Genomic DNA, 59,875 nt, shown 5'->3' with positions numbered 1-59,875 from the left:
ATTCCGTAAATATTTGGAAAGCCATGGAGTTCACAATGTTACCTCATACAGATGTCAGTCCTTGATTGCCCACCTTAGAAGGCAATATGAAGTAGGTGGCAATTGTAAAATACTAAAATGAAATAATTGTGCCACAGAAAGTATGTTCTACCCTGATCTGCTCAGCAGAAATAAATGTTGGCTGCATGCTCTCAAAGGTGAAGGAAGGAACTTAAAGAGAAAACTGAAGAGGCAAAGTATGAAGAAGAAAGCGATAAGTTGACACCAGGTGGCACCATAGTCTCTGCCTACAACACTGCAAAGAGAATACGGAAGGAGCTCCAAGACCAACGGAAGCAGGCCCTGATGGAAGCAAGAGAAGCCAGAACAAGCCAGAGGAAGTCACCAGATGCCTGGAAGTATGACTGAAGACCCATCCCTGCAGCAAGAGATATCATCCCTGGAGGAATCCCAAAGAGTGAGCTCTTACCTGCATAACCACCTGACATGGATGATAACAGATACATCTCCAGAGTTAGGATGATGAAAGTCAGTCCTAAGCTGCAAGAACAAGTTCTCAACCTTTACCAGGATGTCTGCCAAGCAGTTGCAAAGATCACTGAAACACGTTTGGACAGCAGTTTGGAGGACCGGAAACTAAATTGCACAGCTCCAACATGGAGTTCATTTCAAGCATTTCTCATCTCAGATACCATCCCTGCAACAGTGATCAGCTCCTCTTTTTTCCTCCACTATTCTATAAGCAGATTAGTCTCAAATATAATTCACGCAAAAAAACATGATACACAATACAAAAAAAGCAACAATACACTCCCACGGATTTCCGCACGTACCTTCTCATGCATTTCCACACGTAGCATCTCCTCCGACGTCTTCTCTCATTTCTGCCTTTCAGTTTTAGTAATTTCACTAAAATTAACTGTTTTTCCACCTCAATAAGCTCTAACTCCAACATCGGCTCTCTTTCAGTCGCCATTGCTTGTAGTAACCTAGCCGTGAGGAATCTAAGCACAGTGGAACATTAAAACCCTCCGCCGCCAACTAGTGTTTCGGAGCAGTACTGCAGAGCAACCAAGACCTGAATGCAGAATGCTCATGACAGCGTCGCCTAAAGGCCAATTTATACTTCTGCGTAGGGTGCGCTCAGTAGGTACGGCGTAGCACACGCACAGACGCGTCCCATTGCGCGTACCCTTCCGCGTTGCCTGACGCGCACCTCTTCAAAAATGTAACTACACGTCGCGACGACGCGGACCGCAAGATCGGTGATTGGTCGGCTTGGTAGCGTCGTATTTCCTCCTACGCATTTCAGCACGTATTCTCACGCATTTCCACACGTACCATCTCCTCCGACGTCTTCTGTCATTTCTGCCTTTCAGTTTTAGTAATTTCACTAAAATGAACTGTTTTTCCACCCCAATAAGCTCCAACTCCAACATGATCCACTCTCTTTCAGTCGCTATTGCTTGTAGTAACCTAGCCGCGAGGAATCTAAACACAGTGGAACATTAAAACCCTCCGCCGCCAACTAGCGTTTCGGAGCAATACTGCAGAGCAACCAATACCTGAACGCAGAAGTATAAATGCTCACGACGGCGTCGCCTACGTGCGAAGCCAACGCCGTACACTACGGCGTAACCTCGACGCAGAAGTATAAATTGGCCTTAAGTGCGTAGCCAATGCCGTACACTACGGCGTACCCTCAGCGCAGAAGTATAAATTGGCCTTTACTCTTAACACAGAGCAGTCGTACTCTTTAGCCGATCAAATTTAAGCTTATCAATCGACCAATCAGTATCATGTGAGGGCGGGCCATACTTTAATCCTCAGCTTTTGACCAGTTCATGGCTGAGCAGAGGTAAGTGCAGTTAATCGTTCATTTCTGTGTTAACTGAAGTTAGAGATCAGTTGAAGCAATAGTTTATTAACAGATGTTTGTTTCCCTTTACTAAAACACACATAAAATTACACTTAATTTCAATATTTTCTCTCCATTACCAGCCATGTGTAAAGTATGCTGGGAACTAACAATGGTGTCTCTAAATAAAACCGCATAATTGAGCTAATTCTCTTAAAATAATTTGGTAACCCATTTTCCTTAATTTTACCATCTTAATCGGTTCCTCAATTCAAGCCTCAAAATATATGTTTCCTTATGTTCTCATTATTTTCAATACAACACTGAACCATAATTTTCTTAATAAAATATACACAATGTTTTTAATTATCACCATTTTTTAATGAAAATTACAAGACCCATGATTCATTTTTTACAGTGTTCCTTTTAAACATTCAGCAATGCTTTTTCTCGTGTTTATTTTTATAAAGATTTTATAGACTTTTTAGGATTTATGATCTAAATGACACATCACAGATCCATGTTAGGCCTGCACTAAAGTCAGCTGCAGATCTCCGTTAACCTCCAAAATATCAATGTCTCTCAGCTTTGCATAGCGATGTTTGAAAGTGTGTGCTTGTTTGCCATTGACAAACACATTGAAATGGTGGTGATTGCAAGAGATGGTGACCTGCAACACACATACAAAACCCACAAGTAAAATGAGTTCCAAGTCACAATGACAGCATGTAACACCAACAACAACAATATAACAACATATTCAAGGCTGTAAGTTTGGCTACCTGAAACGGTTGTCCTCTTTGAAATGGCATGCCTCCGGACCGGTCCTCCGGACCCCAACTCTCCATCTGTTTGTTGTTGCGCACAACCAGGTTCTCATCGAAACGGGGATTGTAGTGAAATGCGATCCCACTTGCGTAGCACAGGTTAAAATCTATCCTGAAGCAGAACAGGGGACTTATAATATCCTCTTAAAATAATAATAATTCAAATAAAAATCCGTGTCATCTGAGGTCTAACCTGCTAGCATTCGGGTTGATCATTCCGTGGATGACAATGTTTTTTCCAGGTTGAAGTCCACCATTGATGACAGTTTTGTATGGGACAGTCTAAATGCGGGTCAAAATAAAAAGTGTAAACGAAAAAATTGGTGTAAAATAGCATAGTACATTAACTGAAATTACTGTATAATTCCTGTTATACTTATTCAAATGCATTAAAATGACGCTGGTTTTATTAACAACATCTAGAACTAGAACTAATGCAAACCTTAAAAAGCTTATAGAAAAAATAATATGTATGAAATAATTATGAATTAATCAAAACGTTAACTCTTTTCTCGCCTGTGTTTAAAAAAAATGGCCCCAGAATATTTTTTAATGAATATCTGAACATGCAATATATCAAAAGAAAGAACTGATCCTCTGCTTTAAAAAAAAAAAAAGAAAGAAAAAAAAACCTCTTCTGATCTGGAGATTCAATACTTTTTCAGATGATGCATAATAGCGCCTCCTACTGTATAACAGTAAAACACGGAAAGAAGGAAAATTCTGTCAATGGCAGGGATAGAGTTAAGTGCAAAAGGGATTTTGAAGCAATTTAAGGAGAAAAATAGCAGGACCGAAAGTTAATGTAGAGTGGCCATACAAGGTCATTAACACATTTATTCATGCAAATAAATAAATAATAAAATAGTGTTTCAAGAAGCTTGGGAGATACCCAGAAAAACAAAAAGTTATTTATGTAAAAAAGAGAAAGTCTGCTCTCAGAAAGAAATTGAGAATTGCTGAAATGAATGGCATGTTGTTTTTTAGGTGAAAGCCAAATGAGCTTATCTTACATAAGATGGTGCAGATGGGTATGCAGGAAACTGCGGGGATAAAAAAAGTGCATTAGTTTCACTTCCTTTATTCAAGACAAACAGTGTGATCTCATATCTCACTGCTTGATCAAAATAACAGCACCGGCTTGGTGAGAACTAACAACACGGAACATCGGAATAACTTAAAATAATGATATAAAATAAATAAAAACGATGAATTTTAATTATTCATTTTTATCACAATCACAAATAAGAGCAATGCAAACTCTAGTTAAAACTTGATGTTTAAATGTGAACATAGTCAACTAATGAAAACATGTGAAAAATCATTTGTCAGTGGTGATTTAGATACTCAGTTTATTGTCTTCCTAAGCCATAGTTTACAGATTTAGTTCTATTGTCTTAAGTTTATTGTCTTTCTATTAGTTTTTTAACTAGCAGGTTTTTTTTTCAACCTCTCGTTGCAGGTATTTTATTAGTTGTAGAACCCAGTAAAGCATTGCATGGTTTTAAAGAGCATCAAATTAATCAGAACTTTTGAACTCTACTGATCACCACAAAGTTGTCACATGGCATATTTCATGATGACTTACCCCACATCCTGGAGGCACAGCATACTGAGGCTGAAACTGCAAGGACAAAGAGTTGTTTGTAACAAGAAGACTAAAATCTTAAAACAAAATCAAAAATCTTTCTTAACTGACAAATTACTTCACGACCGCTAATTGACTTAAGTAATAAATCACAATTAACAAAAATAACTTTACTTTAAAAAAAAACTACTTTTTGCATCTTGAAAGATAAAACACTGCTTACTGGGGCTTATTAATGAGAAACTATATTATGGATGGGTATATAAGCCATACTTGTTTCCATTCATTATTATATTACCAGAAATAAGAGCACTGCAAAACTCCAGATAAAACTTGAAAACTATGTTCTAAATGCTAACATGGTCAACTAATGAAAACATGTGAATTGTGAAATATCATTTGACAGCAGTCGTTTAGATAAAATCATTAACACATTTATTAACATTTATTAATTAATAATGTTTGTACAGTATGTTTACCTAGCTTGTATGTTTGGTGAGCCAAAGAAAAATGTCAACCCTGGTGGACAATAAAGATTCTATTCTATTCTATTCTATTCTATTCTATTCTATTCTATTCTATTCTATTCTATTCTATCTCATCTCTTTCTGGAGTCATTGTTTACAGATTTACCCTATCGTGTGTATTCATTAAGTTTATTGTCTTTCTTTGTTCTTTTTTTATTAATAGTTTTCTTCCAACCTTTCATTTAGATTATGTTGCTGGCCTTTTATTGGTTGTAGAATCCAGTAAACTGCACACAGATATAACCCACAAAAGCAATAAACTTTGAACTCTGATCACCATAAAGTTGTCACATTCATGATCACTTACCCCACATCCTGGAGGCACAGCAAACTGAGGCTGTAAATGAAAGGAACAATTGTTGTTTATACAGAAAGAATAAAATGATTAAAAAAATTTCTTTTTTAACTGACTTTGATGTGGTTTTAATATTTTCCACCCACCTGAAATCCTGCGTGCGGTTGACTATAACCCTGGAAAGAAAATATGCAAAGTGCATTCAAAAGTCAATGCAAAGCTATTCCTGCTTGTATACAGACAGAGCTGTATCTACATTTTAAAACAATAAGCTGAGCTAAAATGATCTTCTCTGCCTCAAAGGTACAGGGTTATTGTACTCACTGGAAAAGCTGGTTGTGGAGGTAAATAGGGCTGCAAAGACATACAAAAATGTTATTTGTCATTTTACTGTGACGTATGTATGTTCTGACGCACCCATGGAAATTCATTCAGCACAACCCTCACTGTGCTTTATGGGTATTCTCAGACCGTTCTCATCCTTTAGCGTCACATAGAACGCTATATGACAAAACGGCGCTATACTACACACATGGCACCCTTTATCGTTATAATAACACGCGAACCCAAGTCGTCATAAATCCTTTAGCGTAATATGAGACTACACCTAAAACTACCCATCACAGCACGTGTTATATTAATGATAACGGGTGCCATGTGCGTAATATAGCGCCGTTTTGTCATATAGCGTTTTATATGACACTAAAGGATGAGAATGCGTTGGTATTCTCTAGCTCTTGATCGGTTGTACGCTCATTATTTTGTGGTGCATTGTGGGATTAAATGAGTGCACTTGATAATGGCACCTATAGATTTCAGACACCACTACAAATGGTTGTCCCCTCAAATAATGCCCTATTTAAAGGAGTAGTTCACTTTAAAAAAAAACCTTTGCTGATTCTTTCTTCAGTCGAAAAGAAATTAAGGTTTTTGATGAAAACATTCCAGAATTTTTCTGCTTATAATGGAATTCTATGGGAACCAAACGGTTCAAGGTCAGTTTCAGAGCAAACTGCAAACTGTTCAAAGGGCTTTAAACTATAAAGGCTATAATCAAGCGAAATTAAAAAAAAAATTTGAGTTTTATAAGCTCAAATGGTCGTCTTGCTCGGTTCTGTGACACACGTTCATGACTCTGCTGTTTAAACTCGTTTATCAAAATGAAGTAATCTTTTTTTTCGTGTCATTTGGTTCATTCAACGAACGAAATGAAGGAGTTGACTCGAGAACAGATTCGTTCATTTTGATGAATGAGTTCGAACAGGAGAGTTACGAGCGTGCATCACAGAACACAGCAAGCCGAGCATTTGAGCTTATAAAACTTCAACTTTTTTTTTTTTAAATGAGCGATCGTTTTGCTTGAAGACCCTTATTCATTGTCTGGAATCATTTAAAGCAAGTGAACTACTCCTTTAAGTGTATAGGGTTTGTTTTCGGGTACAGACTTCTGTCTTCATCATTTCTTTGACTTGTGTTAATGTTATGTTTTCTTGTTAAGTTATAAGTTCTATTCTTGTGTTACCTTGTGAGTTCTCGTTCCTAGTGTCTATTAAAGATTTATTATCATTCTTTCTCTGCCCGCATCGTCTTTAGATTTTACTATACAAGCAACACCAGACAAAACCATTATTTGATGCTTAAACATTGCTTGTAAACAGTTGTGGTGATTTGATTACAAAGGTCAAAAGAACAGCATTTATTTGAAATATAAAAAATCGTTTGTAACATTATTAATGCACACTTGTATAAAAGTACTAATTTCTTAAAAAAAAAAAATATATATATATATATACAGTATATATATGTATGTATGTATGTATGTATGTATATATCTGTGATGCCCTACACTTGTGGTTACTCTATTACAAAATACCAAATGTCGTCAAAAAGTGATTGCAAAAGTGGGCCAGAAAAAAGAAGTTAGTTCAGGGGAAGTTTTGCAGTGGCAGCATGTGTGCTTTGTTCTCACCGCAGGATTCTGGAATGCAACAGAATTCAGCTCCACCATTCCCTCCACTGCGATGGTGTCCACCCGAGAAAAGGGAATACGGTGTTTAAAGTCCACGAAGTGTCTCCCATTAGCAGATATCTAGAGAGAACCATCAAGGAAAGGAGGTGAAATGCCTCTCCAATAATTAATAATATATCATTCTGCTAATAAAAATGAAAGAAAGATGACATGAGGACTAGTGCCATTCAGAAGCGCTTCAGAAACAGAAAATCTGAGAGTGAATGATCTTGTACCTTGTATGCGTCCTGGGCGACAAGGATCTGGAGGGTGAATGTTTGACCTTGGGGGAATGGAGATTCATACTTGCGTTCCTCTGAGCCCCAGTTCCTGTTCTGGTAGGTGTTTTTCACTACATACGCAGAGCCATCATAGCGTGGGTTAAAGTGCAGAGCAACATCAGCCCCAGAATGAGAACCACACTGGAGGTTAATGTGAAATCTGCAGGACGAAAAAAAATTGAGGAATGAGAGAAACTGGGGAAATAACCGCTGTAACAAGGAAAAGTGTGATTATAAATTGTTTGCAAAGACTTCATATCAGTTCTAAAATAGCTCCAAGGTTTCAAGGCACATGTGTCAAACTCCGCTCATAAAGAGCCAATGTCCTTTAGCTCTGACCAGCTCCAAAATACATGGCTGGAGTTTCTAAGTGATCATGAAGACTTGGCTGGCTCAGATGTGTTTATAGGGTATATGCAGGACAATGGCTCTCCAGGAACTGAGTTTAACACCACCTCTTCATGGAAATGATTTTGTGCTTGCATAACACTTTTTTATCTTTTCCACACATCCTGTAAAATGTCTGTGGTTGCCTCAAAAATGTAACTTAAATGATTAAAGACTAGGCTATTTACTGGTGCACTATACAAAACAATAAAGAATTAAGACAGACACAAAAGTTTTATAAATGTATAAACATTGTTAAAGGTATTTAATCATTTCCATCTAATACATATTTAGCAGATAATGGGAATAAATCTTTCATGTACTGTTAAAAAAGTTGCTGCCTTAAATTACAGTTAATTACAATTAAGTACAATCAACTTGGATGTCAATTCATTTCAGTTTAATTACATTCAACTATGAGCTATCTTGCAACTTATATATATATAAAAGTTGAGTTTAAGAATGTAAAAACATATGTTGTCATAACTTATTGATCATATAATTGAATGGTGGTTCCTTGAAAACTACTAAACATTATTGCTCACCTGTTAGCCCCTGGTAAAACCCGTCCACTTATGATTATAATTTTCCCGTCCTGCAAGCCTCCTTGGATTGGGCCACTGAATGGGATTCTCTGTGTCGATGATAATAATAATGCCACACGTAAGTATTTAGTGTGAGTATGTAAGTGTGTGTGAATATGCCCTGATGAACTAATAATATAGCCTACTCAGGCTATAATGTCCAATACGTTCATCTTTGGGAGTTTGTTTCTGCTTATTCTATTCATTAGTGTTGGAATCAATAAAGAATAAACCAATCTTCCGTAGGCCTATTTCATAGGTTTAGAAAAAGGAATAGACGCAAAAGCACACATGAAACAACATGCGTGACGTGTGTAGGTGATACAATGGGGAATTTTGTAATGTTGCCATCAACAGGCAACCAGGTGAGACACAGGGCCCACAACCAAGGGGAGTGCGGGGCACAAAGTAACGCGGAGCTAGTTGTAACACGCTTGTTTTAAATACTTCCACACATGCTGGCATGACGAAACTTGGTGTATTTAGTTGCCATTTCAACACTCTATAGAGAAAAAAATTGCCAAAATTGCGAAATCTTTATAAGATATTACTGAACATTTATTTAAACGTACATTTCTTAATTTTTCATCACTATTTTTTTTTTAATTAGACTAATCTGATATTATTTTAATCTCAAATCTGTTGTTTAACACTTGATGTAGTTCTTTAATGCTTCACTAGCAGAAGACACTAGCAGGGTTTAAACCCCAGTTGTGCAGTTGTGGCATGTTGTCACACTAAGTTACAATGTGCCCCTGTTAGAAATATACTATTATATTCTATACTTTTAGGGATTCTACTGAGAAAATATGAGAAACATGTAAATATACAATGAGAATCAATGTTAAGAAATGATTCATTATTATTTTGTTTTGAACTATGCTGTATAGCTGTGTTTTCCATTGTGTTTGTCGTCAAACTCAAAAATTAGTTTATTTTTAATTATTAAAAAAATGCCATTATTGTATATGAAAAAGTTAATAATTGTATTTTATTAAGAAAATATTTTTTGGTTTGATTTTAAGCTGTCATATGGTGATGTTACAATGTGCCCCACGGGGCATGTTGTCACATTTCACTTCCATTCTTTCAGGGTAAATCAAGAAAAAAGTATACACTGTATTAATAAAACAAAACCACACAATTGTGCTAGACATGTGGGAAATTAATGTAGAAAAAAAAATTATACTCTAAACCCTAAGTAAATTCCTACAAAAACTGAGAGAGTCAAAAAGCGTTAAGTTGTGCCCCGCTCTCCCCTACCTACTGTAAATTACCCGGAATAGTATTTGTTGCCCGTTCCCAATGGGAAAATGCTCAAGCAAAAATCAATCGGCATTATTGCTCAAAAAGATGCCCTGTCTGTCATCACCTTAACGGTAACGGCTATTATAAACTGAACCTTTGACAACGACGGTGAAAATGTTTAATTATGTATTTAGAAGCAGGTGTAAAGTCCAGGTCAGAAAGTAACAGTCCTGCCATATGTATTCCACCCATGAACTCAGTCAGTTGATCTAAATGTGCTAATTAGCAAATCCAGGTGATTGGGAAAAAAAATCCCGAGAAGGACTTTTACCTTCTGAACCTGGACTCTACATTGGAGCCACAACTTTAAGGATCCATCATATCAATTCAAAAGAAGAAACAGAAGAAATAACAAAGAAACCCCACCCGTAGATTATATTCCGTGTGACAACTTGCCCCGGTCTTTTGTTGCAAAACTGAGTTTTAATCAGCCATGATGTTTTTTGTGCATGCAAAATCACAGAGTTACATTAAAATAGTGTAATAACTCAGAAAATGAGAAGGACATTAAATAGACAAATGCAAATTTGATTATTTTCCATTAGGCTAGTAACATATGGTCACTTACCGGGTTATAAAACGGCTGTTGTTGATAAAACGCCATCCTGACAGTTCTTGCAAATTTAAGTGTGTCGTCAAGACCGAAAGACAAAGTCTAAACACAACGTATAGTCGGTCTTTGGAATAGCCTACTACAGCAATGAGAACCACATGTCCGGGTTCCAGTTAAAAAATACGTTAGCTTTCGGTTTCTCAAACCAGGAAACTTGATAATGTCTCAGCGTACAGGTTCAACTCAAGGGCACCATTAATTTCCTGATGATTCTTACAAAATTTGCTCAATGTAAACGTTCCAAAGTGTTAGTAGAATGAAGAGGGGACAGGGGCGCAGGTGTATATGGGAGGTCAGGCTATTTAAAACAGATACGATTTCATTGTCAAGTAAAAAAAATAAATAAATAACGTGCTAATTATTTATTTTTTTTGAATATTTTTTATTTTTATTTCATGCTATTAAATTCTTTAAATTTTAGATGCGATGTAGCCTATCATGCATTGAATTGTTGTGTATGTGTGAGGGATGTGTTTTTATTTATTAGGCTATATTTATTTTATCATCTTTTTTATCAGGAATTTTACTTCTTTATTTTTATTTTATTTATACATATATAAGTATTTGTTGCACAGATTGGGATTGCATCTAATTTCGTTGTACAGTACATAATAACAATAAAGTTTCAATTCTCTATTCTCTTCGTATTGCGCAACTGCATCAGTCCGCTAATCGACATTCCACCGTTCCCTCCCACGAGGCCCTTACGAAAAAAAAGTTTATTCAAGTGTGCCATTAGTATTTCTTTTAAACTAAAAATAAGAAAGTATACTTTCAGTTTATTTTTCCTGTACTTCTCAGAAGTGTACTTCTCAGAAAAGACCATTTGACAATATGTAAACAACACTGGTCCAGAAGCACTTCCTGTTTCAGTTTTTTAACACTAGGCCTACATAAAAGCTGGGATAAAATACAACCAACAGAACATTTAAAACTGAATCAAAAAGTTAAACAAACATCTTTAAGGTGTTTTCTTTACATGTGAAATAAAGAAAACAGTTACAAACTGAAACAGGAAGTGTTTCCCCAGACAGCAAACTGACATTGAATCAACGTGGAAACGACGTCTCTCATGACATTGAAACAACGTTGATTTGCTCATCGAATTAACGTTGAACCAACATCAGACGCGGCATTCTTCAAAGCTAAATGAAATCGAAAATTGGTTTGCTTTCATAACGTTGAAACAACGCGTTGATTTCAAGTTGATTTTCCGTTAGTTTTGAAAGAATGACGCATCTGACGTTGGTTCAACGTTAATTCGATGAGCAAAACAATGTCAGATCAACGTTGTTTCGATGTCATATTTCCACGTTGATTCAATGTCAGTTTGCTATCTGGGTCTGGACCAGTGTTGTTTACATCTTGTGAAATGGTCTATAGGCCTACTTCAAATTACACTTAAGTGTACTTGACTTATACTGAGAGAAAAGCAAGTATATTTGTCCTGTTCTTGAACTCAATCTTTTGATCCAGAAATACTTAAAAGTATAATTAAGTATTCAAAGTATACTTGTAAGTATTACAGTAAAAAAGTAAACTACTAGTATACCCCTAAATTCACTTGCAGTACACATGAGATACATAATTATGAACTTGTTGTGCACTTACTGTTACACTTATAGTACACTTAAACATATACTTTTATGTTCTAAAAGTGCGCCAATTTAGTCCCAAGCGGTATTAAAATAGTACACTTACAAGTTTACTACTAGTACATAGTGACATTAGTATACTTACTACATAATGTATACTTAAAAATATCCTTGAACATTACTTAAGTATACTACATAAAATGAACTTGAAATATACTTCTTTTTTGCAAGGGGGCTTATGATACAGATTAGGCGAAAACATTTTTTGAGTGTTTCGTAAAAGTGAATAATATGTAAATATGATAACTCATTCAGGCTATGCTTTCTATTTAAAGTAATGACAGCCTTTTGTGACCTTGGCTTGATATTAAGTTTAAGCTATGAGGGATAACTGATAAGTCATATCCCCCTCATTCACGCTCAAATGTATATGGAAGATGTAAACCATGCTTAACGTGGTTAGGGTTTGTTTTGTATTGTGATTACAATCATTCAGTATTGCAAAAATTAAGCAAGACTACGTAAAGAAAATAAAGAACAGTGGATATAGCCTACGTATAGCCTACAGTACAGTATTTCTAAGATAGGAAGGTATAGAAGGTAACAGCAGGATAATTTGTGCAAGACAACACAAAGCCATGAGGAGAACAGAAACGTCTGGCGTTCTCTTTTAGATGAGGTGGTATTTTCCCATTGGCTACAGATATGATGGATGACGTCAGTGCCGATGATGATTGACAGATTACTGGACCAATCACGGGAAGTGAAAGTAAACAAGATAAGCGGAGAGAGAAATCAAGAAAACACACACACACACATAACACGGGACGTAATGGACATAATAAGGGACTGTTTGTTTTTTGTTTACGGGAGGTGTTTTGAGATCAATAGACTTCACCCTCCCTTCAATACATTTTTCTATGACCCTCCTAAAATATTTGTGAAAAATGCCCTCCCCGATAATTTATTGTTACTTGTGTTTGTTTTCAGACATGTACTCATTTGAAACCTAAATGTAACCTCGGTTCTCTCTAGAGAGGGAATGAGTATTGCGTAAGTTTAGCTTACGCTAAAGTCATCTTTTTTAACAGACCTATTAGGCTGTCTTGTGTGCTTATTGGCTGCTCTGCGGCAACTGCTGCAGCCTATCACTGAGTCTGGCGTGACGTCACACCCAATGGTGGCGCTTCGCATCCACTATGTGTCACAGCCCGCTCAAGAGGGTGTGGCTTAACGTATAAAAGCACAGCTCAGAGGCAGTTTCCCTGGTTTCATCATCTGAAGCGAAAATCGCTCGTGGTGCTAGCACGGCCGGTTACACAATACTTGTTCCCTCTCTAGAGAGAACCGAGGTTACGTTAGGTAATCCAGTATGTTCTCTTAGGAGAGGTTCTCTCGTATTGTGTAAGTTTAGCCTATGCTACGGGAATCCCTTGTCAACGCGGTGCGCACCAAGCATCCACTTTATGAGTTCCCGGAAGTCTGGGGAACACTGAAAAGTGGGAATTCAGGCGGCCAGCAAGCGGGCCGACTCATGTATAATACATAAGCCTCCATGGGAAATGCAGAGCAGTGCCGCCGGGCTGCATGTTGCGTATCAGCCCAAGTCCAGCTCAACCAGGAGAGCTAGATGAAAGTAGCCTGCGCACAAGCATGTGGGCAGAACATACCCATATTAAACTGACAGAAGTCTAGCCTGCAAGTGTTTCAGTCTTTTTATGAAATCACTTTTCAAGAATCTTTGATGCCAGAAATATTAGACTTTATAAACAAACAAAGCCAAGCGAGCAGAGAATCACTCCATCCAGCAGGAGATCCCTTTCTCCTGCAGGCAATCACTCCGGAACAGTTGGCCAGTTTCACATATACATCACCTCCCAAAATGGCAACACATTCTTATAGATATTTGGAGAAATACATACTGAAATAGCACTCTCTGTTGTATCAGCATTCAGGCCTTTCAGGCTTCCAAATGTCAAACCCAAAGAAGCACACTCAGAGGACATAATGGTGTACTAATACACGGCTAAATTACTTATTTTCTAAATAATAAAATCTTCAACAGAAGGTGGGAACTTCCATGTTATAGAATCTCACAAATGTAGATGGGGAGGCCCAGACCACTGCCATACAAATGTTGTGAATGAAAATTCCACTGGACCATGCCCACAACAAGGCCATACCTTTGGTGGAATGAGACCTGATGCCCAGAGGGCATTGCAGACCTTTTGACACATAAGCAGCAGCAATAGCATCCACTATCCATGTGGATAGGGCCTGTTTCGATGCGGCGAGACCCTTGGCGCGCCCACCAAACAAAATGAAAAGCTGTTCAGAGCATCTGAAAGTGGCGGAGTACGTAATGTAACTCTCAGTGCCCTAACGGGGCAGAGGATGCTGGCGGATGCTGGCAGAGCCGACAGAGAAATAACCTGTGCTCTGAAGGGAGTGCAAATCACCGTCGGGACATAGCCATGTCTTAGTTTGAGGATGACCTTCGAGTCATTCGGACCAAAATCAAGACACGCGGCGCTAACAGATAGCGCGTGCAAGTCCCCCACACGTTTGACTGATGACAGAGCCAAAAGAAAAACTGTTTTGAGTGAGAGGTATTTTAGATCCACAGAATCTAGAGGTTCGAAGGGATACATCTTTAGGGCCTCTAGGAGAGATCCCAAATAGGAAGCGAAGGGTTCATCCTTCTGGAAGCAGATGACCACGTAAACTTTAAGTGTGGATGGGGCCCTGCCCTTATCCAACATCTCTTGAAGGAAACCGAGCACCTGCGAGACCTCATCCATACGTGGGTCCAGATTTCTGTCAGTGCACCATTTGGAGAACACAGACCATTTAGACACATAGAGCTGTCTCGCAGAGGGAGAAAATCGCTTCCCATGCTTTTTCATGTGTAGCCAAGGGGAGTCAACAACGCGGCTTGCTGACAGCTGCTTTCAGCTGATTTGTCTGTAACAACCCGATCACACCGAATGGGGAATGTTTTACGATAGCTTTTTGAAACGCGAGCTGACAATTGACAGTAAGCGCCCGTGAGCGAGCTCGTGACATACATTCGCAGCCTGACCGGTATGAGTGCTCGAAGCGATCTACAATTCCGTTGACCGCTGGGCCAAAGAGACCGGTAGGGGAAAGTGGTGCATTGAAGAAAGTGCCGCGTTCAGATTCCCTCATGTTGGCGAGCGTCAGCCAGAGGTGTCTTTCTTTGATGGTGAGCGCAACCATGCATCTGCCGAATGCCTGTTCTGCAGTCTTAGAGGCGAGAAGTGAGAGATCCGTTGCGCTCCTTAGATCGATGACCGCAGCTGTATCTGAGGCCCTCTGGTCTCATTCGCGGAGGAGGTCAGCTTGGATGATTTGGAGAATATCCATTGAGTGCAGGGCGGAAGCAGCTTGTTCGGCGGCAGACGAGGAGCGGCCGACGAGTGCTGACGTAGTCCTGCAGGCTTTTCAAGGGATGGCAACCTGTGACCACCATCCACTGGAGGGCAAGCGAAGGTGTGCTGCGACTGCCTCTTCCACTTGGAGAATAGAAGTGTACCCCTTCTCAGCGGCGGCGTCTACGTGGGAGAGCGTCGCGAAGATACCATAATGTGGTGGAACAGGAGATTCTCCTCATGGAGGTGCAGCCATCAAATCAGCAGCAACTGACTGATCCGATCACATCAATATGGAGCAAAATCTCTAATGTTTCCAGCAATAGAAAAGTTGTGTGTGTGTGTGTGTTAGTCTTCTTGGCTGCAGTTTAAGGAACCATTGGCATTATGGGGGATTGACTGACTTGTTTTCTTCCCAAATCTGCAACCTGGAAGGTCATGACGTGCCTAAACTTCAGGGTCTGAGTGTCAGCTGCATAATCTATGGAGAGATCCTTCAGTCTGTATATGTGAGGAAAATTACTTGGACTATATGTGTTTTTAACCAATCAGAAACTGCAACCTGAAGCAAGGACGTAGCTTAGACCTTCGTGAATGGTATAATTGCAGTGGTCTACAAACTCCTGTGTGAGTCTTGAAGCTGATTTCTGCTAATGTAACTATCTTCTAACTATCTTCAGTAAATCTTTTCTTTAATTTATTATAATTCTGACTCCCGGTTCATTCATCATATCTGGTTTTGGGTCTTTAACTGTTTACCCCTAACAATTCTCTCTCATGAATTGGATAAATAATAAATGAATGTTTCGTTTGTTTATTATTTCTGCCAGGATAAAATTACATTGTGTTTACAGACAAGAGGATAAAAGCTTTACAAAAATATGAATTCATAATTTCATAACATTAAAAGCACAATCTCACTCAAGAAATTTACATTTTATGTCCGAAACACTGTATATAAAGAGCTGTACAACAGGAGTAAAGTACCTTTTCAAAATATTGCGATGGAAACATAACATTTTGTACAAATAATATAAGAAATCTTAGCTGTACAATAAATAAAACAACAGTTCCCTATTGTCTGTTCACTACATTGACTATTGTCAATAGTTCACTACAGTCTAAAAGAATCATCCTCTCAATGTTTATAACACCACAAATAAATCACCCAAAACTCTGCATGCACACACTCACACACTCACTCTGACTGACACACACACACACACGAGAGGTATTAGACATGAAAAGTTTCTAAACACCATCCTGCTGGGTCAAAATCTCTTTCATACTTTATGATATAACAACTAATTTGTCAGGACCCTTTATTTAACAGCTCTTTAACTGTCCTGGTAGGAGTAGGTCAGATTAGTATCCGGTAAAATATTATTTATTTAAATCTTAATTTTGAGCAACAATGTGGAAAAAGGAAGTCACTTCTGTAAAAATACAGTAGAAGGTTTGTGGATTGCAAAAGCATACGGTCTTGACTACCAGAAGTGCAATGGAGATCACATTTCACTCATGTGATGGCACACAAGGGGAATTTGAAACATGGCAAGGTCTGCTGGCTCAATAAAAACAGGATGGAAATCCTGTCAGCATATTTTCCATGTACAAAGTTTAAATAAAATAGCTTTGCTCAGCATTAGAACAGGCAAAGGTTAAAAAGCTTAAGAGACTATTAGAACTGCTAAGGAAAATCAACACAAAGATGAACAGTGCCAAGATTTGTAAGACGCTAGAAAGCATAGAAATCAATGAATCACACAGGAAATAAACGGAATAGAATCAGACATCTAAATCAGTTGCTTTCTTTGAATGCAGCAGCCAAGCTAATATTAACGGCAGCCGTGGACAAATGGTCGTATTTGTACACATAGGGACAGCGAGAGCGGAGGCCTGGACTGCAGTGCTCGCGCAGACAGTGGTGATGCCATGCGCTGAACAGGAGAAAGGAAAGTACAGAGGAGAAAATAAAGTGACGTGTTGGTGGTGATACAGGAAACATCGAGAAACAGGAACAGCAGATGACAGAGATGTGATCACAGTTCGGGCCATTCCGAGAATGAGAGAGAGTGACAAGAAAAAGGGCAGAAACAACATACAGAAACATTACTTTTTTTCTTTTTTTCATAAAAAGCTTTTTCAGTTGTTTTTACTGATTAATATTAACAATATAATCACAAATATTGTCATTATATTATTTATTATAAAAATAATGATCTGATTGTGCCCATTCCACCACAGACTAAACAATATTATTTAAATATAACAGGTGCGTTACTGACCACAGGCCAGATATTTGGACATATGAACATCTTCAAAAGCGTAACAGGCATAATAAATGGGCACCTTCCCTCTGAACCAGAACAGTATCTGGTTCTGAATTTCTATATGGTGAATAATAAACGAGAAAATCACAAGCTTCACACATATTAGCAAACCAGACCAGTCATTCATTTAACAGGCAAAAACCTTTGTAGCAGAAAAACACTCACACTCGTTTTTTCATCACTTATTTCCTGCACCATATGATATCAGGCTTGACCAAATGTGACACAGCATTCGTTCAGCTGAATTCATGCACAGCATCCTCCTGACACTCGCTACACTAAAAATCCAATAGTGTAAAATGAAGGCTCAGAATAAAAAAAACAATGCACAGGTCGGCTCCAAACGATCAGTTAGTTTCCATGCTCACTAAACTACACCCTCCAAAAAAGGGGGATCCGCAGCATGCCAGCGATCCAGCCTAGGATACATACTCCTCAGACTTCCAGAAGTGTCCGGGGTGCGAGAGCCGGCGATTGAGCTTCGGCAGCTTCTCTAGTAAGTCTGTCAGCTGAGTGAATGTAGGTCTGTCCTCAACTTTAAAGGACCAGCAGGCGGACAGGATCTCCTACAGTGGGAGTACAATGACCATATTAAAGTATGCATCATATAATCACATATAAGCTACAAATGCTCTGTATATGGATTCAATTAACATTAACACTATAAATTCCCATGTTGGACATGTATCATAAAGCTTACATGCTAAAATGTTGGGAATACTCTCCGTCATTTATTTATTTGCAGAACGACAGTAATTTTCTTCAAATCCGCCAGTAACAGCGGGTTTCAGGTAATCGGATCCACAGCAGTTTTGGCCCCGAAGCTCTGTTGCTATGTATCGTCACCATTGTCCCGCGTTCTCATTGGTTTGCTGTCATTTGGGGAATTTCATGCGCAGACTTGCTCTCCCAAGAGGAAAAATCTGCAGTTGCTGCCAGATTTCGATCAACGAAAATAACATTGTGTTTGATACAAAACTAAATAGACTCAATCAAATGAAAAAAAAGAGTCACAACTATATTTTCATAGTAGGCTATTTAATTTTCTCCATAAGAAAATTTATTTTTAACGAAAACTAATAAACTGTTAACCTACTGTAAGTAGGAAATCAATCGTCTATGCATTTGAATCATCTATTTGCATTTTTTCAGCTTATTTTTAAAGAATACTGATTCTATTTGACATATATTGTATTTATAATAGGCTACTCATATTTATTATATTATACTTATTTTCAATTCTTAATAATAATTAAAAAAACACTTCTGGCATACATTTAAATTGATGCCTGCCATAATTTGACGTCTCTGATTTAGCTCTTTAGGTCTTCAGCCGATGTGCCGTACCGTTTAAAAGGATTCTTCACCTCTGGAAAGATGAATGTGTATTTAAAATGGGTCATTTATTTACAAGAAATGTTAAATTATTTTTCAATTTGGAGCTTTCTAGACTGAGAAATACTGAGGCTTATGTGAATGAAAGACAACAACTCCCAGAATGCACTTGCTTCGCTGCCCTAGGAGGCCACGCCTACCGGTAACAGAGCGCAGTAGTTAAACAAAAAGTTTAGGCTACTAGTGAGTGGTAAGGATGGTAACAACTACTACTCCGCTTTCTCCACAGAACAAGAGCCTGTTAGCTTAGCTTCCAAAAAAAGATGGCTGACACTGTGTACATTCTGTGAGTGAGATCCCACCCTCTATGGGCGGGTTGAGAAGATGCAGATCAGCCCCTACTACTGTCTGTAGTCTTATAAACTCATGATCCAGTGGATATGCATCAGATTAATTTTTTATATAACGCGCCATCCAGCATTCTCGGTTTAAAAAAAGTCACCGCTCGCCACTGATATAATAATATAATTTTAAATGTACTGGGGCTGGACTCACCGTAACTTCCTTGCCCACGCTTGTACCCTTCTGGGCCAGTAACGTTCTGAGGCCTTCTCCACTTCCCAGCTGATAGATCAAAACTTCAGTCGGTTGGTTGATGATGGGCCAGTCTTTAGCCTGGAGTTCATACCAGATAGTGCTAAGACAGACACATTTACAGTTAACTGATCAACTCCATTGTTGGCATGCAATATATTATTTTTAAAATGCATTTAAAGTGATTGATCAATCAGAAAAAGTATTGAGTTGTGAGAAAAAAAGTAAGCAGAAATGAAACATTCACACCCAAACCAAGTGTTTAAACAGGCAGATTCAATGAGATGCAGAGGTGAAAAAATGATGTGGCTTTTACCCAAAGGCGTAAACATCAGCAGCTTTTGAAAAGGGCAAACAGTCTTCTTGGTTTCCAGGTCCCATCTTTTGCACGATCTCAGGAGCTAGGTAATAGATCCACCCGCGTGGCAGCTTCAGTTCATTTTCCCGCCTACACACACATGCGTTAATGAAGCTCTTAACAAAGCATACTGTATGATAAGATTATTAAATATAATACTGCAGTCATGATATGAAACCTTACCTGCCCTCTTGGACCACTCCAGACATCCCAAACAGGCCAAAATCTGTGATTACTACTTTATTTGAATCGTAAAACACATTCTTGGACTTCAAATCTTTGTGCACAATTCCCTTTGCATGAAGGTAACCCATTCCCTGTAGAATGTAAAAAAAAAGCAAAAAAACAAACAAACAGTTAAAGCAAAGACAGTATAAGTGTATAACCATTGCACTCAATATGGAGGCAATAGGAATTGAAGTCCCTTCTTTCATTTTCTTTGGATAATGACATGCATTGATGAATCATTTAAAATAAAACAAAAACATGTATTGCATGTTATGCTTCATACCTTTACAATTTCCTGAGCGATTTGTCTTATTTTGTTGATGTCAAGTTTAGAGTCCCTGACAACAGAGTACAGTGTCCGCCCTTTACAAAAGCTATGGATAGATAAATAAATAAATCAAAATCCAAACACACATATGCACCCATATTAAACATTCAAAAAATATACACTAGCGTTCAAAAGTTCCTTTTTGAAGTCTCTTATGCTCACCAGGATGCATTGCAACAAAACAGTAGAAACAGTAATATTGTAATAATTTTAAATAACTATTTAAAACAAATTCAAATTAATTCCTGTGCTGGCAAAGCTGAATTTTCCGCATCATAGCTCCAGTTTTCAGTGTCACAGGATCCTTCAGAAATCATTCTAAATATGCTGATTTGGTGCTCAAAGAAGCATGTTGAAAACTTAATTCTTCCATAATATTTTTGTGGAAACACTTTTTGTCAGGATTATTTGATAAAGACAAACCAGCATTATTTGAGACAGAAATCTTTTGTAACATTATATCTCTTTACAGTAATCTTTGGTCAATTTAAAGGTGGAATCAGTAGTTTTTTAAATATGCTTTTTGGAAGTTAGTCAGCCGGCACAACAACAAAAGTGTAGCAGCCAATCAATCAGCATTAGGGGGCGCATGACGGTGGAGAGAACGAGCAAGAGGGAGATTTGAACTGAAGAGCACATAATAAATACCTGGAAAATAAAGGGTTATGTCTGGGCAAGAGCTTTAGGACCCTTGTTAATTTTAGAAATGCTGTTCAGCGCTGGAGTGAGTGAAGAAAACAGACGTGGAGGTTGCTTTGATTCGGGTCCACACGTGAGTAACACTGGGTCTGAGTGTCATTGTGTGTCATCATTGGGAGCTGCTGTACTGTTGGCAACGAACAACCAACTCTTGTTTGTAATTACTATTGTGTACTGTACATTTATTTTTTGTGCTTCCTTGTCATTCGTTCATCATCTGCGCTTTATTTTTTATAAAACATTATTTTGTTGCCCTTCTGCAATGATAAACAAACACCCTCTCTTGGATTGCATGCGTAACAGAGGACAGCTAGTGTGAGTATTGCTGACGACTGCCAGTGAAAGCGGTGTTTAGAGTCATTGCTAGTCCACTCGACTCACTAGTAGGGGGATTGTGGTTCGAGACCGAACTAGGGCTGTTAGGATTGGATTGGAGTGTGTTTTGGAGGCGGAGCAATGAAGTGTTTGTTTGGGTTGATTTAGACTATATCACCATTGGCCAACAGCATATTTCAAAAACAACTTACCCCACCTTTAATGCACCTTTGCTTTAATTTCTTCTTCAGAAAATAAAACACTTTTGAATGTCAGTGTACATGAACGACACAACATTGAGAGTGCAGAAAGAGATGAACCTGGTGATAATGGCCAGATGGGGCGGGTTCATGCAGGCCCCCATGAACAGCACGACATTCTCGTGCCGCGTTTGCCGGTAGTTCATCACCTCCTTCTTGAACAGCTTCAGGTGCTCCTGATTGTTACCGTCAATCTCCAACAGTCGAACGGCCACCTCTCCGTGCCAGCGGCCCCTGCACACCTTCCCCCAGCGGCCTTTCCCGATCAGCTCGCCCAGCTCCAGCTGCTCAAACGGGACATCCCACTCCCGCAGGTCAACGCTAGTCTGGCTGGCCTTACGGCTTATGTGGTCCTTCCAGTAGCCCTTGCAGTTGGGCAGGTCATCCACTTCATCACCTTCACTTTCATCATCCGATCCCTCCTGATCCTGACCATCATCCCCTTGCTGTTCCTCATCCTGAATAAGAAGAATAGGTTTTGAGTTTACACAATTCAAAATACAGATGTAAGTACCGTCTAGCCAGGGTACACACATACACCACTGACCGCAAATACACCACTGACCCCCACTATTAACTGGAAACTGTGGCAACAAACGCTTTCAATTCCTGATAGCTCTGTGGGTGGAAGGTGTTTATTGCGGAACTCACCACAGCTTCCCTCTGGTCTGTTGATGTCTGCTTAACATTACCATCCAACTGGTCTGTTTCTCTGCATGGGAGAGAAGACACGCTAGACTCAACACATTTAACCATTTAGCAGTATATAAATACTACATATGATATCGATCATTTACAAGGGATAGTTCACCTTTAAGTATACATTATTTATATTTGTTATCTTTGTTATTTACTCACGTTTTTCTGAACCCATGTGACTTTCTAATGTGGGTCACAAATAAAGGAAAAATTGATGTCAACTGTTTTGTCTCTGACATCAAAACCTCGTGTGAAACATTTGAATTAAATTATATTTGAGACCCAGTCACCTGGGTATATTGTGTTATTTAAGTAGTATTACTATTATACTATCAAATAATATGAAAGAGCTTTGAATTTTTTAGTAATTTTAAATACTTTTGTCATTTTTATTAGCTTTTTTTTATATTTCTATGTAACTTTAATGTCTTTTATTTCATTTAGTTGCAAAGGCAACATTTATCATTTTTATATTTCATCTAATTTCTATATTTTGTGTTATTTCAGCTTCATTTCAATTAAAGCTAAAAAAAAAAAACATTTCCGTTTAAAAAAAAACTTCAGTGTTTCAGCATATAATTACTTAACTGAGCTTTTTCTCACTCAAAGGTATCAAATGGTATCAAATGACAAGCAACTTTTATGGTGCTTGACATCTAATTTTGTGTTCCACGGAAGAAAGCCAATCCAACAGATTGGAAATGAGCTTTTGAATGAACTTCAAAGAAGCATGCATAATAAGTTTGAACTTGCAGGGGAAGTTGCTGCTACATTGGTTCTGTGTGAACTTAAATTTTAGTTTGAAGAGCTCTTTTCCAAAACGCTATAAATCCATTTCAATAGTTTTCAGGAAAACTACATTTTTTACCTAGACCCACACATTTTGTGAATATTCAAATTATCCTGTTTAAATGTTTTATTGGTTCAGTCTGAACATTTTGAACAATAATTATTAAATCAAACAACAATATTGTTAATGATAATTTAAAAGTTAATTTTTTTTTTCCAAAACGCTATAAATCCATCCATTTTTTGTATCATTATTAGTAAAGTCATTTTTAGTAAAGAGTCAAACCTCAAACAAATAGTACCAATTTCAACATATGCATGAAAAAAACGAATTATTAAAAATGATCAATATATGATAACGATATTCAAAAAAGGGATGGGCACCCCTCCAGCACATGCACACACACACACACACACAGGCTACATAACATGTGAGCAAAGCGGAGCAGCATGACGCTTAAATATAAGTTTAAAAAAAAACAAAATAAACATTTCACATTTGCTTTTAATAATATTACATTACTTATTTTTATTATTTCATCTATGTTGAGTAGGCTATGAAAAGGGAACCGCATGAGATGAGTAAGATAGGATCAAAATTCAAAAGCTGCCCAATATCGGAAAATATTTGGAGTGCGTCAGACATGATTTTGACCACTTATTAAGTTTTGTTTTGTAAAAAGCTTGTAAATTTCGTTTCATATAAATTGTATCTTCATTTTAATAAATGTTTCATCGACAAATTGACTGGATTAATACATTAGAAGTAAATATCAGACAATATAATCAGGACACAGAGGCGCGCAGGTGAACCGGAGCGCGTCTCATAATATGAACCGAAACACCGCGATGCTTGCCTCACACAGGCCTGAGAACTAAGCTACAGAAAGCTTTAAATATCTACTTTTAAACAAAACAATTAAAAACTAAAATAAATTGGCAACTCTCTGCGTATGTAGGCTAATTCGAAGTATGCGTTTCTCTATGCGCGTTCACTGCGAAGATGGCGAGTAAGCATCATCAACTTGATCTTTGTTGCTGACACTGACAGAAAACACTAGTTTATTAATAAACAATTCAAATGTTTCATGCATAATCATTACTTTTGCCGGTTCTTTGTGGCAAGCTTTATGCATACGTTGAGATGCGGAATATGCAATTAAAAACGCTCATATGGTTTCTCTCCCATTTAATTAAATCAATATATGTGATTACTGATAATACAAATGGCTTAAATGATCTACTATTAGTCGACTAGAAAACTAGGACTCATTTTGAGGAATAAATGAACATAATAAACCTCTGTTCAGAGTGCCGCCGTGCTGGATTGTGTAGAGCGCTCATTGAATTTGAGGATTTATTGTGTTTAGGCTAAAAACAGGGCTGGCGCTTATCGCGGCTTGGAAAGAAACTGTATCTTGCAGTACATTTTAAACAAGGAAATATAGCGATTCGGCATGAAACGTTGATGGAGCAGTGAAAGGGTTCTGTCCACAGCAGAATGACACGACAAACTCATTTTTTTTAAAAATGGCGTTTAACGCGTTTTGGAAAAGAGCTCTTCATTTGTGATGAAGTAATTACCAAAAATGAGGGGAGGTCACTGACAGAAATTAAAATGAGGAACCAAAATCAGTAACATTTGTGCATTTAACTGGTCCGGGGTCAAAACACTTTTAGACATACTGAAAAAAACAGTAATTGAGAAGTCTTGCCTTACCCAGTGTTGTAACTGCCATCTGGATGCGGGGAACTGGATACGTCTGAGAAGACAAAAAGGGATTCTGAGTGTGTGTGACTGCATGAGCAGTGTAAGTGTACTTCAGAGTGCTTGCTATTAGACGGTCAGATTTAAGTTCTAACAGTTGTGCTGCTTGATATTCATTGTGGAAACTGATTTATTTCATTTATTTAACTCATTTAATTTTTTTCAGGATTCTTTGCTGAATAGTTCAAAAGAAGAACATTTGATTGAAATAAAAATCTTTTGTAATTTTATAAATGTCTTTGCTGTCACTTTTGATCCATTTAATGTGTTCTAGGGATTAAGGTTAAGGATTTGAGCAATAGGAATAGTTTTTGCGTGTTAACAACTTTAATATAAATGTAAACTATACACTAGAATAATATGCGTTTCAGATTCTCCATGCATGTACACAGAGAGCTGAAAATGCAAAATACTGCAAAAAATAAAGCAATTCCCATAGATAACCACTAGGAGGCAGCACATCACAGTCTAAACACTGATGGCAACACTGGCCCTTTCCCAAATGGCATACTTCATTTGCACTTGCGATCTTGGGGACTTACAAGGCCGTAGGGTGTCCCATTTGTCATATTAGGTTTCAGAAGGGTGCTCATGAGCGCCCCCCACCCGCCTCACAGACAATATGTGTTTACGATGCACACTTTTGTCGAGTGCAGCATTACGTCACATGAACTCGGAGGAAGATCTCAAGGGCTTGGAGTTCCATTTGGGATAAGGCCTTAATCTCACTACAGTATAAGTTCACTGCAGGTTAAGCTCTCAAGATTTAGAGAGCACACTTGAGTTGTCAGTGATACCTCAACAAGGAACTAAGACATCACACCTGAAGGGTAAATAACAGAGTTTTATGGTGTGGATGATTGTTAACTCACCAGGGAAGACAAACTGCGGTCTATGCTGAAAGTAGCAGGCAGCTAATGAATGGGAAAACAGACAGATGTCCACAAGGAAAAGAGAAAGACCAGTTAAACAACTAGCGTGTTATGCATCAGCAAGAATTCCTTAGTAATGAAATGATTTAGAAATGCTTTAGTAATAGACAGCGGAACATTAAGGGCAGATATTAGTATGTTAGTATACATTCATCCAAGAGGTTAATTCTGAGGACTGGAGGACGAAGAAGTGCCTGCTGTGCTTCAAAAAGACCTTGCCATGTCAAATTTGAAATGGTTTTAGACGCGGAAGGGTAAATAAGATACTGTGGTTTCTGTGTAAACGAGACTGACCTGGGAAGTGAAAGCGACTGTCAACGTGACCCTTAGGGGAGGGGTTGGGTGGCGGGGTGGCGCTCGGGGGGTTGCTCTGACTGGACGGGGCAGGTGAGGAGGGGGTGGAGGAGGTTGTGGAGGAGGGGTTACTACTGGAGTCCAGGTGACTCAGGGATGGAGGGTGGTCCTGAAGGTAAACACAAATCTTAGAAAACATTCTCCAGAAACAAGGTGAAAAAGTGGATGTTTAAAAACAGTTATGACTTAATAATGAAATAGAAGTTCAATAGCAAAACTAGCCACTAGCATGAAAATTACATTACATTTACATTTCATTACATTTATTTACTTCTTATTAATTCTTATTGAAGTATTTAAAAAAAATGACACTTCAACTTTAAGAGACTTATAACACCACTGAGTCAGCATATACAAGGAGTTAGCATAACGAGAATCTCAACTTCCTGGTTTGTGTGGATTGCTACATGCCTTTTTGTTTATTGCCTTCGGCAATGTTCCGTACTGCTGCGACTCTGCCGGTCGCTCCACCTGGTTGTTGATATCTGACGGTACTGATTCTGTTCTTCTGATGTTTGAACTGACCTTGTTTGGAACTGAAAGAACAGGACAGAACTTTAGATCATCTTCAGCACAAATATGTCTGAAAACATATTCCAACTCGTACAAAATCTTACGTTGTGCGAATGAAATCCTGCACTTAGGGGCCTCTTTAGTACATTTGTTGTGGCACTTCACCCTAAAAGAGATGGAAGCAAACATTAGCAGGGAGAAAGTCAGATGCGGTTTTCCGAAATGTTTCTTGTCTTCACTCACTTACTTGCAATGTTTGCATTTAACACCGAACATCATGTTCTTCTTGCACACCTGGCACGTCTGAGACAACCAGGACTTGGTGGAAAACCTGAATCGGCACAATAATAAAGTCAGTTGTGCTGGAAGTTGAAAGACAAACTAGTACATAAGAACAGGAAAAAGTTCAGTGGGCATTACCTGTGTGTGACATCCAGACCAATATCCTTCCTCATGATCAACGGAGAGCTTCCGTGGGATGCAACATTATCTAGATGATGTCGAAGAAACACTGATTGGACTCAAACGTTTAGTGTTAGCATGTTGCTAAGCTAATGTTGTGATACTCAATCATACATACACTACACATTTCAAAAGGAAGCATAGCATTGCTGTCTTTGGATCAGCCTTCATGATGGAAACACATTTGTGACATTTACAATGCTGTCTAGGTACACAGCTTGTCTTGTACTAGGGCTAAATAAGAAAGCGTACTTCTTATAGCCGCAGGATCTCCCAGGTGACTGGGTGTATTTGGTAGGATGCAGGGGGAGCGGGCAGACAGCAGTGGTGACCGTGAGGGTGAGTCTTCCCAGCCATTTCCTCCACCGTTTACCTGCACGTTCAGAAGCGGTTTGTTTTTCTTTCCACTCCTGCAGGGTGAGGGACACAAAACTATATTTAGTATCTGGGTAGTTGACATCAAAAGTAACTATTATGCTATTTAAAGGTTCCTCCTACATGCATCCAAGGTTAAAAAAACTCTTTTATTTTCTCATAATATACACTGCAGCATCACCACCTCCTTTTTTCCCAGTCTGAAATGGTTCAATCAAGGATTTGGTCTCTCTAAACCCATCATTTCCAAGAGCATACCCTGCTCTAATTGGTCAGATAGTCCCATCAGTTGTGATTTGTCTACAGCCCCTTTCTCACAGCGCATTGATCCAGGGAAATTGCCGGGAAATCGTCAGAATGCTTTCTGTGTGAACGCAAACACGACCCGGGATTGATACCGGCATTGATGCCGGGTTGGGGACCTAGTCATATTGCCGGAATCAGTCCCGAACGCGCGCTGTGTGAACCAAAACCAGGCACGTTGTTCGTGGTTCGACTTGTCGAGACTGTTTTCCAAAGATGGCACAGCCTGTATACATGAAGTGCACTGTCTTTATAAAATATCTTCTTATTAAACGGTCTGTACAAATTTCTCAATGCTTCGTTTTGGATGTAGTTTGGATGTAGACCCTAATTATGTTACTGTGTTAGTGTGGGGCTATTTTGAGCCTTGTTAGTGGAATTAACTAGCGATTATTAAATGCCCTTTATATCTCTTTAATATAAAATATAAAAACTATAAAATATAAAAACTATAATATAAAAACTCTTTATATTCGATTATCATGAAAACAAATCGCAGAGAACGGTCGACTAGGTACCAATGTGTAATTAGACCAAAGGTTCATTTTGCGCCGGAGTTCTCCTTTAATGACTCTGTACCACCTCCCAGCAAGACATTTTTCTATAGAACTTTAAATGAAAACACATCTGCAACTTGGCCACCACAAATATTTAAAAAATGTTGTACGAATGCAGGCGTGCAGCTTCACATCCAGGGAGTTGCGGTGGACTTCAGTTCACACAGAGATTCTGAGGAGGAGCTCCAAAAGCAGACATTTACTGGATCAGAGAGAGAGGAGAGGAGCGGGAATGATCGAGCGCAGGACGCCAGCGAGTCTGAGAAGGGGTCTGACCTCGGTCTTGTGCTAACGGGAAACACTGGGGCTACGTGAAGGGGTGGAAGGAGGGGGAGTGTTGAACTATTCTGCCCCTGTCCAAAACCTGCCTGGACCTCGGCCATCAGTGGTCTCAGATGACACAGCAGTCCGCTCCCACAGACCCAACACACACTGGGGCAGGGCGACATTGCATGGTATACATATGAAAAGCATGAACTAAAATAATATGAAGAACATTTTTCCTAAGAAGGATTTCTACATTTATGCTTCAGGGCAAAATATCCCACATTTTTGCCAAGTGAGGCGCCATGTTATGTGAATCAAATATTGTTCAACATATAACTGAAAATCCTAAAAACAAAGTTTTGTAAAAGAGACATAGATGCAATGTTACAAAGATTTTTGTCCTTTTGTCCTGGAATTTATCCAGGCAACTTTCAGTATAACAAAGAAATGGGGTTGTCAAAGTAAGCAATAAGGTACGAGAGGCTTTGCTGTATCGTAAATAAGTCACAACTCAAGGGCGTTGTTAGGCACAACGCAAAGCAGAGTAAATAAAACACAGCTATTGACCAATCAGAATCAAGGACTGAATAAAACCATAAAAGTATCATAAAAGTGTTCCATATGACGTTTTTTAAGACCTGTTCCAGGCTTTGTAAACTCCATAAGATAGCTTTATGCAAACCATCATTTAAAGTTGTTATTCACTGGGAATTTGGACAGACCTCACCGATTCAATGAATAAGTCACAGCCCACTGAATGTAAATAATAAATCTCTTTCTGTTCCTTTATGGCTTCATCATATGGCTTTTGAAAACTAGGAATAATGTGCACAAATCATCCGTATGTGATTTTTGTGGGTGCTTTTGTATCATTTTCAAAGCTCGAAAGCTCCAGCGGTCATTCAATGTAAGTGCATGGAAAAGGGCAACCAGCACCAAGGACACAAAGTCAGACCGGTTTGGAGCAACATGAGGGTGACTAAACAATGACAGAGTATTCATTATGTGTGGAATGGATAAATTCACAGTTACCTCAAGATTTAAAAAGTTAACACACGTCAGCATATATTTCTGTGTAGTTTCATGTTACTGTTAGCCTTGTGACTAATTTTATTGTTTAAAGAGGCTTTTATCCTTTAGACTTTATCTTTAAATAGTCACACCCTTCAGATGAACATATTCCATTCCCATCTCCTCCTCAGTGCATTAATTCATCCCTGTACAATGAGGTAATTGTTTCTGACATGATTATAGAGTCACATAGGGTGTTATAGAATTAGGCTGTATCAGAAAGGGGGGAAATCAATAGATGATGAAGGCTAATGTCCAAATGGATGCATTTTTGTTACAGACAGCAGTTAAAGTGCCATCAAATGGATGTGAATGGATCTACACTACCATCCAAAAGTTTGCAGTCAGCAAGATTTTTCTTAAATGAATCAGCAAGGATGCATTAAATTTATCAAAAGTGACAGTAGAGTCATTTGATAAGGTTTAAAAAGATTTTAATTTTTATTTCTAGCTTTAAATTAATCAAATATCCTGAAAAATATACTGTTTCTTTTCATTTACTATTACATTTACAATATATTAAAACAAAAAACTGAATGAATTTGAATATTTCACAATATAACTGTTTTTATAGTATTTTTGATAAAAAAAAATGCACTCTTGGTGAGCATAAGAGACTTCTTTCAAAAAAGAACCCCAAAACCATTGAATAGTAGTTTATTTGAAAACTGCATTGTGATTGGTCAGGGTTTTTTTTTTACCCCAAACCATTGAATAGTAGTTTATTTGAAAACTGCATTGTGATTGGTCAGGTTTTTTTTTACCCCAAACCATTGAATAGTAGTTTATTTGAAAACTGCATTGTGATTGGTCAGGTTTTTTTGCATGTATTTAATAATTTATAGCCACACACACAGTAGGATTTGCGCAAAACTTTTGCGGTATTTTCTAAATCTCGATTAAAAACTATTGCGAAATAACGGCGTTTTCATTAACCGATGTTATGCGACTAAAACGTCTTTTTTTCCTCTCACGATGAGTCATTCCAAAAATCATCGATTTCGATTCAAATTTGTTCATTTTAAAGTGGACATTTAAAGCTTTAGTCTACATAGGCTACATTGGTTTCAGTTCTCGCGCTCCAGTTCACAGAGACCATGAAAGCACACCTGATTGTTTTATTTTATTTTACAAAAGCACAACGTTTTCTTGTTATTGTGAGACTATGCAAATAAAAGTAGTTGAGAAAATGTATTATTATTTTCTGTATGACCAGAAATGAGAGTATTTTAAGTTGTTTCCACTGTTGATAGGAATTGCACAATTTGAAGGGTAATGGAAACGCAGCTAGCGACTGTGATTTCTGATTTCTGTGTGTAGCTGACTGACAACAAGAAAGCAGGTCTGACGGGGCAATTCATTTAGACAGAACCAGTGCCAGCACTTGGATTTACTTCTGCAATTTCAGAAATGCAAATCTAGTATGCATTCAAATAATATGGAGGTGTCAAATAGCAAATGTTGCTCTAATCTACACAATCACTTTTAAAGACACCTTAAAGCAAACTTTGAGAAGAGATTATCATGCCATGGAGCAATACATTGATGAATGAAATATTATTCAATGCAGAACTTACTTATTGGGTGTAGGGTCATCTATCCGGTTGGCCAGTTGGCTCTGGCTCTTGCTGCGTGTGAGGGTGATGCTGGGAAGGAGGTTTAGCAGCTTGCGGGAGGGGGGTGGTGGAGTTCGTGGGGGCCACAGCTTGCCGGACTTTTTGGGTGGTGGGGTGGCTGGAGGGGTGGACAGCAGCCGGGATGTGCAGCGGTTCAGCTGCGGGGAGGACGAGAAGGGGTCCGTCAGCACTTCACAGTGAGTGTGGACAATTGTAGGGAAGTCCGTTGAGGGTAGGGCAGACACGGAGACGCAGGAACGAGGGGCAGGCAAAGCGGAAGAAGGGGGCCAGATGATTGGGTTGGGACTGTAAGACTGAGGTGCACGCATAGAACAAGACAGCGGGTCAGCAGAGGTACTGTCACGTTGAGTGGGTTCTGCTATCCACGGGATGCCCTCTTTCCTGAGTAGTCCTCCTGTTAAAACATAAAACGAGAGAGACATCAGGACAATTCAGGAACCGGTGGATGATCAAAGTAGGGCTCCAGTAAAAATGGTATTTTAGTATTATTTTTATATTTTGAGATTCCAATTTAGTTCAACTTTTAGTAATTATGTTATGTTTAATCAATTTAATGCATCCTAATAATTATATAAAAGTAAAATTTTTCTTTTAAAAAACAAGACAAACACAAACTTACAATGACCCTAAACTTTTGAACAGTAGTGGCACAAAAACAATCAACCATTTTGGAGCAAATGTACACTTAAAGGGTTAGTTCACCCAAAAATGAAAATTCTGTCAGTATTTATTCACCCTCATGTTGCTCCAAACCTCTATGTGTTTATTTGTTCTGCTGAACACAAAGGAAGATATTTGGAAGAAGGTTTGAATCAAACACATCTCATTCCCCATTGACTACCATAGTATGTATTTTTTCCTACTATGGTAGTCAATGGGGATTGAGATCTGTTTGATTCAAACAACATGAGGGTGAGTAAATACTGACAGAATTTTCATTTTTGGGTGAACTAACCCTTTGATATAGCTAGAGTTAAAGGCAGGTAAAAAGCCTAGAGCAGGCGCCACATGAAGATTGGAAAGAGGAAGGAGTCAGCAGTGACCTGTGTTAGTAGCGCTCTTGAGACAGGAGAGGGCAGTGGTGATGCGGGAACACTCCTCACTGCTAGAGCCCAGTCTTTTCATGGTGTCTTCCACCTGGGCACTGGACATTTGCAGCAGAGCATCCAGGGACAGTTTCGCAGGGACTGCCTGGAAGACAGAATACAACGATAATCACTGCATATAGTCAGAAATGGACACAAATAATTAACTGCACTTCATTCTTGTAAACTGATATTTATTCAGTAAACAGCACCAGATATTAATACTTGACTCAATATTGTCTCAATTGACCAGAGTCTTTGGTATTTCTGTGGCAATTGATGTGGCTCTAATAAACAGACAGAATGGAGTCTATATAGTATTTAGAAAAAGATTAGGCGATAAAGCCCCCCTACAATCCCCTCGCTGCCACTAAGACTGCTGGCATCTCATGGCACCACACCGAGCCCATGTCCAGATACCCTGCACAGTCCAGTTTTCTTTTCCTATCCACCATCTCTGTTGCATTCCTCCACCCTACAACATTCCTGCGCTCTTTGGCGTCTCCCTGCCGTATTTCAAATCTCACCCAAAACACACACACACACGATTACTCAAACGCATGACTGAGAAGCTTCCCAGCAACAGTTGTCGCTGTGGTCAGTGTAGTCTCTGTGGTAAACAAATAGATAACAGGATACATGAGACTAGGGCTAGGTAAAAATATGTATTTCTCAAATTTAACTGATACTCATTTATTTTAAAGAGCTGAAATCTATTTTTAATTTCAGTTGATGAATAAAAGAAGCTTTGTAGCGTACCTCCCACAGAGTAAATTGTGTTACCTCTGATATGAAACCATCCTATATTGCAAATTCATTGCATTTTCACTTAAAAGTAGTTCACTTTTGAAAAAAACTTTTGCTGATAATTTACTCACCCCCATGCCAAGATGTCCATGAAATTAAGGTTTTTGATGAAAACATTCCAGCATTTTTCTCCATATAATGGACTTCAGTTGGAACCAAACAGTTCAAGGTCCAAAAGACAGTTTCGGTGCAAACTGTTCAAAGGGCTTTAAACAATTCCAGATGATGTATAAGGGTCTTATCAAGCGAAACAATCGCTCATTTAATAAATAAATAACAAAGTTGAAGTTTTATAAGCTCAAATGCTTGCCTTGCTGTGTTCTGTGACGCACGTTTGTGACTCTCCTGTTCGAACTCGTTCATCAAAATGAGCAAATCTTTTTCCGAGTAATTTGGTTCATTCAACGAATTAAACAAACTAATTGACGGAAAAAGATTCGTTCATTTTGATGAACGAGTTCGAACAGGAGAGTCATGAACGTGCGTCACAGAACACAGCAAGGCGAGCATTTGAGCTTATAAAACTTAAACTTTTTTTTTTTTTTAAATGAGCGATCGTTTCGCTTGATAAGACCCTTATTCATCGTCTGGAATCATTTAAAGCCCTTTGAACACTTTACAGTTTGTACTGAAAGTGTCTTTTGGACCTTGAACGATTTGGTTCCCACTGAAGTCCATTAAATGTAGAAAAATGCTGGACTGTTTTCGTCAAAAAACTTAATTTCTTTTCAACTGAAGAAAGAATGACATGGACATCTTGGATGACATGGGGGTGAGTAAATTATCAGCAAAAGTTTTGTGAAAAGTGAACTACTCCTTTAACCTGTTCTTCAATATCTAATATTTAATTTTTGAATAAATCAGTCATTTTTTATGAAAAAAAAGTAGAATTGAGTAGAAACAAATATTTCATTAAAAATATATTATATAAATTATTATTATAATTTAAATGCAACTAGCCTAAAAATACAGTGCCTTGGGAAAATATTCAAATGTTTAATTGCTTCCCATTTTATGTTGCTGCCAACTACTTTAAACTATTTTTCCCCATATTAATATACACACCATACATCATATGACAAAGCAAAAACAGTGATAACTTTGCAAATTTATTAAAAATAAATTCCAATTTCACTCGTGGATGTTACTACACTTTGAGTTGAGTTAACCTGGGGCAAATTCAATTGAATGCGTATGATTTGTGTGGGCACACCCCTCTCAATAAACGTTCTGACATCTGAAAATGCATATCAGAGCAAAAACCAAGACATGATGTCAAATGAACTACCAGAGGAGCTCAGATGCAGTATTGTGTTAAAGACATAGATCTGGGAAAGACTATAAAAAAATGATTCTGCATTGAAGGTTCACAGAAGCATGTAGACTAGCCACCATAATCCTTAATGTTTGTAGCAACCAGGGACTCTTCCTTGAGCCTTCTAGCCAAACTGAGCAACCGATAAAGAAGGGCCTTAGTTAGAGTGATAACCAAGAAGATGATGGATTACGCTCCATATGGAGATGAGAGAAACTTACAGAAGGACAAACATCACTGCAACACTCGACCGATCTGGACTTTATGGCAGAGTGGCCAGACTCAAGCCACACCTCAGTGAAGACGCATGAAAACCCATTTGGAATTAGCAAAACAACACCTAAAGGACTCTCTCAGACTGAAAGAAACACGATTCTCTTGTCTGATGAACCTCAGTTCCAAGCATCATGTATGGAGGAAACCAAGCACTGCTCATCACCTGCACAAAGACGAATGTGATGCAGTACACAATGTTTGAGCATGGATTATTCATTCATTCATGTACTTTGTCACTGATATGCTGTGATAAACTTCTTCATCAAGATCTTTAAAGTCCTCATAAGTTTTGATATATTACTGTAAGAAATTAAAGTCTGAAGAAGACCCAGCTTTCATTCCAAGGTATGTATTAGAATATGCCCTCTCCCTATAAAGAGCTCAATTATCATAGAGACAATTCCTCCCAATCTCAGTAATTTTGTAAATAGTACCACTGGAGTGATACTATATCACTTAGCGTGGGAGTAGCCATCAAGAACCGCCCTGTGTTAAAAAGGATGCATAAAAATGATTAGGGATTTCAAACAATCTTATCACCTTAACATTTGGGTGTTGCCATCTGAAAGAATAGCAAAGATGTGGAAACAGAAGCCTATCACTTTCACTGTTATATCCTCAATTTACATTTAAGACAAAGTTTCATTTATATGTTGAGCTGGAAGACAAATGTAAAACAGTATTACATTTTTGAGCAGAGATTATTCGGGATTCATTTTTGGACTGTTGAACCCAAGTTGCTTTGTGTACGTTGTCGCTGCTATGCTGCAATAAACTTCTTCATTGAAATCTTTAATATAATGTCCTCATCATTTTCTCTTACACAAGCTACGTGAATGTAGCCTCGGGGATCACACTGCACACATAGAAACATTCATGAGCACAGAAACTTTTCAATGCTGCACAGCGACTTCGCTACTGAATTGCTACATTATATTTCTTTGCGACAAGTTGGTAACATCACTGGTTTAAGTAAACTCACAGCAAGTTGTTCATAGAGAGAGATCCTGAAGAGACAGGTAATTCACAATTCATCTCTCTCGATAATCAATTAAAATAAATGCGAAAGTTCATTGATTCAAATAAATGTAATGCACTACTTATCACTGGTGCCTGATTCAAAGCTGGCAGAATGCTGCATCTAACAAGCCGTAACTGACAAAAATAACTGTATTTTTTACCCTTTCGGTCAAATATTTCACTTCACGAACATCAATAACAACTTTAAGTTGTCAATGCCATGGTATAACCGGGATAATCAATAGCTAGCATTAAACCGAGTCGGGTGGTTTTTCGCCTCAATGTCAGGCATTAAAATTGCTAGCCATGGATTATCCCTTACATAAACTATACTAAAAGTAAACACACAAATACATCAATCATATATCGATAAATATATACTGTTTTTAAAATACACACATTTTCTAAATATGTAGAGTTAAAATTATAATTAAATGTAAAATAAAAGTGGTATTTCCTGCTCCTTTACATGTAAATGTGTTTGTATTACAGCAGCACAACATAAAGAAGTGAAACCGCTTTCTAAATGGCATGCAGATCACTCAGGGGAATGGGAATCTTCCAGCATCCTTATGGAGACTTCCTTTTTGAACAAAAGCCAGAGATCAGAATTAAGAGCACATATCTCTTCTCAACAAATACTATCCACACATTTACCGTACAGCTGGAAGAACAAGAGACCAAGATTAACTTAAGCGGAGCCTAAATCAAACCAAGTGTAATCTTTCCATAAACATAAACAAAATTAATCTAATGGACATATTGTATATTTCTCGATTTCTCTATTCTCACAACAGGGACATGAAAATAATGAGAGTGTAAAATACACATCTTGGTTGATCTCTACAACTTGTATACATCCGAGTTAATAAGTATGTGAATTACCATGTTAAAAACAGACAAGCCGGGGCAGAGAGCAGGTGAAATGACACATACCGATACCGAGGTGGTGTCTGAACATGCCTTTTACCTGAGTTTATGAGCTGACGTAACACAGGGAGTGATGCTTGAACATAAAAGCAAGACGCAGCATTTTATGCTAGTTTCTGTCCAAACAAACACACACACACAAACTCCCACCCACCACAATTCAAATCATCCAGGTAAGCTCCCCTAACAAATAATTATTCCGAATAAGTCGTTGACAGTGATGGTTACTGCTGGTCTGTTAGTAGAGAGAAACTGCAATCAATCAGGAAAAAGTGCCAAAATGTGTCCTCACAAACAAAATATACAGATAAAAATCAATAAGCCTCCCTCAAAAAGCCCTTCAGTGGAATTTCAACTTGATAAGTATCTCAAACAGCAAGCAAATGAGGAACTTCCTCACAAGCTTGTGAGTTTGCAAGCAGCCTCTTGACATAAACCTGCTGCGTTCAAACATAGCGTTAGTAGATCTCTGCCATTGCTAATTTCGTTTGCAGACTTTCTATGACCACAGAAGCTCTTGACACTCCACTTGCATGCAGGCAGGAAACCGACAAACATCAAAAAACAAAACAGTCTTATAATGAGACTCCAAAACATGAAGCAGTCGAGAATACTATACCACGAGAGATTCTCCACTGAAGTTGTCCTTTCCTAAATCTCATGTCCCAGAAACACCAAATCAAAGTCTCTCCTCAGAAGTCAGTCACGCTGTGAGAGCTGATCCCTTCCAACCCAAACTACTTCCCCTCCTACTCGCCCCCCCGACGCCCCGTCCCTCCTCCTCCCTTTCCCCAATGCCCCTCCCCTCTATCCTTCCAGTGAACATGCCTGGGAAGTTTCTCCACAGCTATGGACACTCCTCCTAAAAACACATGGTCACCAACTGAGCCGTTCAGTTTCCTCTGTGCAGATTAACATCCCTTGACTCAACTTTTTTTTTATTTTTCATTATTTCTTATTTTTTATTCTAAACTGTTTTAATTATTCTGATTTATTTTGATTATTTTAATTTCTTCTATGTAAAGCACTTTGAATTGCCATTGTGTATGAAATGTGCTATATAAATAAACTTGCCTTGCCTAAGAATGGGTTGCAGTGGTCAACTGGTCGGCTCAGGGGCACTATGCAGCTAACTAAATTATTTATTCATTTATTTGGAAAGGGTATAGTGGTAGTCCAGAATAAATAAAACCAAAAAAACTAAATTTCACAGGATTGACATTTCGTTTTCCATGGGGTAAAAGTGGTCAGTCGAGCCACAGTGCCATAATTTAATAATCAAATGTCCAATTTCTCTGAGAAATAAAATAGTCCTGAATAAAAACTTGTGTGTGTATGACAAATTAGTATATTTTTTAATCAATCAATAAAATGCTCTAATATAAATATAGGACTACATTAAATTTCAACTAAACTTGATAGCCATGAAATCATGCAATTTTAGCTTTGAAATCAAGTACTGAAGAGAACATAATGCATGAAAATGTACTTAATTTTTGTATGGCAATAGTATAGCAAATAAATTGCAAAATAAACTGCAAATAATACCAAAGTAGCCAGAGTACCGTGGACTTTCCACTAGGACATTTTGTTTTCCGCAGGCAAAAGTGGATAAACTAATTATCAAAGGATACATTTCTCTTTAAAAAAAAATAAGATAAAATAATACAATAAAATAAAATGCCTTGGTGTGAATAGTTTTGCATTTCTAAAATGTCACTTCAGCTTCAAAATAGTTTAAATGTTCAAAAGACTCTGCATTCGGATCCATTCTGTTTCTCTTGTGTTAAGGCCCCCTTAGAAAAGCTTCTGAGTGGGGTCAGGTGAACTTGAAACCAGCCTTATTATACAAAGTTTCCTTAAAACTGATTATCCAAAGTTGTTCAGGCAACCCACTGACTAGCTGACTTCAAAAATGTGCAGTTTTGAACATCGTCATCACCACAACCGCTAGCTGAGCCGACAACACAGACTCCACATGTTCTACAAAAAGAACCATTTATGATGCAATTAACTGAGCAGAATGTCTTTGTGACTGTGTGAAACGGAGATTAATGAGGGTTAGGCTGGCCTAAGTTGGTCTTTGACCTGTCACCATATATTTTGTGCATGAGTGATCATCCTGGGCCAAAAGAGAGGCCACATTAAAGGAACAAAGAAGAGCAAGCAAGGGGGTACAGCACAGGAAACAGAGGTTTGGGTGAGATTGCTTTTGTCACAGACTCTTTTTTTTTTCTTTCTATCTCTTTCTCTTTATCTTTGCCTTGAGGAAGGCATGTAGTGGATCCACAGGATGTGACCCACAAAAAAGAAATATGACTCAGACAACCACTCCTGCCTGTGCCCTTTAGACTTACTCCATAGCTCACGTTGGCATGTTTTGGACAGCCTAAATTCAAATGTTCTAAACCCTGGTTGATTTAACATCTAAGCATTATATTCCATAAGCAACTCATAGTCAGTCACCACTACAAAATATATAAACGCAAATTTGAATGGTGCATCATGGTTGTTGCTCCTCTCTCTTACTGTTATTGAGCAATGGGAAATCCCTTCAGACTGTGGCAGCTGGAAACATCATGGAATGAGTCACAATATACAAAATAAAGTGACATCAACTCTCAGTTATTGCTCATTGACTCGCACACAACAAATGTGTATTTATCTGTTATTTTAGTATTACTATTATAGGTTTTATTAATATTTTTAATTAGCTTTTATTTCTATATTTTCATTTTATTTTTTAGTAACTTTTTTGTGCTTTTGTTAATTTGGTTTCTTTTTTAAATATTACTAATTACATTTTATTTTATGGTTAATTTTAGTGCAGCTAATTTTAGTATTACTATAAATCTAATAGCCTACTTATATTAATAATTAAACTATTTCAGCTTTATGTCAATTTACAATTGTTTTTTATATATTTTCACTTGATAACAAGCCTGGATATGATCAGATGGTTACATATGTCCCGAATGTATTTGGACACCTTGCTTAAATTCTTAATGTTATTGCCTTACATGATAACCAAAGTAGTGTTTATTTTAAAGTCGTATAGCATAAGCATTATTTCAAGCAAACCTGAGTGACTTCATACAAACACTAAAAAGCACTGTATAAATAATAAGTTAAAAAATAAGAGTGCGATTAAAGTGCTAGTATCATTAGCTTACAGATGCTATACTTGTCTTAATGCCTAATACTTGTCAACAGAAATTTCATATAGAGCATGATATCAGATGAAGCAGGTTATGACATCATGACATCAGTATCACTAAACATGGTCAGATATAAAGTATATGAAACCAGTTTTTATGTAAACAACACATATGATTATAATCGGTCGCAGTATAACTATGACGACACCCTAGATAGTTCTCCATTTCTAGTAACTCCTATGTAAACAAACTCACAAAGCAGTAACAATTTCAAGGGTGTTTCCTAGCAGTTCTGTAGATGCACTAGGAACCACAAGCCACACATATGCAAAACATCTCCAAAGAAACCCCTAAACTGTTTAATCATGCAAATAGAACCAAATTGGCCAAAGTTCCACCTTGATGGCCACACACTCTCAGAAAAAAGGTCAATGTCACAGGGGAACCCTTTCAAAGGTACACATTTCATAACTAAAGAGTGCAAATTAGTTCCTCAAAGATTGTACCCTTTTAAAGGGTCCCATCCTGGGTATCGTTTTTGTACCATTTTCTTTCTGAGAGTGCAGGAGGGAATAGTATTCCTCTGCTCTTCCTGGGAAAGTTCTATCCCATTCAGTTACACTGGGGCAACTGGATTCCCTGCTGTCCTCCCCGAGAGGGGCAGGCTGCCTATGGGTGTCCTGCCACATGCATGCATTCCTGCCCTGTGAATCACACTCTAGCAGCCTTGTGTGATACGGTAAAGAACAAACTTATTGAGTAGGGGCAGTGATTAGGGCAACTTGACTCAAAATTGGGTCTTAGACAATAGGAATAAAATAAAATAAGTCAACATACTGTATGTGACTGTAATTGTATTCAAAGTAAACAAAAATATTTTACAGACTACCATACATTAAATGTGATTACTTGCAAAAAGAATAAACATAGTTTATGCAGACCACAATATGTTTTGTGCGGTAAATACAGACTGCCAATATAACTGTATTTTTCTTAAATCATTACAATTATTAATATAATAATACAATTATTAATACCAATACATTTTAATTCAATTTAAAGACATTTTAGTTGACTTTTGTACAATACACAATTTTGGTAGCATTGGGTCAACACCAGAAATGGACTGTTTACAACGACAAAGCAAATATTTTGGGACATCTAAAGTCCAAAGAGAGAGGAAAAATGGAACAGACAATAAAAAAAAAGAAAATAAACATGCTGTCCTACCGCAGTGACCGAAGTGAAGCAGTCAGCTAATCAGAGGCATGCCGCAAAGTGACCTCTCTCGTCCCCACTAGGATAAATTGTTTTTATTTTTAAAGTTTTGTTCCTCAGTCTTGTATAGGCTGTTTATTTCCCTGTTTGGATGTTTCCTTGTCTATTGAAGACAAATAAGTCTACGCATTTTCCAGGCAGTCATGAATGCAGTGCTGTTCTGGTCAGCTTTGTGTATGACAGTATGGGGGCGAGGGGGGGAGGGAGGTTTGGTTGGCAGAGACAGAGACCCCTTTTGGAGTCTAAAAACAGACCGACTGGAGAGTCGAACACAATGGCTGACGCTGCACATTCTGAGCTTTGGAGTGGGATCAGGTGTGTGGATCCACCGAGGGCTGAAACGCCACAGAGAACACAGCGAGCGAGCAAGCAAAACATTTTTCCTCCCTTGTCCAAACCCTCCAATAACAGACATTTTGTAAACACACATTCTTTAAGTAGATACAGTTTAAGAAGCCTGTTTTTAAAGAGAAGAGGTTATATTGTACTCTCACGCTTTACATACTGCTGTATAATAAAATAAACAGAAACAGCAATTAGGTACGAGAGGCCATAAAATGGCTAGCAGATAATGCAAAATTGAGGCAACAACTTTTTAAAAACTAATATATTATTCTGAATGTTATTCTATTTATTTATTCATTCTATTTATTTATATTTATTAAAGTATGAAAAAAACAGTCACTTATACTGTATATGTAAACTACAACTAAACCAACAACCAACAAAAAAAAAAAAAAAACACCCAAAAATGGTCCATTAGCCGAATATAGGTCATGAAGCAGGGAAATATGGTCAACTTTAGGCAATAAAGGAACAAATGCACATAGACAGTATAAGAAGTGGACAGAGCCATCTCATTGGAACTCCACTGAGACAAGTGAAGGCCATTTTTAGCGATTTTTTAGGACTTCCAGACTCAAACTGACTCAAACAGAGCTTGACGACGTAGATGTGATGTGAGCGACCCGTCTGCCTTCTAGTGGCTGTGGCATGAGAAATCTGAATCATTCCCTTCCGAAACATGCAGAGGCGGAGAGTGTGAGTATGAGCTGTCCATGAGCGAGGAGCAGGAGACACTTTTGCAAGGTATTCTGATTAATTATTTTGCCTCCACGTTTCCCTGATTGCCTGCGAGCTTCTCCTCCTGTCCATATGGTAATCTCTCTAATGTGCGACAGAGAGTCGCGTGGTTATGAAGAAATCGTTAGCCTACTTTTACAAAAAAAAAACTGCTTCTACGGGCCCATAACATAAGCTACATGGTAAAGGAGCATTTTATACATTGTCGTGTTTCTTTAGGAATAAATAATTGGACAAATGGAGTCTTCAAACGCCTCAGATGTAAAGTTATTCGCTGTCAAAGTGACGCCTTAATGAATGGGAGTCAATGGGAATGATGTTCTGCTACAAGTTGGTGGCACCCGGCCGGCTTCAACTTCTGGTCAATGGATTACCCCCCTGATTGAGTACAAACACACATATTGCTACCTCTATGAGTTCTGTCCGGAGGTTGATGGTGTGGAGCCAGTCTGTGAGGTGTGGGTAAGAGTCCAGCACCAGCGGTCGCTCACTCTCTGGAACACTCTGCTTCCACTCCAACTGTTTACTGATGTACTTCACCAGCTTCACCTGTAGATGGCAATCACACACAGACTGATGTAACAACTCATTTGAGACTCACTGATCATGTAATATATCTGTTTGCTTTTTCAAATGACACCATCTGTCCTATAATTAGTTTTTATTCCTTAAAACATAAAGAAATTAACTTTTCTTATTTATTTCATATGAAGCCCTGTGGATTGAAATCCTTGGAGAATGACTTCAGACATTAAAACAGGGCAAAAAGAAAAAAAAAATGTCATGCTACATTTCACGTTTCACAGAACTTCAGAGAAAAAGAGCTGTTTCAAACTGACTAATCAGATGCCACAGAAGATTGAAATAAGTACGTCAATGAGGGACAAGCAGCATATGATAATTGAGCATAAGCATTTTTCTGTAAACCTTCACGTCCGCAAGCGAGCGTTGCACGCGGAATGCAAAGAGAGAACAGTGCAAAGGAAATCCCCATGTGTGACTTCATTGTAAAAGGGTGGGTGATGAAAGTGTGTGTGTCGTGTCAGTTAAATAACCAACTACAGTGGCATGCACACAAACACTGTACACAAGCTCACCATGTTTTCTTGTACAGTTCAAATACCAGCCAGTGCTCCCTCCGGTCATTATCTTATCATAAGAACAACAAGCAAATGATGTTCAAGGCTTACTGGACAAAGAAAGACGATTCAGACGGTGCTCTCCCTTTGTTGCCGTAACGCTCTCACTGCAATAAACAGTGCAGTCTATAAATAGACGCTGGGAGGTTATCATGGCAAGGGAGTCTGGACTCTTTCTCACAGGGGCGTCTGTTCTGCCACTATGGCAACCCTGGCTGGAACACACTTGGGTCCCATGTGACATCATGGAGCAGCAAGACACTGCGGTCCACAGGTTAACAGAAACCACCTCACACCTGCCTCTCAGACAACCACAGCTGCAACTGTGCTCATAAAGAAGAGCTCGTTTCACTGACTAAAAAGGTCACTTGAAAATAAAAAGGTTACTTTAGGTAAAATTTGTTAAAAGACTTGGCCCCATAAGATGTTTGGTGGTGCTTCTTTCTTATTCACTTCATTGACTACAGACTGCATGAACTGAAACAATATTACTCCCCTTTTGCATATATATATATATATATATATATATATATATCCCCATAGCTGTAGTCAAGCTAAAACTGTAAATATAGATATAACAAAAGCTATATATAGAAACTGCTAAAGCTGTAAATATAGATATAATTACATATATATATATGAAGAGTTCAGATGCAAAAGCCTCTAAATGCCATTTGAAATTTTCTTCTTTAATGATGATTTTTATCAAACTTATATATTTAAGTTCAGTTATTTCACTTAAATAACAATTAATAGGTAATTATCATTGCCATTTAAGTGAAATCACTGAACTTAAATATACAAGCTTGATAAAAATGATCATTAAAGAAGAAAATTTCAAATGGCACTTAGAGGCTTTTGCATCTGAACTCTTCATATATATATATATATATATAATACTTTTTGTAAGTTTGTCAGTAAGATTTCTTTTCAGAAATAAAATGATACTTATAATTAGCAAGGATGCATTATATTGACCAAATGTGTGCTCTTCTTAACTTGCTATTCAACAAAGAATTCTGAAAATAACACTGATATTAAGAAGAATGTTATGAATGTTTTTGAGCAGAGAATCAGTATATTGGAATGATATCTGAAGGATCGTTTGACAATGAAGACTGGGGTAATGATGCTGAAAATACAGCTTTGATAATTTAGGAATAAATTTCATGTATATTTACATAGAAACCTGATATTTTCAAACTATAAAATTTACAGTGTTTTACTGTATTTCTGATCAAATAAATTGAGACTTGGTGAGCACGAGACTCAAAAAACAAAACTTAAAAAAAAAAATAATGCAGAGTATATGTACAAATATGATAAACCAATAACAAATGTCATTACACAATGTGCAGATTAATATTTGCTCACAAACGCCCAGAATGAAGGAAGTTATAAAACATCACACTATAGCAAATGAAAACAATATAGTATATATACATTACAAAAAGTGGTATTTTCCTCAATATTTTTTTTAATTGCGTCAATTTATTTATAACTATTTGCATGAAATTAACCCTCCTCGCTTGTGTAGAGGACAAAAATTACCTTTTTTTTTCTTCAAATTTTATTTATGGAATGTTATGATCCCTTTATTACTTGTTAACCATTTGTTGAGAATGCATGAAAATGAATTTTCCAACTTAAACTGTCCTAAATATTGAATGCGTTGGAGTTGGGACTTAAAGTAAAAAATAAAATTAAAAAAAGTTATTTGTTAAAAGTTTATTATGAAAATTCACAAAATAATATTTTAACATTTCATGTGAAATATTTATTTTCCAAAACATGATTTACTGTGACAAAATCAAAACCTTACTTTTAGAAAGATTTTGTTTAGCTGCAGTACCAAAAGTTTTCACTAGATAAAATTAATCTCCCAATCATTTCCAATGCGGTCATTTTTGACTGCGAACAATACAAGTGTGACTAGTAGTAGTGTGTGTGTGTGTGTGAGTGTGTTTGCATAAAGTGCCAAAACCTTTAGCACCAGAGGGTTAAAGGGATACTATGCAGTTTTTCTAGCGTAACTGAACAGCTTCAGAGTTATTGAAATGGTTATATGACTTCTTTCAGGTTAAATGGTGGCCGTCTCGCCCCTCTCTGATGCCTTTGAGCGGAAAATCTCACTTGCAACTTTGGTCCGGCGGGCCGCTCAGGAAGTATCGCGTGATATCAGCTCCCGAGAATATTCCTTTACGGCACTTCACACACACGCCCTCATCCAGGACACAGTGGATACTAGCCACGGATACAGTGTTCTGTTGTGACGCGCACAGTCTTCACATGACAAATTAAACTCAATGCAACACGTCAGGCCAGACAGCTAACGGTTGAAATGGGTCCTGCAGTCCAAATTCACGCGGATGAGGACGTGTAACAGAAAATAGTGCAACTGCCAATGGATAGCATAAGTTGATCAGCTAATGTAAAGTCTACATTTGCAATGTTTTTATTACAGAGAATCGTTTTTTGGCAACCCAGGGTGTCGAAATACTATTTGGTAATTTGGCAGTGTGGGCGGGATCACAAAGACCAAAACAAAAACAGACATTCAGACACGGAACACTCATTCCAACATCATTGCTTTTCAGAGAACCAAATATTTTTTTAAATCTCTGCAAACATATCAAACACATTTTTTTGCTACAAAAAACTACATACAGCCCCTTTAATGTCTTAAATTGAACATGCTACCTACTAGATACCCACATATTTTTTCAGATGTTTCCGATTTACCTGACCTTCAACATAAAAAAGCAAATAGTCAAAACTGTCAAAATTTTAGCCTTTGTCTAATAAGAGTGATAAGGCTGGCAGACTGTGTCGTCAAGCAGGGAAAGAGGAAGTACACAAGCCATTAATGAGAACTGCAAGTGTGTGAGAAAAATTCTAACCGTTTCTAGATTTCACACACTGTTACACATTAAAATTTTTTTTATCAAAACTCACAATCTGTCTAAAGATCACCACAGAGAAATACACTCTGTAGTCTAGGTCACTGAGATAAATCAGCCTGCACCTGTAGCCCAGCAACCAGCCACCTGTGCAGATGATGAGCTCTTTCCATTCGCATCTCTATATAAGGTCACAGCACTCTGGAAGAACGCATCTGCAGTATTGGAGCGCCTTACTGGTTGTTAATTCCACAGAGACACGACAGCAATGGATGGCTTTATGTATGAGCGTATTATCACCTCACCCTTGCAACACTGCCAAGATAGCATGTAGCACAGTCTTCAAAAGAGGACCAGTGTATCATTAAAGTTTCAAGAGGTCTATAGCATTCTGAGAGGGTGCGCTGGCTCTTTTCTCAAGGTACTATGTGAGAATGCCCCCAAGCTGATTTGATGCATCGGTCGGCCACGAGCGAACCTCAAACACAACAAGGTGTTAGCTTCCACCAGACACAGCCTGGCACAATGTGCAGGAGTATGCCTGTATTCAATGACGCCTGTATCTCTCCTCTCATCTGCCGTCTCCATTACACCTCTCAAGGGGAGGCTGGCGTATGGGGCAGGGGGGACCTGCTTAACTAAAGTGTCTGCGTGAGACCTGAGAGGATAAGTTGAGAATCTTTTGTGACATTCAAAAACAGCCGTGCTCGCAAGAGAGGCTCGTAGATGCAAAGCAAGAGGTAAGAGACACAATCCACATGATAAGGTGGTGTCTGTTACGAATGTTATTAAAGAGTACGTTGGAAATCAATAGTTTAGCAAGTGATTTCATCATTATGGTTCCTGGCAAAACAGTGCAACAGTCATTTCAGGAAGAGGAGTGTTTCTGGCATGAGTGTGGACTGTGGATGGAGAAAGACACATGATTAGATGATGTAATTTCCACGTCTTTTGTGTCGGCATGCACTCATTATTGCGAATTCACTTCATTTCATCAAATTTGACAAACTTTGTATAAAGAAGTGCTACGGTTGTACCAGATGATAAGGTAACTGTAGACCGTAGTGGAGTGATGTGGATCCCGTTACACACTGTGTCACCAATACAAACAACTCCGCTCCTTTGGTTTCTGACAATAACATAAAGGCATATGGGATGATGAATGCTATGTTTAAACAATCCTGCTAGCTCTAAAATCATGATAGGTCTATTAATCACTTGAGTAGCGCAACGTGGGCAACCACAAATCTTTGTCCCAATGATGACAGAATTCAAAATCAAAAAGAGAATAAAAACAATGTTTAATAGAAAAGTATACATGTATATAAATAAAAGGCAAGCAAGCACACACAAAAAGTGAATAAAAACGGAGGCATTAGTCAATAAAGTGCAAGGGTGTGTGGAACGTCATAAGACACGAGAAAAGAGAAAGGGGGAAAAAGCTGTTGAAAAACCACATGGGGATTTCCTGATGTGAACAAACATTAGCCGGTTGAGAGGTCTATGCTTCACCGCACCTAATGGGCCTCGCAGCGATGTGTTAACTTTCCATCCATAGAAACAAAGAGCAAATGAGCCTTAAAAAGCCTTTGATGAGCTCTCACGCTACATGCATTTCCTAGAAATCAAAACTGAGAGGCTAAGGAGTTGTGATTCTACAAAATGTGTTTTTCCCAAATCTCTTCAGTCAATTATGGGGTCTATTAAATAAAAGAGCATCATCTAGGAAAATCACTCAACTACTATAAGCACTGCCCTGGTGCAGAAACAGGGTTTATGAGCTCACATCCAACAATGTGGCAATCCCTTTCCCCATCCACTGCAAATTTAATGATTCTGCAATAAGCCACAGGCCTGTACTCAATGTAATTGGCCCAAAATGGTTCTTGCAGGTGGTAATTTAAAAGAAAATCAGGAAGGTGTGTGTGTCACAAGTCAGCATACTTTACAGGTTAAACAATTTTGCAGTTTGTTAAATATGGGGCATCCAAAGTAACAGCCCACAGCTTGTCTATTGAAATATATTAGGCTAGATATGGCCTGCCATGCATAATTTACAAATTAATCCATTGAAATTTTAAAACAAGGTGACAGCACTAGATTTTAGGGCAGGTGTAGCAGTAAACCACGAGTCACAACTTGACAATTTGAAAACTGATTAGTGCAATTATTTAAGAAACATACATAATGTTAAGAAACATTAAATGTGACAAAAGCAGAACGAAACAGCATTAGCCTACTCGTTTGAACGGCACAGCACATGGCTGGACCATTTATTAGCTCTGCCCAAATGAACACTTACTGACCGGACGGGCTCGATCACACAATCACTAAACAGAGATCCAGTCAGGAGCACAGTTCTCTCAGAATATTTGTTACAAACCACAAATATCTTGGTTATTTAAACTAGTTTAGCCAGATGAAACGGTGCTCACATTCTCAATAACAGTGACGTGGAAAACAGGACAACAATACAGTTATACAGCCCGTTCTCATCCCAAGACGTCACCTAACTGACGCTTTTGACCATATGTCAACATCCGACGTTTCAGGGCACCCTTTAACGTCAGTTAGATGACGCTATCTAACCCTAACCCTACCCCAGACCTAAACCTACCCGCGTCATAACTGACGCTAAAGGTAAAGCCACAAATCAGCAACATTTACCATGGATTTGCTGTAGTAACACTAACTGTAACCATGGTATTGTAGCAGAAATGTGGGAATATTCATATCGCATTTTATTATATTATTATTGTAGACATAGTAATGAAATATAGCCTTCCCCAAAAACCAAAAATTTGGGTTATAAGCAAGCAGTTTTGTGCACTTTGTATTAATACTTAATGTGTTTTGACAAAAACATCATAAAGCCATTATTGATACAACCAAATGGGATACCATATACATACCATAGAGAATACCATAGAAATGGGAGTGAGGGAGAGTGGTTTTACCTCAGTGTTGTCATAGTTTTTTCTATACAAAGAAATTCAATGGGACAAAATACTCATTTGACAGAGTCATACAAGAACAACGTAACAGTTAATGATGACAGGAGTTTCATTTTTTTTGGGCGAATTATTCCTTTTAATATGTTCTGATAAAACATAGATGACACATTATACATGTCCCACAGCAGATATCTCCCACCTTGTCTTAAGATGGGGAGACCCCTTCATTAAAAGTGACGTCATTGCAGCATGCAGGGGCAGCACCAGCACCAAATACCCGCCAACGCGAAGCACAAATCATTAGAATGTTATTGTAGACTACACGTTTTTTTTTTACCACGCTATTATTTAAATCCTGGCGAATAATTAGATAAAATAGATTAGTCTAGTCTAGTAGTGAGATCATTACAAGACCAAAAGTTCTCTTTCTCAGACTACAAATCTTGGACCGATGTAATTTTTAATTTGTTCTTAAACCTCTCAAAACTTGCAAGCCATCAGACTCGCTCAGATTATGAGCCGTCGGTAGATGCTAAAATCGACACTTCGCCCGCTAAAACAACTATGCATGAACACATAAGAAATCCCCCCCAAAAAACAATTTGACAGTTTATTAACCAGCACAAAACAAATAGAAAATGTGACTTCAATGCACAGCACTTCCTGACCAATAAAAAAAACCCTTGCATTTTCACATTTTGAACGTGTAAAACCGATGCATGATTTGCTTCTGAGAACAAACAGTCTTGCAAACTGACAGACTCTGGCCACAGAGTGGTTGTGGCCAGATCTGTATCGAGCGTGGAGAACATTTAGTGATAGCCAGATGGTGTTACTAAAAGACGAAGAAGTGACTCTAACACAAATTTTAGTTGAGGGCCTTACACTTCTCTCAATGTGAAGAAAAAATGTGCAAGATCAAGTGGTATATGTTCACACTTGTTTGCAGACATAAATTGCATGAAACAGATGACAGTTCTGTGCAAAACTAGTTTCAAATGGCCCATAACTCACATGCTAGAATGAGATGCATAATTCAACAGAAAATATATGCATATCTGTGGAGACAAATAGGGAGAGAAAAACAATTTAAATACATGGAACAGCCAAAATGAACTAAAGATGTGCATATTTGCTGACTTTTAAGTCATATTAAGTCAGTCTTCACGATTTGCAGCGACAAAGTTGCGCAATTTCAATGAATGTTGGCAACTAGCACTGGGAAATCCACCTGGGGTGATTTGTTTCCTGATACAATTAAATACAGCAGTCAAGCAGAAATGCCTACCAGTACAATGACTTGGTGACCTCCAGACCACCAATTCGCTGTTAATATGAATGCCTGACTTCTTTACAAGGAGAGAGTGTGGGTCTGCTCCAAGACAGATACGTAACACTCATTGGTTTGTTTGGGTTATTGTGTAACACATGGTTGTAGGACATCTGCTAGTGTCCAGGTCAGCATCTGTTCTCCTTACTAGATCAAACAAGAACCTATAAGGATTTTCTATTGTTCCACAATCAAGACGGATAAAAGAGATGTCAAAATGCAAACTGCTTGTCTTCTCCAATATCAATAAACACACACAGTTCAGTTTATTCTGAGTGCTTGATGTAACCCTACTCCTAATGCAATTCAGCCTGTCAGTTGCAGGCTTATTGTTCAAGCGGGGAGAGGGAAGAATGCATTGCCTGGACTTTCCACTACTTTTGTTCTTCGGCCCTTTGTTGGATGCTCTCGGTCTATGCTAAAGTGCTTAGTGGACTTGTGGCATTACAGGGTTGTATGGTGCAGAGTCAGACTCACTTTCGCAAACCATCCCTTGGATTGGGGAATCTTGCTCACTAATCACATGCATGTGAAGTGAGCATACTTGCTAAATATAGGAACAGCCACAATAGCAAACACATAGCAATCTTTCCAAAGACCAGAGAAGACAAACAACTAACCAGAGATTCTCAGCTGCCAGAGAGACAGCCAAGTTCATCCACAGGAATTTAGTGAGATTTACTGACAGGAATCTAAACTATAATTGCCATTTAGCAACATCTCTGTTTTTTGCTTTGAGTATTGGGAAAACAGATCGCCACGGTTATCAAAGTGTGTCCAGAGGAAGAAAACAAAGCCCTGCCCAACTGTTTCGGTCACACTAATTGGGAAATTTTTAAAAAGGCTTTGGAAATTAAATGTATAGTTCACTCAAAAATGAGAATTAGCCATGAAGTCATCCAAGGTGTATATGACATTCTTCTTTCAGACGAATACAATCAGAGTTATATATATAAAAAAATGACCTGGCTCTTCCAAGCTTTATAATGGCAGTGAATGGCTGTTTCTGTTTAGCTGAATGTTGAGGTAGGGGCAAAAATATTCTATCACAATTTTTTTGCAGGAAAATCGCAAATGATTCAAGATATTTTTTTTCACTGTGTCTGAGCAGTAAAGCAAATCTAATTAACCTGTTTGAAAAATGTAGCCTTACAAGGTAACAAAATATGAAAGAATAAAAGAATGATAGACCATTTAGGCCATTGACAATGAGATGTGGTCTGGGAACCACATGTTCATTTTCTCGTATTTGAGACATGGTTTACGAATGCATTGGGTGCTACGAATATCTATCAAATGCGCCTGAACGTAGTGCATAGCCAATCATTTCAATTATACCAGATGACGTATGTAGAGCGAAAAGAAATTAGACTAGGAAGAAGACGATGGGTCAGATATTTATTAGCATTCTAAACTACTTAGAACAATATCTAAGGCTGCATCGAAAGGTAGCTTTGCGTCTGCCGCCATGTTTGATCCATAGGTATAAACAAACTGCTTCGGTGTGTCGCATAGACAACGTCATCGTCTTGCTGCTCCCTCCCCATTCTGATTAGTCCCATCCAGGGGCGCAACTACCCAGTTTCAGAGGGGTATGCAGCAACAATTTTAGCGCCCCCCCCAAAAAAAAATTAAAAAAAATAAATGTAATGTAAGTGTGCTGTGTAATAAGTGAGCTAACAGAAGAAAATAAGTGCAAAATTCTCGTTTTTTAACACAATTAAACTATATCTACTCCACCTTGATGAACCCCCCTAAGAAAACTATAAGCTCCATTGGAACAGCAATACCAGTGTTTCTCACAGGATTTTAGGTAAAACTGTGGACCTCAGTTTCTCTAGGGGGGTTCGGGGGCATGCTCCCCCGTAAGAAAATTTTGTGTTCTGTAATGTTAAATTCAGCAGTCTGGTGCACTTTGAGAGTTCAAAATTGAAAGCTCCAACCCATATTCAGGGTGCAAATTAAACAGAGAAAAATTTGAACCTCTTTTAGTTAGTGTCTGTCTACATTACACTACTAAATAAATAGTTATATTATTAATCCCATGATAGTAGCTATAAAGGCTATTGTAAAACAAAATGCACAGAAAAATAAAGGAAACTTTCATAATTAGTTTTGCACTAATTTCTATACTTGAAAGATATAAGCGCATAATGACGTATTTCATGGGCCAGTGTGTCAGAAAAAAAAAACTAAAGCTGACTTTTTTTGACCAATGCATTACACCAGCACAGCGCTGCCAATTAGCAAAAAACAAAACAAACAACAAACAAATGGGCCGCCGATGTATGAGTTTTGTGGGCCGTTAAGACAAATAAATTAAAAAAGGATGAAATGTATTGGCTGAAAAGCACGTCGGCCCAGCGGGAATCTCCCGGTAGTCCCGATGGCCACCGAGATATAGCCTACATGTGTTGGGATGTCACATTTTAAATCCTACCTGTTGGCTTTCAGCAATGCATGCAGTTATTTAGCTGCTGTCGTATCAATTGACATGCCATCTCCTTTTCTCTCTTTCTTTTTCCATTTTTAGCCCCACAACATTTTGTTTAATCCATCTTTTTCGACGACAACTCGACTACTCGTACCTGCTCGCTCAGAGCTCACGGCGCCCCCGCCCGCTCGCGATATTACCCCCCCCCCCTTCTCCATGAGGGCGCCTACTCTAGCCTAGCTGTTAGTCCTCTAAAGTTTTATATAACAATGAAGGAATGCAGAAATGATTTAGAAACGCACAACGGCAGTTACATATAGAAATACAATATAGCCTACATATTTTTTTTTTTTACCATCGCTTTGGCGCCCCCCATTGTGCTGCGCCCCTATGCGCCGCATATAGCGCATACCCACTTTTTGCGCCACTGGTCCCATCGCTGAGGTGAAAATATGGTCCATGATATCCAGAATGCCTAGCAGCGTGAATAAAATCATGCTGCGCAAAGGCAGTATGGGGAACCCAGGCTACTTAACAGTAGCTGTCAAGTACAAATGTAAAAATAAAATGCTACATAGACTTCAATGTATAAATGATATATATATGCACCGATTCTTATTAAAGCTACTGAAGTTATTCAGTGAAGATCAGGAAGTGATTTTCTCTGTCTTTTGTTGCTTGAGTAACATTGATGACAAAAGGCAGCAAGTATATTTGATAATGCTCTCACGTTAAAACCTTGTGAATCGATCTAATACAGACAAGTATCTATTTTTCTCCAAAATGTTTATGTTCTCAGTTAAAGAGATACTCCACTTTTTTTGGAAATAGGCTCATTTTACAACTCCCTCAAAGTTAAACAGTTCAGTTTTACAATTTTCGAATGTATTCAGCTGATTTTCTGAAATTTAGAAGAATATCAGTAACCAGACAGTTTCTGGTCTCATTGACTTCTATAGTAGGAAAAAATATATACTATGGAAGTCAATGAGACCAGAAACTGTCTGATTACTGATATTATTCTAAATATCAGAAAATTGGCTGAATACATTCAAAAATGGTAAAACTGAACTGTTTAACTCTGGGGATTTGTAAAATGAGCCTATTTCCAAAAAAAGTGGAGTATCCCTTTAAGACATAATCAACTGTGTTTATGTAAACCCAGTGTGTAGACAGTTTAAGCACAATAATACGCACAGACATTTAGTGTTCTCACGCTTCGGCAAGTCTTTAAAACGCATGCAATTTATAAACTTGATTGGGAATCTCTGCAATATCTGTGATGTAAATATACGTCGCTGTACACAGTACGTTAGGATGGAGGTGTCAGAACTGCAACTGATAGAATGCACTGTGAATGTAGCATGATACTACGCTATTTCTTCAAAGCAGATTGAGGAGACATTTGAATCGATCACGATCAAAAATCGTGGTACCACACATCCCTATGTTGAGGTCCAATGTGTGACGGAACAACCACTTCTCCTGAAATCAGAGGTGCCCAATCCTGCTCCTGGAGTGTTACCTTCTTGCCGAGTTTAACTCCTGACACACCGGAACCAGCTATTCTAGGTCTTTAGCATTAAGTAAATGTCCATTGTTGAGGTCCATTTTCTTGCAGAGCTGACCTCCAACCATGGACAGGTGTACTCTGCAAAAAGGTGGCTCACCAGGAGGAGGACTGGATTGAGACTTTGTGAGAGGAATGTGCTTGCTCCCTCTAGCCACAATTTGGTTGCCTCTGGAGATCGGCATCTTCACTGGGTATGCAAATTGTATCCTTGGAGGTCCAGGAAGTGAGCCGATTGGAAATCCTGTGCCATTACCTGGATACTGCAGCGACTCCAGCGATTACCATGTCCCTCACTTTAAGCCGGCCCTTGGGATGTCAAGCCACACTTCAAGGCCTGACCCCATACTGTGTCAGTCTTCACTCAGCCCTCCACAACTGTTCACTGAAAGCTTTTAATGCTGCTTGCAGATCTGGCTACAGAGTTCACACTGGACCTATGTCTCCACAGGTATCAAAAGAGTCATGGCCACCTAGTGTTTCTTGACTTCAAAGTTAACCTTTCTCAACACCAGTGTCACCAGGGTGGTGTACACACCTTACGGACCAAAGGATCCAAACATAAAAAGCAGTTACATAAGCTGATGACATCAACAAGATGGACAAAAAAAAACAAAAAAAAAAAAAACAATCACAAAATTATATATGAGAGGTCAGAAAAACCAACTGCTCACAGTGTCAAAGACGGACACCTTAATAGTGGACCTTGATCACCTCTTCTTTAACCATACAGAGGAGACTAAATGGGATAGTTCACCCAAAACTGAAAAGTCTGTCATCAATTACTCACCCTCAAGATGTACCAAACCTGTATAAATGTTTTGTTCTGCTGTATAACGATATTTATAATTGACTACCATATTGACTACCCCCCATTGACTACCATAGTATTTTTTTTCCTACTATGGTAGTGAATGGGGGGTAGGCGAGATCTGCTTGGTTACAGACACTCTTCCAAACATCTTCCTTTGTGTTCAAGCAGAACAAAGAAATGTATACAGGTTTGAAATAACTTGAGGGTGAGAAAATGATGAAAGAATTTTAATTTGGGGGTGAACAATCCCTTCAAGCTAGTGAAAACTCAACAGCTTCTACAGGTGTGTCACAGAGAGTACCCGAGTTACCTGCCGGATCACTGTCTGGTATGTTAACTGCTCTTTTTTTAGACCAAAAAAACAATAAAAAATCTCCGTGGGTAGTGAAAATAGCTCAGTTCATTAGTGGAACCGGACTTTCAGCTAACAAGGGCTGAACGGGAAGGACCAGAGCATCATTACGGGTCCCATCTCTTTAGTTTCATACCCCTACCATCTGGCTTGAGGCGGCTTGGGGAGTCCGAAACCACTAGACGATGAACTGTTTCTTCCCACAAGTTTTCAGACTATCCAATGACTGACAATCAACAAATGGACTGTCCACCCCCACCCGATGCAGAAATGCAACCCATACTCCTGACTCTGCTTGTTATTGTTCTACCTCAGCACAATCCTTGCCGCATTACAGTCATTGTATGAGCACTAGAATCTGTATACGTTTACATCTGGCAACACTAATCCATCTGACACTGTTTAACACTATATTTTACTTTATATATAGCCCTCTAGGTACTTACTGCTTACTATTTATTGTATATTGCTTGTAATTACAGTTCACTGTGGCCTTGGTCACCACCACACATTATCATACTCTGTCTGTTATATAAATGTTGATGTGGTTTAAAACAACATGCATTTCATTCTCTTTCTTGCACTTGGCTTATAATAATGAAAGTGATAAAAAAGTGACATGACCTTATTTGAACGAGTGTTATTTCTGAATTTAATCATGAGAAAAACTCGAAGCGCCTCCCTAAGACTACACAGTCAGTAGATAAGTATCTCCAAAACAAGCACCAAAACCCACCACAGTAACAATTACCTGTCTCTGTGAGAACTAGCATCATAAAATCTTCAAAGTTAGATGGTTTATTTAACGAAGCCTCAAGCCCAACTTGATTATTTAAAAGTTTGAGTCTGCAAGTATGAATATCTAAGAGTGAACATGAAAGCCATGTTTTGATTCAGAGAAGAAAGTGCTTGACCTTACTAAGAAGATAAGTTTGTATTCGCGGAAAAGCCACTTGTTAAGGTGTTTCAAAAAATGCAATCATTACTAAAAGTGACTGTTCCACGGGTTCAACCAACTTTGGATTTCAGTTCACATTTGTGGGAGGGGGTTAACCACTGTTAAAAAAATACCTGCGTATGGTTAAAAATAGCATAACTCTGACTTGCTCTTCTAGTTTGCAGAGATAAACTAAACTCAGATAACAGGCTGTTTGACATGATGGAACATATTTTTAGATCAGCTTGAGGACTTTGATTAGTAAACTCCTCTACAATAGACTATTCCATTGCAGTGATTATCATGAGGATGACGATGACAATTATGCTACATGAAAGCATTTACATCATTATTGAAAAATCACATCCAGAAGTTCATAGAGAGATCATAGTACAACTAATCTATTTGAATTAGGCGGCTTAGTCCAAATTTTCTGAAGAGACACAATCCCTTTGATGAACAGATTGAATTTAGACTTTTATTCACATATATAAACATTCATCAACTCACACATCAGTTGTAGTAAACAGAAGCTCACACATGTTCACTTGACGTGCGAGAACCAATGAGGTTCCTTTTTGTGTTGTGCAACACCTTTGAGCTTCCTCAAGAACCAATGAGGTTCATTCATGTTAGGCAGCACCTTTGAGCTTAAGCAAGAACCAATGAGGTTCATTCGTGTTACGCAGCAACTTTAAACTTCAGCAAGAACCAATGAGGTTCATTTGAATTCCGCAGCACCTTTGAACTTCCTCAAGAACCAATGAGGTTCATTCGTGTTACACAGCACCTTTGAGCTTCAGCAAGAACCAATGAGGTTCATTCATGTTAGGCAGCACCTTTGAGCTTCAGCAAGAACCAATGAGGTTAATTCGTGTTACGCAGCACCTTTGAGCTTCAGCAAGAACCAATGAGGTTCATTCGTGTTAGGCAGCACCTTTGAGCTTCAGCAAGAACCAATGAGGTTCATTCATGTTACGCAGCACCTTTGAGCTTCAGCAAGAACCAATGAGGTTCATTCATGTTACGCAACACCTTTGAGCTTCAGCAAGAACCAATGAGGTTCATTCGTGTTAGGCAGCACCTTTGAGCTTCAGCAAGAACCAATGAGGTTCATTCATGTTACGCAACACCTTTGAGCTTCCTCAAGAACCAATGAGGTTCATTCGTGTTACGCAGCACCTTTGAGCTTCAGCAAGAACCAATGAGGTTCATTTGTGTTGCGCAGCACCTTTGAGCTTCACCTTTCAGCTGGTTCAAACTTAATGTTATGAAGCGATGAGAGTCGATGTCATGGACTATTTGTACTCACATGGACTATTTGAAAAATGTTTTTACCACCTTTCTAGGCCTTGAAAGTTGCAATGACATCACTATCAATGGAGGGACAGAAAGCTCTCAGATTTCATCAAAAATATCTTAATTTATGTTCCGAAGATGAACGAAGGTTTTACGGGTTTGGAACGAAATAAGGGTGAGTAATTACTGACAGAATTTTCCTTTTTGGGTGAACTAACCCTTTAAGGGGGTTGGAACGACATGAGGGAGAGTAAATAATGACAGAATTTTTTTTTTTTTTTTTTGAGCGTTCCCTTTAAAGGTTGGTTTGTGGTTGTAAAGCACTGCCTTAAAGCACTATATCATATAAACATTACAATTTTCATGACACATCTTGTCATATGATTACAATATAAAGGAGTGACCCGCTACATGTTATTACTCAAAAGTGCTGTTCATTTCTTCAAGTGCAAAACGTTTCTTCTTCACAATGCACAACATTACACAAGTAAAACTTGACATCAGGATAGGGTAGGCAGATGCAACCTCAATAACGATCTTAAGAACCAGGAAACAATGTGAGCCAAAGGGGGTTTCCATGACCCTAGCATGACGTTATATATTAATAGACAAGAAAAATGATGCTGATTTATGATGGTTTTTGCACCTATAGAGCAAACATTATTTTTAAGACACATCAATAACTATCATTCGTAGTCCGAATCCCACTAGTGTCATGGTACAAACTTGTAAAGTAATAACCTGCAGCCAACCTGGCATGAACAGCACCGAAGCTTGATGTTAAAAGCCACATAGCCTATAGGCAAAAACTGAATCCGTTACCTCAAAAGCGCGTATCTCGTGTTGGGTCAGGTCGTTAGATGCGGCGCACTTGGTCCGGAGCCCCTTCAGACTAGAGATGGAGATCTCGATCAAGTTCTGGATGAGTTTGCACTGGTGAAGCGCGTCCATCCCCGCGTTACTGCCATCGCTCCCGTCCAGATGCTCCTCGTCACTTGCGACCATGTTTCCCCCTTTGCTAGAGACAGTATCCATTCCTCGGCATTGGCACGGGTTTAGGGGCATGAGCGCGAACTACAGCAAACACTAGTCCAAAGACATGTTTATTGTGAGCGCACGTAGACTAAACGGAGGTGACAGTCCTACCCCAAATGAGTATTGTAGCCTAATAGTTCAGAACGCAAGCATACTCCTCAAACATACTCGTGGTCTGGTTTGACAGCAAGACAGAACGCCTTGTCAGCTTGTTCCGCATCAAACGTTGTATGTATATCCCGCGAAGCCCTGAGAGAAGCGCTCACATAAGTTTCACCCCTAGTCAGCTGTTTGATGTAGCGTTTCGTGCTTTGCACTGTGGGAAATGAAGTTTTGTTTACACGCGCGTTCGAAATCACTTACGTAATAGTTTTTTACATAAACGATAAGTTGTTGCTAAGTTATTGCATAGAGTGACATTGTTAAAAGTGCATTATACGTAACTTTCATGTTAATTTTGAATTGTGCAGATCTGTTTTTGTTTTTTTTACATGTGATTATAGTATAATATTATCCTCTAAAAATGATAATATTTATATTTATTATCCTCTAAAATATAATATTATTTTTTATCGCCTTTTTTATTATATCACACATGATTTTTGATACATGTTTGATGAAACAATTAGAAAGGATCCATCTAACATCTTCCAATCCTGATTGAAAAAAAAAAAACCCAACTATAATTTACATGACCTGACATTGTGCATCCCTAAAAT

At 38.3% G+C, this 59,875-nt stretch overlaps 2 protein-coding genes across 6 annotated transcripts; both read right to left on the bottom strand.

Moving 5' to 3' along the window:
• Nucleotides 1-2,217: 2,217 nt before the first annotated feature.
• Nucleotides 2,218-10,384, bottom strand: LOC120478723 (galectin-9). Its single transcript, XM_039670813.2, has 12 exons — nucleotides 10,232-10,384; nucleotides 8,317-8,405; nucleotides 7,340-7,544; nucleotides 7,065-7,184; nucleotides 5,420-5,449; nucleotides 5,242-5,271; nucleotides 5,108-5,137; nucleotides 4,274-4,309; nucleotides 3,699-3,728; nucleotides 2,879-2,967; nucleotides 2,641-2,797; nucleotides 2,218-2,528 (listed from the first exon to the last, which is right to left on the bottom strand). The coding sequence occupies exons 1-12, from the start codon at nucleotides 10,265-10,267 to the stop codon at nucleotides 2,382-2,384; spliced, it is 999 nt and encodes a 332-aa protein (XP_039526747.2). The 5' UTR covers nucleotides 10,268-10,384; the 3' UTR covers nucleotides 2,218-2,381.
• A 5,677-nt stretch (nucleotides 10,385-16,061) lies between these two features.
• ksr1b (kinase suppressor of ras 1b) lies at nucleotides 16,062-59,443 on the bottom strand. Of its 5 annotated transcripts, XM_089121130.1 has the most exons (20): nucleotides 58,944-59,443; nucleotides 42,801-42,941; nucleotides 32,484-32,631; nucleotides 31,381-31,834; nucleotides 27,483-27,640; nucleotides 27,189-27,258; nucleotides 27,016-27,099; nucleotides 26,873-26,934; nucleotides 26,667-26,791; nucleotides 26,196-26,364; nucleotides 25,842-25,883; nucleotides 24,922-24,964; nucleotides 22,365-22,425; nucleotides 21,774-22,171; nucleotides 20,395-20,485; nucleotides 20,067-20,200; nucleotides 19,842-19,973; nucleotides 19,487-19,628; nucleotides 18,029-18,162; nucleotides 16,062-17,203 (listed from the first exon to the last, which is right to left on the bottom strand). In XM_089121130.1, exons 1-20 carry the CDS (start codon nucleotides 59,184-59,186, stop codon nucleotides 17,065-17,067), a joined length of 2,970 nt encoding a protein of 989 aa, XP_088977256.1. In that variant the 5' UTR covers nucleotides 59,187-59,443; the 3' UTR covers nucleotides 16,062-17,064. The 5 variants fall into 5 exon arrangements, with proteins under 5 accessions (XP_088977256.1, XP_039526724.2, XP_039526725.2 ...); XM_039670790.2 differs by having other exon boundaries at nucleotides 17,087-18,162; nucleotides 58,944-59,442; XM_039670791.2 differs by lacking the exon at nucleotides 25,842-25,883 and having other exon boundaries at nucleotides 17,087-18,162; nucleotides 58,944-59,441.
• Between the last annotated feature and the right edge of the window lie 432 nt (nucleotides 59,444-59,875).

The sequence above is a fragment of the Pimephales promelas genome, chromosome 16 (genome assembly GCF_988280905.1).
Source record: "Pimephales promelas chromosome 16, fPimPro1.hap1.1, whole genome shotgun sequence".
Taxonomy (NCBI): domain Eukaryota; kingdom Metazoa; phylum Chordata; class Actinopteri; order Cypriniformes; family Leuciscidae; genus Pimephales; species Pimephales promelas.
This window is presented reverse-complemented; position numbering and strand designations above follow the sequence as displayed.

Coding starts and splice junctions, on each gene's coding strand:
- ksr1b (XM_089121130.1), bottom strand. CDS start 59,186: ATGCCCCTAAACCCGTGCCAATGCCGAGGAATGGATACTGTCTCTAGC. Junction 42,942..58,943: donor ACGAGATACGCGCTTTTGAG/GTAACGGATTCA, acceptor TGCCATCTACAG/GTGAAGCTGGTGAAGTACAT. Junction 32,632..42,800: donor TCCGGACAGAACTCATAGAG/GTAGCAATATGT, acceptor TCTGTCTTCCAG/GCAGTCCCTGCGAAACTGTC.
- LOC120478723 (XM_039670813.2), bottom strand. CDS start 10,267: ATGGCGTTTTATCAACAACAGCCGTTTTATAACCCG. Junction 3,729..4,273: donor CTGTGCCTCCAGGATGTGGG/GTAAGTCATCAT, acceptor TTATCCCCGCAG/TTTCCTGCATACCCATCTGC. Junction 2,968..3,698: donor ACCCATCTGCACCATCTTAT/GTAAGATAAGCT, acceptor ACCCGCATTTAG/ACTGTCCCATACAAAACTGT.